At 39.6% G+C, this 72,089-nt stretch overlaps 2 protein-coding genes and 1 long non-coding RNA gene across 3 annotated transcripts in view; 1 reads left to right on the top strand and 2 right to left on the bottom strand.

Annotated features, from left to right (window-relative positions):
• The window catches only part of LOC131354111 (uncharacterized), a 7,345-nt gene extending 258 nt beyond the window's left edge, over window positions 1-7,087 (top strand). The window contains exons 1-7 of the mRNA XM_058391401.1: window positions 1-127; window positions 1,154-1,459; window positions 3,842-3,961; window positions 4,052-4,201; window positions 4,285-4,356; window positions 4,617-4,672; window positions 4,882-7,087. The exon at window positions 1-127 is cut by the window's left edge and continues 258 nt beyond it. Of these exons, the coding sequence (XP_058247384.1) occupies window positions 1-127; window positions 1,154-1,459; window positions 3,842-3,961; window positions 4,052-4,201; window positions 4,285-4,356; window positions 4,617-4,672; window positions 4,882-4,995 (945 nt within the window). The 3' untranslated portion in view covers window positions 4,996-7,087. The remainder of the gene's footprint in view (window positions 128-1,153; window positions 1,460-3,841; window positions 3,962-4,051; window positions 4,202-4,284; window positions 4,357-4,616; window positions 4,673-4,881) is intronic.
• A 19,508-nt stretch (window positions 7,088-26,595) lies between these two features.
• Window positions 26,596-35,562, bottom strand: LOC131354895 (cilia- and flagella-associated protein 57-like). Its single transcript, XM_058392982.1, has 23 exons — window positions 35,466-35,562; window positions 34,595-34,784; window positions 33,952-34,262; window positions 33,484-33,719; window positions 33,143-33,305; window positions 32,594-32,734; window positions 32,360-32,499; window positions 32,020-32,185; window positions 31,788-31,898; window positions 31,457-31,663; window positions 30,996-31,169; window positions 30,585-30,746; window positions 30,188-30,343; window positions 29,957-30,050; window positions 29,575-29,744; window positions 28,935-29,108; window positions 28,650-28,814; window positions 28,063-28,254; window positions 27,848-27,955; window positions 27,568-27,702; window positions 27,315-27,473; window positions 27,062-27,158; window positions 26,596-26,889 (listed from the first exon to the last, which is right to left on the bottom strand). The coding sequence occupies exons 1-23, from the start codon at window positions 35,517-35,519 to the stop codon at window positions 26,645-26,647; spliced, it is 3,750 nt and encodes a 1,249-aa protein (XP_058248965.1). The 5' UTR covers window positions 35,520-35,562; the 3' UTR covers window positions 26,596-26,644.
• Window positions 35,563-53,777: 18,215 nt separating this feature from the next.
• LOC131354112 (uncharacterized) lies at window positions 53,778-54,503 on the bottom strand. Its single transcript, XR_009204699.1, has 4 exons — window positions 54,338-54,503; window positions 54,178-54,243; window positions 53,971-54,045; window positions 53,778-53,882 (listed from the first exon to the last, which is right to left on the bottom strand). It is a non-coding gene; the product is annotated as an uncharacterized LOC131354112 (long non-coding RNA).
• Between the last annotated feature and the right edge of the window lie 17,586 nt (window positions 54,504-72,089).

Below are 72,089 nucleotides of genomic sequence, written 5' to 3'. Positions count from 1 at the left end.
CAGCTGTTTAATAACATTTCTCCTGGTAATCTGTCTCTGTTCATATCTGACCTGAGAGAAGAGGATCAGGGAGTCTACAGGTGCAGCACTGAGAAGGGACTCAGAGACATCACAATTTATGTTAAAGGTAAAGAATTTAAATACACAATAATAGTTAGTATTCAATGTGAAAGCAGATTTGATAAGTCTTCAAATGAATTATAGTCACATATGTAAAAAAAATGTCTCCATTTACTATAACTAAAGGGGAATTAATCTAGGAGTCATATAGTGACACATCAGTATCAAGTTGGATTAGTTTGTTATTTTTTAGTCTAATCTATGATTTATTCTCATAACACTGTAGTGTTTATAGAGCTATAGAGCTGACACCCTTCATATCAGCTGACATATGACTACATAAACAGTAATAAAGCCTTCATTAGATGTCACTCTGAGCTTGTTGAGTCAGTTTTTATATTAATATCTGATAAATCAGAATAAAATTTAATATGACATGAAACATTAAAACCAAACTCTAATTTACAGTCAAAGAAAATCTCCATAAGACACTAGACTAGGTGTTTATACCAGTTTAACATTAACATTGATAAACACAGTCTGTACATCAGCTGATACATTAGGAAGACTTTTTAAATCCATGTCTTTATAAATATTGATTTAGGTTCATGTCAGTTATTATGAAAGGTTTATTTAGGTGTCATGTAGCCCTATGAAGAAGTTCCTTAAGTAATGTTTTAACTTTATTTATCAGTGAAGGTTCAGTGACCTCCAGCTTCACTTCCTACACTGTGCCTTATTTACATTTTATTTTGGTTACATCCATTTATCAACACTGTGTTCACTTTTTTAAATCTTTTCACACAGTGAACACAACAGAGGTCTATGTGAACTGAACTGTGTATCACTTTTCACTGCTTTGATACAAAAAGGATTGAATAACCTCAGCTTTCAAATATCATGAATACTTTTCTCAGTTAAACTCAACTTCCAAAAAAACTCTGTGTCTACAGCTTATATTTCACATGGACTTTTCACCATGCAGTGGGTATCATCATCTCCTCACAGCTCCAGGGTCCATGCTTCAGTCCTGATCTTTGTACTTCATATAGTATTCAGTAGATTCTGAGTTCTTGTATGTTTGTTTCTGTAGGCTGTGATCTCTCTGGTGATAATTATCAGGTGTTTAATGGACACCCAGGAGGTTCAGTTCTGTTACCCTGCTCCTGCTCTGACCTGAACACCAAACCTCAGACATTCACCTGGATGACCTACAGAACAGGATCTCTGACTGACGTGTTAAATGATGAACACTACCGTGGCAGACTTCAGCTGTTTAATAACATTTCTCCTGGTAATCTGTCTCTGTTCATATCTGACCTGAGAGAAGAGGATCAGGGAGACTACAGGTGCAGCACTGGATTCTGGGAATACAGAGACATCAGGATTAATGTTGAAGGTAACACATTTAAATACACAATAAAAGTTGATATTTAGTGTGAAAGCCGACCTGATAAGACTTTAAATAAATTATAGTCACGTATGTAACAAAACTGTCTACTAAATTTACCATAACTGAGGGTTTTAATCTACACTGAACAAAATTATAAACGCAACACTTTTGTTTTTGCCCCCATTTTTCATGAGCTGAACTCAAAGATCTAAGACTTCTTCTATGTACACAAAAGGCCTATTTCTCTCATACATTGTTCACAAATCTGTCTAAATCTGTGTTAGTTAGCACTTCTCCTTTCCCGAGATAATCCATCCACCTCACAGGTATGGCATATCAAGATGCTGATTAGAGAGCATGATTATTGCACAGGTGTGTCTTAGACTGGCCACAATAAAAGGCCACTCTAAAATGTGCAGTTTTATCACACAGCACAATGCCACAGATGTCGCAAGTTTTGAGGGAGCGTGCAATTGGCATGATGACTGCAGGAATGTCCACCAGAGCTGTTGCCCGTGAATTGAATGTTAATTTCTCTACCATAAGCCGTCTCCAAAGGCGTTTCAGAGAATTTGGCAGTACATCCAACCAGCCTCACAACCCGCAGACCATGTGTAACCACACCAGCCCAGGACCTCCACATCCAGCATCTTCACCTCCAAGATCGTCTGAGATCCGCCACCCGGACAGCTGCTGCAACAATCGGTTTGCATAACCAAAGAATTTCTGCACAAACTGTCAGAAACCGTCTCAGGGAAGCTCATCTGCATGCTCGTTGTCCTCATCGGGGTCTCAGCCTGACTGCAGTTCATCGTCGTAACCGACTTGAGTGGGCAAATGCTCACATTTGATGGCGTCTGGCACTTTGGAGAGGTGTTCTCTTCACGGATGAATCCCGGTTTTCACTGTACAGGGCAGATGGCAGACAGCGTGTATGGCGCCGTGTGGGTGAGAGGTTTGCTGATGTCAACGTTGTGGATCGAGTGGCCCATGGTGGCGGTGGGGTTATGGTATGGGCAGGCGTATGTTATGGACAACGAACACAGGTTCATTTTATTGATGGCATTTTGAAGGCACAGAGATACCGTGACGAGATCCTGAGGCCCAATGTTGTGCCATTCATCCACGACCATCACCTCATGTTGCAGCATGATAATGCACGGCCCCATGTTGCAAGGATCTGTACACAATTCCTGGAAGCTGAAAACATCCCAGTTCTTGCATGGCCAGCATACTCACCGGACATGTCACCCATTGAGCATGTTTGGGATGCTCTGGATCGGCGTATATGACAGTGTGTTCCAGTTCCTGCCAAGATCCAGCAACTTCACACAGCCATTGAAGAGGAGTGGACCAACATTCCACAGGCCACAATCAACAACCTGATCAACTCTATGAGGAGATGCGTGAGGCACTGCGTGAGGCAAATGGTGGTCACACAAGATACTGACTAGTTTTCGGACCCCCCAACCCCCCCAGACCCCCCCCCCCCGACCCCCCCAATACAGTACAACTGCACATTTTAGAGTAGCCTTGTGGCCAGTCTAAGACACACCTGTGCAACAATCATGCTCTCTAATCAGCATCTTGATATGCCACCCCTGTGAGGTGGATGGATTATCTCAGGAAAGGAGAAGTGTTCACTAACACAGATTTAGACAGATTTGTGAAGAATATTTGAGAGAAATAGGCCTTTTGTGTACATAGAAGAAGTCTTAGATCTTTGAGTTCAGCTCATGAAAAATGGAGCAAAAACAAAAGTGTTGCGTTTATAATTTTGTTCAGTGTATAAGTCACAGTGTGACACATTATAATGACTCCTATTTGGTGAGCAGGTCAGAGCAGGAGCAGGGTAACAACACAGAACCACCTTTGTGTCATGTGATTTCTGTCTGATTATCATCACCAGAGAGCACAGCCTTCAGAACACACCTTCATTACAGCTGACATAAGCCTACATAAACATTAATAACAGCTTCAAAAGGTGTCAGTGTCATGTTGTTTAATCTATTTTTATATTTATATCTAATTCATAGAATTTATATGATGTTAAATTAAAATCAGTCTCATTCTAATGTACAGTCAGAGAAATAATATATAGAAATCTATATATCTATATTATTTCTTTTATCAACTTGACATTAACAAGAAATGCAGACTTTACCTCAGATTACACTTATAGCACTTTATAAATACTCATGTATGTTCAAGTTTTTGTTTATGTAGGTGTCATTTATCTTCATTAACATGCCTCTAATTGTTACCATTTTATTTTAAAGAAGGTATTACAGACATTGTTTCATTAATGACTGAGCATGAGTGTCATGTGTCATATTACTAACAGTGATTAAAAACAGACTTTAGATTTAATATGTTTTGTCTTTTCAGTAGGAAGAAGAGAAACTTCAACACACTCGGGGAAAACAGACAGAAGACCTCCATCAGAACAGCCTCCAAGTAAAACAACAAACTCTCCACCTTCATCATCCTCAACAACACTGGAACAAGGTAAACAGCATGTTTTACTCCAGTGTCATGTGCCATATCACATATAACAGTGATAAAAATTATTAGTAATACATTTTGTCTTTTTTATAGAAAGCAAAGCAACTTCAGCTCTCTCAATGAAAACACACAGAAGACCTCAATCAGAACAGCCTCAAATCACACCAAAAACCTCTTCACCTTCATCATCCTCAACAACACTGGAACAAGATGAACAAGAAACTCATAGCAGCCTCCCTCTGGGTGCCAAAACTTTTCATCAGAAATGAAAATAGAAACCAGTATTATTAGATTTATTAATATTTTTGGTGTGTTTTATTACACAGTGTTCGGCATTGCGGCAGCTTTTCTGTCGGTGATAGTCGGTGTAGTGGCATTTATTTGTTGGAGATGCAAAGGTACAACACAAATGCACAAATACACACACACACACACACACACACACACAACAGATTTTGAAAATAAATAAGTCAGTCAGTAATTCAGTAAGTAGTTTCACTGTAAAATAAAGTTTAAACTGTGGCTCTTTGCATCACTCAGTGTTCATGTATGTGAGCTGAAGCAGAACAGCAGCCTCCACACTTCACCTGATTACTTCAAATAGTGAAAGTCTGTAGTTCCCACTAGAGGTGTGATTTCTGAGGTCTTTTCTCATTAGGAGGAAGATGTGGAAAGAAGGTGATTACTGAAGGACGTCCAAAGCAGAAGGATCAGGTTAGTGTACACACAGGTCTGGATTCAGCTGGATTTTTATTATCATGTGACATCTTTAAGTCTTAAATGTTCAGAACAACACATGGTGTAAAGAAAGAAGTCAGATTTAGAGATTTGTCGTCTTTACAGGATTTTACTTGCTTCTTAAAGTCAACAGTAGAAGTGACAGAAGTGTTATATGAATAATTTTCCTCTTCTGTCTTTCACAGACTGTACCTGATGTTACTTACTCTACTGTAAGCCACATTCACACAGCCGGAGCAGCTCGGGTCCAGATCAACGCTGGAGAGAAAACCGAATACGCCAGCATTGTAACAAACTAATCTGCAGTAAATATATAGAATAATGCTGAAATCATACAGTAGATTAAAAACATACCATGATAAGCACAGGATTCATGATATCGGTTCGGTTTATTTTACTGTGATTTTTTTTCTAGCCATAAAAAACAGATTTAATCATATGTGTGCTGATGAATAATCTCAGAAATAATATTTTGAGTCTACATTTAAAAAAAATTTCTTCTTTTTTCTTCTTTTTCTTAGAAAAAAGAAAAAGAAGAAAAATGAAAGTTCATCACCCTGTTTTGTGTAAGACGACTGCTGTAGAAGTTGTTTGTTTGTGACTGTCGTGGGAAAGTCGTCTGGACTGAATGTGGATTTCAAAATGAGTTTTTGTAAAACACACTTATAGTTAGTTAAAGGGTTTGTGACAGTGGTCTTGTTGAGTGTGGAGTATTACACAGTGTTCTTTCTGCATGGTACAATGCTACAACGTCCTCTACATTAGTTGTCTCTGTACACAGTGACCTGGCTGATGCTTGATAATGTCTGTATAGCTGATATTATTGTGTGAAGTTATCTTCATGCTGATGAATTGTACAACCTGCTTCACTGTGAGAACAAGTGCTGAGAACAGACACAGTGCAGGACCGCTGATGTGAACCAGTCCTGTGGTTGTACCTCATGCATTACATCAGACTCTATTATTATTATCATTATTATTATTATTATTATTAGTAGTAGTAGTAGTAGTAGTAGTAGTAGTATTTAGTCCCCTGGTGGTAAAGCTGCAGGATCCCATGCTCTCATTCCTGCAGCCCGGGTTTAATTCCTGTGTAGGGCACTAACCCAGACACTGAGGGATTAACTCTCAGTGTCCAGATGAAATGGGAGGGTTGAATCAGGAAGGGCATCAAATATATGGACCAGATGATCTGCTGTGGTAACCTCCAATAGGGAGCAGCTGAAAGAAAAACAACAACATTATCACTATTTAAACACAATTATTATTATCTAAATGTTAGCTATTTGTGATCAAATCACAGGTTTAAATAAAAGTGTTTCAGACGTAGAAATCAGGCAGTGTCAAAACTGCTGCCTGTGTTATTCAGCTGAGAGCGGGTATATTTTGGCACAAGTGACTTTTTTAACTAATTAAGTTTTATAAAGTCACTCTTACTGCTGCTGAAATGGGTTCCATATACAATGTTTAAGGATTTTTAGGGATCCTGTTTTTCACACAATCAGCTTTTTTCCAGACATCTCACCAGGTCTGATTTAGTTCATGTTCAACTTGCTCCTCTGGGGTTCAGGGTTTGATTCTCTCCCCTGCCCTGTGTGTATGAGAAGTTAGAATCTTCTCCCTGTGCTTTTTTGGTCTCTTTAAGGTCCAAAGACATGCATTGTAGGCTGATGAACATCTTTAAAATGTATTTTGTGTGTAAATGGGTGTGCAGATTTCTCTATGTTGGTAGCCCATCCAGGGTGTCCCCCGAGTTCCCTTTGTGTAGGATATGGTTTACAGAAGATGGGTGGATGGATTTTTTTGTTTGTATAATACTTCTAAAATGATATTAGATCTATTAAACTTTTCTTTGGTTTTGCTTTGTGGTGGACACATGGAATACTTGTGTAAATCAAAACCATGCATGGTCACAACTTTATTAGGATATTAGCATGAAATGTATGTTTAAGCAATACATTTGTAGTTGTTTGTAGCTTGTTTGTTACTTATATGGCAAATAAAATGACAACAATGAAGAAGGATATTTGAAAATTGTAATGTAGCACAATCACAACCATAATATTTTCTATTTTTGTGCATAAAAACATTGAAGCACAGAATTTTATCAGCAGATCACAGTGAATGCATCTCAGAATTATAAAAGGTTAAAGCTACGAACAGCTTCAAATAAATGACTGCAATAATTACTTTTGACCACCAGAAGTCACGTCATGTCTACGTTTTCAATGTTCCGGCACATCAGGAAGAACAATCTTGTGATTTCCTGTTTACATACACAGCAAATGTAATTAAAATGTAATAAGCCTTTAGTTAAATCTTATTTGTTAAAAAAAGAATGCCCTTATAAAAGAAATGTTCAGCCATGCTGTAAATAAAGAATTACAATTGGTCTCATTACGGTCCTTTTTTTAAAGAAAGGGGGTGGTCTTAATATTACAGAAGTAAATGCAGTATTAAAGTAAATGTAATTGGTTATTGTATTTAAGAATCTTTTTCCAGTTGCTGTACTTTATTAAAGTATAACATTTTTTTTAAGACTTTTTACTTTCACTCCACTATATTTTGAAGTAACATATCATACTTTCTACTCCTCTACATTATCCCACATCTCTCAATACTTAAAACTGTACTTAGTACTACTTTAGTACTAAAAAATTGTCCAATTACAGCACAGCAAACCGAGCTACAGAGCTCATATTATTATTGAACCAACATAACATTTATTTATTTTTGGTTTCATTAAATGCAGCGAGTGCAAACAGTTCAGTAGAACATTAAAACTGCAGTGTCACAGCCTGAAATACTGTAGCTTATGATGGAAGAAAACCCTGACCTCCTCCTGCCACCCTGACCCGTGGTCTGACCTGCAGGATTTGTTTTAAGCTGTAGAACAGAAGAAAGTCTTTCATATTCAGATTCCTGCTCTGCCTCAATAACATAGGATTTCATCTTACAAGAATCCAAGAATCATATTTTGTGAAATCATGTAGAGGTGAGCGTCCTGTGATAATCATAATGGCCATTTTCTTTAATATGAATCTCATGTTAGCTCGTAGCTTTGAAGGATTTTCTTGTGTATGTGAATAAATCTGAATAAATCTGTCATTATCTTAATTATGTCCTGTCCTTACGCTTTAGTTAGCCAAGTAAGCTAACGTAATCAGTAACTATCATCAGTCTATATTAACATTACTGATGTTATACAGCATAACCCATATTGATCAACTGTTATTGTTGATATTTGACCAGTCACCAAGTAAAATTTATTTTTCATATTTTTTTATGTAAAGCAGAATAAGATTACTGCACAAATACTGTAATTGTCCATCACACACCAAAGCATTAGTTACTGAATACTGAAATATTGACTGAGCTGAATCTGAACTTTTTTCCTCTGAATCTGTAGAGCAGCAAGTTTCTGTTAAAGTCAATCTGCTTAGATCCTCGCTGGTCATTTGTTTAAAACTGATTCCCCAGACACAGGAGTGTCCAGCACACATTACTTATTCTGTATGAGTGACCAAGTCAGACTGTCCCGCTGTAGTACTTCATATTTTCTTCTGCTGTGATGTTTATATTTTTATTTTTAAGCACTTTATGTAGGAAACAATTTACAAGCTATAGAGCATGTCTTTATATTATAAGGGTCTTTTTTCTTGTGTAGAGTCCATGCACAAATACCTGTGCCCTGTGAACACTGACACACACACACACACACAAATGTGCCATACATCTACATGGTAAAGTGTTTTATCAGGTTTTAATTTGTTACTATCTTAAGTATAACATAAATCTTTACAGGAAATCCTAACTGATCTCAAGTCCTGCTATTTTCCAGCCTCCATGTTCCCCTTGTGTGTCATGACTGTTCAGAATAATGTTAACTGACATCTGTATCATGATCATTTCTCAGACCTTGTGTTAAAAGGCATATGTGAGTAAGGTGACAGATTCTTCTCACATAAAATGAATAGTTAATTACAAAAAATGACAACATTAGAGCTAGGATAAATGCAGTACTATTTTTGACTTAAGTATATTTGGATACAAGAACTTTTGTACTATAACTCAAGTAGAAATTCAAATTGAGGACTTTTGCTTTTACCGGAGTAAAATTAAGTAAAAATTTGAGTAAAAATCAAACAGCAGCCTCCACACCTTACTTGATCACTTCAGAAAGTAAAATGTTGTTGTTACCACTAGAGGTGTGATTTCTGAGGGGTTTTCTCTTCAGCAGGAACATGTGGAGAGAACGGGATTACTGAAGGACGTCAGGACTGTAAAGGAAAGCCGACAGATCAGGTTAGCACACGTACAATGAGTTATAACAGATCTGTTTCTACCTTTAGAGCTTTTGTTGTATTTGTGATACACTGCAGGTAACACACATCAACCACACATGCTTTCACTGAACACTGAGTGATAGGAAATGATCTTCTGCTGCTTCTATCAACAACAAATTCAAATTTTATTTGTCACATACATTTACATACACAGTACGACATGCAGGGAAATGTTTTTTCACGACTGTCCGGCATGTAAACATTTATAAAAAGTATGTTAGAAAGAGATCCATAAAAAATAAAGATAAAAATAAAACTAGAGTATCTTAAAAGTGTAAAAATAGAAAATATAAAATAAAGTAAAATAAGATATAGATAAATAAAGATAAAATAAAATATGAAAATATAGGTGTAAATAAAAATATAATATAAATAAAAAATAAAATATGAAAATAGGTGTAAAAATATGAAAATATAGGTGTAAGAATATGAAAATATAGGTGCAAGTAGATATATATATACATATGGTATATACAAAGTGGTATATATACATATATACACATAAATGCAGACATGAACATGAAGAGATGTATGTGTATATGGCATATATTGAGGTGATCCAGTGTTTATCATTAAAGTGTCCATGTGCTGGAATAATTGTATAAAGTGACTTGTGCCAGTCCAGTGTTAAAGTGTCAGTTTGTGCAAAGTGATGAAAAGTGATGAAAAAAAGCAGAGTCCCCGTATCCATATCAGGTTCTAGGTTCATATCAGGTGAATGGCCTGCGGGAAGAAGCTCCTCCTCATTCTCTCTGTGTTTGCCTTCATGGAGCGGAAGCGCTTCCCTGAACGCAACAGAGAAAAGAGTCCATTGTTGGGACGGCTGAGGTCCTTCACAATCTTCCTGGCTCTGATCCGGCACCGCTTGCTGTAGATGTCCTGCAGGTCAGGGAGCTCGGTGTGGATGGTACGTTCAGCTGAACGCACCACTCTCTGGAGGGCTCGCCTGTCCTGCATGGTGCTGTTCCCGAACCAGGAAGTGATGCTACCCGTCAGGACGCTCTCAATGGTGCAGGTGTAAAAAGTCTTTAGCACCTGAGAGGGAAGTTTAAAGTCCCTAAAGCGTCTCAGGTGGTATAGACGCTGCCGGGCCTTCTTCACCAGGGTGTTGGTATGACAGGACCAAGTCAAGTCCTGCGAAGCTGTCCACTCTCTCCACTGGGGTTCCGCTGATCGTGGTCGGTTGGTATGACCGCTCCTGCTTTGTACTGAAGTCCACTATTAACTCCTTAGTCTTGCTGATGTTCAGGAGTAGGTTGTTCACCTGGCACCAGCTCTCCAGGTTTTTAATCTACCGTAGGTAGGCCGTCTCGTCGTTGTTTGAGATCAGGCCCAACACAACAGTGTCATCAGCAAACTTAATGATGGTGGTGGAGTTGGAAGTGGCCATACAGTCATAAGTGTAGAGTGAGTAGAGCAGGGGGCTCAGAACACAACCTTGAGGAGCTCCAGTGCTGAGGGTGATGGAGGATGAGGTGTGTTTGCCCATCCGTACGGCTTGTGGTCTCTCCATCAGGAAGTTGGAAATCCACTGGCACAGGGGTGTGCTGAGACCTAGGACCTCCAACTTAGAGGTGAGCGTGGAAAAAATGATGGTGTTGAACGCTGAACTGTAGTCCACAAACAGCATTTTTACATAATTCCCTTTTCTGCAGTCCAGGTGGCTTGTTGTTGTGTGAAGGAGGTGTGAAATGGCGTCCTCAGTGGAGCGGTTTTGCCTGTACGCAAACTGTAGCGGATCCAGTGTGTCTGGTAGTGAAGCAGTGATGAAGTCTCTGACCAGTCTTTCAAAGCACTTCATCACTACTGAAGTCAGGGCTACAGGGCGGTAGTCGTTGAGGCAGGTGGGCTAGGGTTTCTTCGGGACAGGAACAATGGTGGACTGTTTGAAGCATGAGGGGACTGTAGACTATTTCAGGGAGAGGTTGAAGATCTCTGTGAACACCAGTGCTAGCTGGTCAGCGCACGCTTTCAGAACCCGACCTGTGATGCCATCTGGTCCTGCTGCCTTCCTCGTGTTCACTCTCCTGAATGTCCTCCTCACGTCATGCTCCGAGATGGTGAACACGTTAACCTCAGCCCAGGTGTGTCTACACATATGACCTGTTAGGTCAGTCGAGGGTCAGCTGGTAAAACATGCCTTGTCAGGGAGGAAAGTACCTGAGGAACCAGCCATGACCCCTCTATCAAACTATCATTTATATATCCTTTTTCTGACAACAGGGAGATATAGGGATGGGGATTATTTCATAAGTCAGTTTATATCTGAACATTTATCTAAGTAGGAAAAAGGAGAGTGTTTAAATCTCATATCTGTACATTAATTAGTCACTTCACTATTCATATAGTTCCTGTCAATAATTCAATTCAATTCAATTTATTTTCTATAACGCCTTTTACAATGAAGATTGTCTCAAAGCAGCTTGAGAAAAGAAAAACAGAGAAAGGGGAGGGGAAAAATCAAAATGAAAAATAACTAAATAACTAGAAATAAGAATAAATTAATAAATTTAATTATTAAACTATTTTATCCCTATTTTATCCCTAATGAGCAAGCATGTGGCGACGGTGACAAGGAGAAACTCCCTGGGATGGAATAAGGAAGAAACCTTGAGAGGAACCAGGCTCAGAAGGGAACCCATCCTCATTTGGGTGACACTAAACAGTAAATAACGTAACTGTAACTGATTAATGTCCTTTCTACAACAGCAATCAATGGCCCATGAGGAACTATTAGGTCAGTGTAGTTCCTAAGGTCATTACAGACACTAATTCTTTGCTGTCACAGACTGACAGATGAAATGACCTACTGTTGTTACAGATGAGTGATGGTGTAATGTTTATGAGACAAGTACAAAATGAATAGTAAATACTTGTTACTTTATCTCACAGAATAGTAATTAAGAGATAAGGACGTCCTGGGTGTTTGAGAGAGTCCCAGTGTGCTGTCCTAAAAGATTTACTTGATAACAGAAAACGTTTAGAAAAATTGCCCCAGATTTCTTAATGTCATCTCATCGATTCTCCAGCAGATGGAGCAAAGGGATTGTTGGATTTGTTTTACAATTTCTCTTACAGTTAGTGACATGCATTTATGAGTACTGTGTTCATCTTTACAAAGCTCTTCACACAGTTAGAGCAACAACAGTCTATAAGGAACCATCTAAGTAAGTATATATTGATATATAAGTGTAAGTAAATAAGTGTATTAAAGTGTATGTGTTAACAATAAGAACAATATAATAATAGTGATGATTTTATAATTATAATAATTAATAATGATAACCACCATATAATAATAATAATAATAATAATAATAATAATAATAATAATAATAATAATAATAATCTGCGTGACTCCAATCCGTATCTCAGACAATCCCACGTGGGGTCTCGAGCTGCAGGAATGTGTGCGGTTTAGAGGTGCGCATGCGCGTTCGCTTCTTAAAGTTGTTTGTGGTTAAACTGTCTCCATGGTGATAACGCGTCGAATAGTTTTAAACGATCACACTGCATTTGGATTACTGCTTGGATACGGATAAACATCGTCTCTACAAACTCATCTCTACATCTATACTCGACGAACAGCGACTCCCGACGAAGGACTTCTGACACAGCGATGGACTTCCGAGGATTTCTGCGGCACCTGAAGAGCTGGACCCTGGGTGAGATCGCCTGTGCTGCGGGTCTGGTCACTCTCTCTGCCGGTGCGGGTTACTGCATTTACCGCATCCTCCAGAGAGACAGAGCTCCTCCTGACCACACTGAGCTTCCTCAAGGTAGGAGGATCTTTATCCTACCTCGTGACTTTAATGTCTCACTGATTTTACAATAAATCCAGTAGAAGGTACAGTGTTACAGTCTAGTGTTATGTAGCTAACAAGCCACCTCATCTACTGCTAACAATTAGCCTCATGCTAGTTATCGTGCTAGCGAACTCGGCTACTGGTTTAAATGACACAATAATATCCTTAAGCCTGGTCAGGAATTTATTTTATTTCCACAATGAAATATTTACCCTGTTAGTAGGTCACTTTTAACAACCCTGACTACTGGTTTTACACTAAATCATGATTAGCCTTGTGATTCGCTAGCTAGCGCGCTAGCGGACTTTAGCCGAGTTTTACCGATTTAAATTACTCTGTAATAGTTGGACAAATTATATCTACATGTCTATTTGTTGTAATTAGTACACAATTTATCGGTAAATATAATATAAATATAATGTTTTGCCTAATGTTAGTTAAGCTGCTAGCGAACTTGGCTGTTGTTTTACATTACACACTAAAATCCTGAACGAGTCGATGAGCTTGACCAATGAGAATTTAATTTATTTCCACAATATTCTGTTCATCCCCATTAAAAAGTCACATTTAACAACACTGACTACTGGTTTTACACTAAATCATGCTTAGACTACTGATTAATCAGCTCTCGCACTAAAGGGCATGGTTACAGATGTACACCGATCAGCCATAACATTATGACCACTGAGAGGTGCCGTGAATAACACTGATGATCTCCTCATCATGGCACCTGTTAGTGGGTGGGATATATTAGGCAGCAGGTGAACATTTCATCCTCAAAGTTGATGTTAGAAGCAGGAAAAATGGACAAGCATAAGGATTTGAAGGAGTTTGACAAATGGTGATAGCTCACGACTGGATCAGAGCATCTCCAAAACTGCAGCTCTTGTGGGGTGTTCCTGGTCTGCAGTGGTCAGTATCTATCAAAAGTGGTCCAAGGAAGGAACAGTGGTGAACCGGTGACAGGGTCATGGATGCACGTGGGGAGCGAAGGCTGGCCCATGTGGTCCGATCCAAAAGATGAGCTACTGTTTCTCAAATTGCTGAAGAAGTTAATGCTGGTTCTGATAGAAAGGTGTCAGAATACACGGTAAATAACGGTTTGTTACGTATGGGTCTGCATAGCCGAAGACCAGTCAGGGCGCTCATGCTGACCCCTGTGCACCACCGAAAGCACCGACAATGGGCACATGAGCATCAGAACTGGACCACAGAGCAATGGAAGAAGGTGGCCTGGTCTGATGAATCATGTTTTATTTTACATCACGTGGATGGCCGGGTCCATGTTCATCACTTAGCAGGGGAACACATGGCACCAGGATGCACTATGGGAAGAAGGCAAGCCGACGGAGGCAGTGTCATGCTTTGTGCAATGTTCTGCTGGGAAACCTTGTGTCCTGCCCTCCATGAGGATGTTACTTTGATACGTACCACCTACCTAAGCATTGTTGTAGGCCATCTACATCCTTTCATGGAAACAGTATTCCCTGATGGCTGTGGCCTCTTTCAGCAGGATAATGCACCATGCCACAAAGCAAAAATGGATCAGGAATGGTTTGATGAGTACAACAAAGAGTTTGAGGTGTTGACTTGGTCTCCAAATTCCCCAGATCTCAGTCCAATCCAGCATCTGTGGTATGTGCTGGACAAACAAGTCCGATCCATGGAGGCCTCACCTCACAACTTACAGGACTTAAAGGATCTGCTGCTAACATCTTGGTGCCAGATACCACAGCACACCTTCAGGGATCTAGTGGAGTCCATGCCTCGACAGGTCAGGGCTGTTTTGGCAGCAAGAGGGGGACCAAAAAAATTTTCGGCAGGTGGTCATAAAGTTATGGCTGAGCGGTGTATGTTATCTACCTAGAGAACTTCACTAATCATTTCATTTACACAATATCATAGTGAGTATAAAGGTTTTAATGATTATACAGTAATAATATTTTTTATAGATTTGGGTGGTGGACAGGGGCAGGAGGTTTTAGAGAGTTTAATCAGGTCACATGTACAGTGAATTTACACAGTCTGACTGCTACAATTTTTCTGTTTCCTCACAAGTTAACTAATTATCAAACTCACTGGTTTATTAAGTTTTCTGTATTAATAAGAAAGTTTGATATTGTGTAATTGAAGAGTCATAATTCTGAGTCACAGAAAAGTAATCTATTGCAGAGCCTGTGGATGTGCTGGAGGAATCAGTAGATCCTCCCTCTGTCCTCCAGGTATGTGTCAGTTAAATAGTAATATTTTAACTTCATTTAAAACATACAGGCCAGTTTTGTCTAAGTGTGTGTGTGTGTGTGTTAAGGTCATTGGGCCAATCCAGCGGCTGCTGCCCACCGAACCACACGTCGAACCTTCAGCTGTCATTCTGGTAAGAAAATCCTTCATTTATTTCCTAAAGCCAATCAGTGGATTTTACAGGGTTGTTTTTACTGTAAAGAATGTTAGTATAAATCTGCTATGATAAGAAGCACTTATGATCTTCATGCTCTACTTTTCACAGCCGTTCGATGCTGATGAGCCGGACAGTGCCTGCCGTGATGTCCAGTGCGTGTCTGCAGTCTCCTCCCTCTCCCAGGTATTCTACACTGCTGTAACTGAGATACAAACACACAAACACCCTTCTTTACAAGATCTAATGTTAAGTTTTCTTTCTCTATTTCTAGCCAGTGGACATTAGCAGAGACATCACTGGAATGATGAGGGGTCCAGAGAGTCGGCTCTGCTGGTTTGAAACCGCAGAGACACACTGCTTGACTCGCGAGGTAATCACAGTCTTTATTACTCTGATGAAGAGAATGGACATTTTTGAACTGACCTGATTTTTAGAAGAGCACTTTTGTGAAATGTGGTTGTAGATCTTGAGTTTCATCTAATTGTCATTTGCAGGGATTCCCTTATTATACCAGTGATGAGGAGATTTTCACTGGCATTCAGGTAAGGGATTATTCATTGTGGCATCACAAAATGTTGTTAACTGCAGTGACTAATTGTGTTTGTGTGTTTAAAGTTTGTTGAGCCGAACATCCAGCTGCTGCCGACCGAAGAACACCAAGACCCTTCACCTGTTTTTCTGGTAACCAAAGCTTCCATTTATTTACTAAAGCTGATCACTGGATTTTACAAGGTTGTTTTTACTGTAAGTGACAGAATATTAGTATGAAACTGCTGTGATCAGAAGCACTCACGATCTTCCTGCTCTATTTTTCACAGCCGCTCGATGCTGGCGAGCTGATCGGCGCCTGCCGAAATATACAGTTCCTCTCTGCAGACCCCTCCATCTCCCAGTTTAAGGTATTCTACAGTGCAGCAGCTGAGATACAAACACACAAACACCCTTCTTTACAAGTTCTAATGTTTAGTTTTGTTTCTCTATTTCCAGTCAGTGGAAATCAGGACATACTACCTGGGGATGATAAGGGGCCCACAGAGCCGTCTTTGTTGGTTTAAAACCACCAAGACGAGCAGCTTGAATCACATGGTAATCACAGACTTAATTACTCTGAGGAAGAGAATTGACCGTGATGATTATTAGACTCACGTTTGTGAAATAGATCTTGAGTTTCAGCTTTTTGTCATTTGCAGGGATTCCCTTATGAAAGCTCCATAGAGGACTGTTTCACTGGCATACAGGTAAGGGATTATTCGTTGTGGCCTCACAAAACTTTTGTTAATTGCAGTGACTAATTGTGTTCACTTTAATTTGTTCTCTTAAGTCTGAATCTGGGAGGGTTACAGAGTTCATCTCCTGTAACCGAATGGAGACATCATTCGTCGTGCCACATTATTTTGTGGTAAATTTATTGCACTGTCATGAAGTGTATCTTGTAGTTAGAAGCTTTTAGAATTTTGTCTCTTGTGCTTTTATTTGTCTTCAGTGTCAATATTATTTTTATTCAACAGCAAACCATTACAACGGTAACCTGCACTATGCTGTATGTGGCTGAAGATGGGCAGATGTTCACCTCCACTTGGGATTATAATTACAACGACTGTGAGGTAATTCAGACTTTCAGACCTGATGTGTATCTACATATGCTGCTATTCCCCTGATTCAGATACTGTAAAATGTACTGTGTGAGTTTTAATGATTTAATGATTTGGCTTGCAGGAGAGTGAGGAGCGCCTTAACCCAGAGGAGTTGGAGGTGCCCTTTATTTGGTACGATCCTCTTCACTGTTTAATGATGTAACAGTGTATTGTATGTTTAACATACACTAAGCATTTACATCTCTTCTTTCTTAGCTGCCATCTTTCAGACAGAGGGGTGACTGAAATCGGCCTGAAGGTGCCCGCTCTCCGTGAGGCGTTTGCTGTGAGTAAAACCATTTATTCAGCTGCTGTTACTGTGCAGGTAAAGTCCACTCTGCTTTAACTTTTATATTGTGTGCTGTCTTATTTTCAGACTCTGCTTGCCAGCATCCAGAACCAGAACTTCTTGTTCACGGTGGGAAAAAAGATCGTCATGCGACTGGCAGCAGCTAACAACCAGGTGACTTCAGAATGATGAAAGACTGTATCATTTTTGGGATGGAAATAATTTCAGTTTCTCAGCCATAGCCAAAGTGAGTTACAGAGATTTTGTTGTTGCTTTAACAGGAAGTAGTTGGTGTGCAGTTGGCCTACGAGGCCCTGATTCGATTCCTGAGGACGCCTTCCAATCAGGAATCGATTAAAGCAGAGCTCAGCTCCTGTGTAAGCTAATAAACGCCTGTGTGAAATGACAGATGTTTAAAGATAACAGATGTTGCTAATATAGAAAACAGGACTCCAATATGTAAAGCTAATTTATTTCTGTAATTTTTCTCCTCTGTGCAGGACCACCACTACAACTTCCTGGATGTTTTTTTTGAGCTGATTTTCTTCAGCTACTGTATAAATGGCTCAAAACCTCAGCCAGTAAGTGTCTTATCAGGAGATTTCTAAGCAATGTTTGAGTTTCAGAACATGGTCTATTTCATCTCCTTTTCCTTTTCTCCATATTTTTTGAACCTGATAAGACATGGCATTAATGAAGCTTGTCTTTCTTTCCAAAAGTTTAAGGGAGGATTCTTGGAGCGCCTGCTTGCGTTCTTCAGCATGTGGGACGTGGACGTGTGGGAGCCTGCAGCAGAGCTGTACTTCACAGTGCTTATTGTAAGTGTTGAATATCTTCTGATGCCACCATACACAAATTCTCAGGATTGTATCTTAAACTCAGTGACACTGTGTTGGATGTGTGTGTAATTTGTCAATAGGATTACCTTACAGAGCTTGCTGAAGTACTGTTCACTCAGCCTCTGGAGCTCTACAGTGACCCAGCAGCCTTAGCCACCACAGTTCAGCGACTCCTCAAGCTGCACGTCCAGCTGATGATGGACATTTTGGAGGAGCTCTGAGCAATGTCTTTCCCCTTACCCACTTCATCTTTTCTTCCGCTTCATTTCATGTTCTTTTCTCTCACTTCTTTTTCCTACATTGCTCAGACTCCACATGTAAGTATGAATTCATTTTATTTCTATTTTTGATGAACTTAATATTTTAAAAATCTCTTCTCTTTTTTACAGGATTGTACAGTGAACCCCAGGACCTGAAGAAGGGCTTAACCCTTAAGATCATTCTTCCCTTATTAATCTATCCCTTTTTAATCAATCCCTCTGTTCATATCCCTCTCCCCCTATTCCCATAAGTTATTACTATAGATAATATATAGATAAATAGAATTATTTATGAATAAACTCATTTGTATAATGATTATATGCTTTACTTAAATAAATATTTATATTTGTTCCTATTACAGCCTCATTCTGATTATTTTTAGTCGTCAGTATATGTATAAAATTTTCCTTTAAACACAAACAGAATGTTTCACTCATATACAGATCATTTTTAAAGAATTTCACAACTTTTAAATGGTTTACTAAAACGTGGAAAAATAAATAACATTATATATTATATGACATATATTACGTATATAACAGAAAAACAGAAACACAATGGCAGAAAAGAAAGGATCTCCACATTGAAGTGATGAATCGAGATGAAGGTAATATCATAAAATGGTAATCATAGTAATGTAAATAATACGATAAAGCCTTCAACCCTCCCTCTGCTTAGTGCCAAGCTGTTCCCCACCCCTTCTACATGAGGTATCATGCTGACCAGAGAAAGGGTCAGTCTGCTGACCATGATTTTTGAGTCAGTGCTAAACACAAGTCTCTTTCTGTTCCCATCCTCTCCTGTCTTCTCTACAGCCATGTAAGTTAAATGCTCTATCTCTCTCTCTCACTCTCCCTCACTGCCAAAGCAGAAAAATATATACTACAAAGTATAATTCATCACCTGCTACATTAATCACATAAAATACATTGAAATGTAAATGAAATTAAAATAAATTAAATTATAGGTTTGTGTGATTTTGTGTTTAAAATGTTTGACATTGATTTTCACAGATCTATTGGTATCTCCAAGTAGCCATCTTATTCCTTAGAATTCACCTCAGGCATCTAAAGGCAAAATAAAAGTAATTCCTAAATGAATTGTGTATCTATAAAGAGGTATAAGTCTTTCCTTTCCCTTTCTATACATCTTCTACTAAATTAACTCAAAAGCTGTCAGAAACACTTTTTCATTTTTTTCATCTTTTTCACTTTTTCTGCAATTTTCATTACAGCAGGTCTGAGGTCTTGAGGAACCATCCCACCCTCGTACCACAGTGTTGCTGTAATTATAAAAAATCTAATAACGTTTTCTATCACATTTTCTTCACTTTCAAGGGCATTTGCTCACAGCAAATGTATCCCCAAATCATACTTAAATATAGTGCTTGGGTTCAACAGCTTTACTTTTGGCAGCAGAACGTCCAGCCGAACGATGATGGTCCATTTAACAAGCATACCTGAATGCAACATGTCTTCTAGTCTTTCAGCAGGAACTGAATTGTTAACTTTAGTAGTTGTGAATGTTGCAACCTGGAAATATACAAGCCTGACAGAGTTCATTAAAATAAAAGTAAAAAATGATCAGGCAGTTACAGAACCATATGTGTTTAAACCTCAGACAGATATTATGGACTCATTACATTGAGAAGGATACCAAAGAGCTGTACCACTCCCTCACTCATGCTGTTTAGGAGCCAAGGGAAGCACCAATTCTGTTTTTGGTGTTAGCCATGGACCTGAGGCAGCAAACCCTTTTTGCTTTAGAAAGAACCGAGTCCGGACTAAAATATGTTGCAGAACTCCAAATCATTTCCTCCCAACGGTAGTCCCTGGTCTCCATGGTGACGCTATACGAGCTGACACAAAGGTTAAGGATGAAGTCCTGTTAGAGAAAGTGACTGAACACAGTAAAACACACAAGCAGGATACACTGATGGACAGGGTGGACCAAGGTGTCAAAGATCGATCTATCTATCTATCTATCTATCTATCTATCTATCTATCTATCTATCTATCTATCTATCTATCTATCTCTCATAGCCCCCCCATGTATAAACAATACATGTCTTATTTATTTATTTATTTACTTGTGTGTTTAATATTTAGATGTGTATATATCTCCACTAGTTCATGATGCATTAAAAAAGTGAGATGTGTAGAGCAGCCCAGGTCCTCTTTCACTCCTCCATGATGACATCACAGAGCTGGTGGATGTTAGAGACCATGCGCTCCCCCACCTTAGGGTTTAGGTCTGGAGACATGCTTGGCCAGTCCATCACCTTTACCCTCAGCTTCTTTAGCAAGGCAGTGGTCGTCTTGGAGGTGTGTTTGAGGTCGTTATCATGTTGGAATACTGCCCTGTGGCCCAGTCTCCGAAGGGGGGGGTCATGCTCTGCTTCAGTATGTCACAGTACATGTTGGCATTCATGTTTCCATCAATGAACTGGAGCTCCCCAGTGCCGGCAGCAGACCATGACACTCCCAACACCATGCTTGACCGTAGGCAAGGCACATTTGTCCTTGTACTCCTCACCTGGTTGCCACCACACACGCTTGACACCATCTGAACCAAATAAGTTTATCTTGGTCTCATCAGACCACAGGACATGGCTCACAGGACTGACAGCTCAGTTTCAGGGTCTTGGCAATCTTCTTATAGCCTAGGCCATCTTTATGTAGAGCAACAATTCATTTTTTCAGATCCTCAGAGAGTTCTTTGCCATGAGGTGCCATGTTGAACTTCCAGTGACCAGTATGAGAGAGTGTGAGAGCGATAACACCAAATTTAACACACCTGCCCCCCATTCACACCTGAGACCTTGTAACACTAACGAGTCACATGACACCGGGGAGGGTAAATGGCTAATTGGGCCCAATTTGGACATTTCCACTGAGGGGTGTAGTCACTTTTGTTGCCAATGGTTTAGACATTAATGTCTGTGTGTTGAGTTGTTTTGAGGGGACAGTAAATTTACACTGTTATACAGGCTGTACACTCACTACTTTACAGTGGAGCAGAGGGTCATTTCTTCAGTGTTGTCACATGAAAAGATATAATAAAATATTTACAAAAATGTCAGGGGTGTACTCACTTTTGTGAGATACTGTATATATAGAGAAAAATGTATATACATTCCAGAGAAAGAAATATTTGTATAAATATTTTATTACAAAATGTATGGCTATACATTATAGATTGATATATATATCAGAATCAGAAAAAGTTTTATTGCCAGGTACAGCAAAGGGTCAGCAAGGAGCACTTTACAGTACTAGGAATTTGTCTTATGATGATATTATGATAATATTATTAATTTTATACTAACATAATATACATCATACTGTTTTTCTTTTCCTGAAGTATATATACATTTTTTGGTTGACTCTGTGTATATAAATTGTGAACATTAAGCCATGTTTTAAAAAAAATAAAAATAAAGGGTAAAGAGCCTCTAGTGGACATCGTCTAGTACTGCAGGAGTCAGGCCAAAACCATGTCCAGTCAATGGACTGATGAATGTAAAAATTTGTTGTGAGCCGTTAGAGCATCACAAAATCATGAAATTAAGCAAACTTACTCACAACCAGTTGTTCTGTCTGTGTAAAATGTTTTGAAACATTAGGACTTTCCACTGTTAAGATATAAGAACATTAATTTTCTTCTATTATGTCATTATTTAATCCTCACCATAGCAACAACATTCACAATATCACAAATTCCTTCACAGTTTCACATCAGCCATGTCTTGCTATTATTCTGAATGATTTTCAACCAAATCACATGAAAGAAAGAGACAAAACATTAGATTTCTAAAAGTGACACACTTCCTGCTGCCAGTTGGTGGCGCTATGACTGAGACTCACAGTAGTCATGTCCATGTGATCAGCTTTCTTCTCTTAACATACAGTTGAAGTTTGATGTAAATCACTCAATATACACCAAAGTTATTAGCCACTTCCTGTTTCCTTTTATTCACCATCAGTTTAAGGGCTCCTCATGGCTGAACCGTTTGAGATATCAGGAATCCCTTCTCAATTTTAGATCCTCAATGTCTTCAGATCATATTGGACCCTGTTTGGTCAAAATCATATAAATCTCCTAGGAGGAGTATATCAAAATCCATTGGGTGCATTTTTCAAACATCCCAAAATAACTGACTTCCTGTTAAGCAGATCCCAAGACAGGTGGATGAACGTCATTAAGCTCAGTGAGATCTAAATGTATACCGGGTCTCATGCATATACGTGAAAGTGAATATGAGCTGTGCAGCTATATTTCTGACACAGTTCCAGGGGGCGCTGTGACAGCCCTGTGCCACACCCAGGGACCAGCCACACTGGACTTTCTCAAACATTTGCACTTTATATGTGAAATATTTTGGAACATTAGGCCTCTGAAATACCTCTTCTGACCCAGGTGACTCCAGCATATCAAAGCCCTTTAGAGAAGTTGAGTACAAGTGCACTGAATTACCATTTTATTTAAATAGCTGTGAAAGTATTAATAAGCTGTGTTTAAAACTGCTTTACTACACATACTGGCACATTTTAACATAATACAGATTGTCCAAACTGATGTTTGTGAGATCTGAGAGGTCTTTGTGGGTAAACTCATTTCACATTAAACTGCCACAGAGGTCAAATGTAAATTAAACCAAAGAACAGAGCTGCACAGTTATAATTTTTCTCTGGTCTAAACCTAAGAATAACAGGGTAAAATGATAAAAAGAGTTTTGTATTATTTTTACATGCACCAGGACTGATTAAAGTTAATAAATAAAGAATCAGACATGCTTTTATTTACTTGTTTTTTATTTTTATTTATTTTTTAACTTCAGATAGCCAGGGGTGGTGTCAAACACTTGGATATTTTCTAATGCTGAAGCCCAACAAAGCCCTTCCATTCCACTAATTCACCTTGTGCCTCACTGTGTGTACATCCATTACATCCGTCTAATGTTTCACCAAGAAATTAATAAACTGTATGTGGAACCATCAACATCTCTCATTAACGTCTTGAGCAAGCTGTTAGCCCGTACCTGGACGTATGTCCCTGAATTTGCATCAAGAGTCCTGACCCAAGCTATTTTTTCTATTCAAGGCTTTGAGGAGCACAAAGATGCATACATCCTTTTTTGTGGATCTAGTTAAGCCACAGTGCTCGACTCAAGCGTCCAGGAAGGCTCGCTCTATCTATCGTGAGGGAAAAAATGATTTGATCCCCTGCTGATTTTGTACGTTTGCTCACTGACAAAGAAATGATCAGTTTGTAATTTTAATGGTAGGTGTATTTGAACAGTGAGAGACAGAATAACAAAAAAAATCCAGAAAAACACATTTCAGAAAAGTTCTACATTGATTTGCATTTTATTGAGTGAAATAAGTATTTGATCCCCTATCAGTCAGAAAGATTTCTGGCTCCCAGGTGTCTTTTATACAGGTAAGGAGCTGAGATTACAGTAGGAGCACTCTCGGGGAGTGCTCTTAATCTCAGCTGGTTACCTGTATGAAAGACACCTGTCCACAGAAGGAAGCAATCAATCAGATTCCAAACTCTCCATCATGGCCAAGACCAAAGAGCTGTCCATGGATGTCAGGGACAAGATTGTAGACCTACACAAGGCTGGAATGAGCTACAAGACCATCACCAAGCAGCTTGGTGAGAAGGTGACAACAGTTGGTGCGATTATTCCCAAATGGAAAAAACACAAAAGGTCTGTCAATCTTCCTCGGTCTGGGGCTCCATGCAAGATCTCACCTCATGGAGTTTCAATGATCATGAGAACGGCGAGGAATCAGCTCAGAATTACACTGGAGGATTATGTCAATGATCTCAAGGCAGCTGGGACCATAGTCACCAAGAAAACAATTGGTAACACATTGCACCGTGAAAGACTGAAATCCAGTAGCGCCCGCAAGGTCCCCCTGCTAAAGAAAGCACATGTACAGGCTCAGCTGAAGTTTGCCAGTGAACATCTGAATGATTCAGAGGAGAACTGGGTGAAAGTGTTGTGGTCAGATGAGACCAAAATCCAGCTCTTTGGCATCAACTCAACTCGCCGTGTTTGGAGGAGGAGGAATGCTGCCTATGACCCCAAGTACACCATCCCCAGGTGACAGGACAACTGCACTGCATCAAAGGGACGATGGACGGAGCCATGTACCGTTAAATCTTGGATGAGAACCTCCTTCCCTCAGCCAGGGCATTGAAAATGGGTTGTGGATGGATATTCCAGCCTGACAATGACCCAAAACACACGGCAAAGGCACATTAAGCACATTAAGGTCCTGTAGTGGTCTAGCCAGTCTCCAGACCTTAATCCCATGGAAAATCTGTGGAGGGAGCTGAAGGGTCAGCCACAAAACCTTAATGACTTGGAGAGGATCTGCAAAGTGGAGTGGGCCCAAATTCCTTGAGATGTGAGATGTGTGCAAACCTGGTGGCCAACTACAAGAAATGTCTGATGTCTGTGATTGCCAACAAGGGTTTGCCACCAAGTACTAAGTCATGTTTTACAAAGGGATCAAATACTTATTTCACTCAATAAAATGCAAATCAATGTAGAACTTTTTTGAAATGTGTTTTTCTGGATTTTTTTGTTATTCTGTCTCTCACTGTTCAGATAAACCTACCATTAAAATTACAGATTGATAATTTCTCTCTCAGTGGGCAAACGTACAAAATCAGCAGGGGATCAAATAATTTTTTCCCATCTGTCTGTCTGTCTGTCTGTCTGTGAGTAGTTTCCTGAAATTAGCTTGCAACTGGATCCTGGATTTCCTGACTGGGAGACTTCAGTCAGTCCGGATCAGGAGCAGTATCTCCAGCACCACCACAGTGAACACTGGAGCTCCTCAGGGCTGTGTGCTCAGTCCATTGCTGTTCACTCTGCTGACTCACGACTGTGCAGCAATGCACAGATCGAACTACATCGTCAAGTTCGCCGATGACACGACCGTGGTGGGTCTCATCAGCAAGAACGATGAGTCAGCATACAGAGAGGAGGTGCAACATCTAACAGCCTGGTGCAGAGCCAACAACCTCTCCCTGAACGTCGACAAGACCAAAGAGATGGTTGTTGACTTCAGGAGAGCACAGTGTGACCATTCTCCGCTGTCCATCGATGGCTCCTCTGTGGAGATCATCAAGAGCATCAAATTCCTTGGTGTCCATCTGGTGGAGAACTTCACCTGGTCACTCAACACCAGCTCCATCACCAAGAAAGCCCAGCAGCGCCTCTACTTCCTGAGGAGGCTGAGGAAAGCCCATCTCCCTTCCCCCATCCTGACTGTGTTCTACAGAGGGACCATCGAGAGTGTCCTGAGCAGCTGCATCACTGCCTGGTTTGGGAACTGCACCGTCTCGGATCGCAAGACCCTTCAGCGGATAGTGAGGACAGCTGAGAAGATCATCGGAGTCTCTCTCCCCTCTATCACAGACATTTACACCGCACGCTGCATCCGCAAAGCTAACAGCATTGTGGCTGACCCCACACACCCCTCACACACACTCTTCACCCTCCTGCCATCTGGAAAGAGGTACCGGAGCATTCGGGCCCTCACAACCAGACTGTGTAACAGTTTCTTTCCTCAAGTCATCAGGTTCCTCAACACCCGGGACTGAACTGTTCTACACTCTCTCTCACACACACACACTCTCTCTCTCACACACACACACACACACACACACACACACACACACACACACACACACACACACACACACACACACTCTCTCACTCAGGACTGAACTGTATATTAACTCTGTCTCTCTCACACACAGATACACACACTCTCTCTTGACCGTGTGAACACACGCACACACAATTTATACTGTTCATTACTTACTGCACTCCCTCTACCTGTCATCCGCTGCTATAGTTATATTTATGTTTATTCTATTTGCACTACCTCAACCGCTGCTGTGTATTTTTGCACAATACTTTTTTTTATTTTTACATCATTTCACTTTATCTATTTTATTTCACTTACATTCCATTACACATGTTCTTTTCTTTCTTTTCGGCGCTAAGTGTCCTGTGTTCTTTTGTGTTGTCTTTATTGTATTTTGCACTGGTCTTGTCTATGCTCTGTTTGCACCTAGCTGCACACTGTGCACTTTACGTGGCTAAGACAATCTTCTGTCCTAGCTCTGAGGTGTTGTTTTGTGCTGAACTTGTTGTTGTATGTTTATGTAGCACCAGGTCCTGGAGAAACGTTGTTTCATTTCACTATGTACTGCATCAGCTATATGTGGTTGAAATGACAAAGCTTCTTGAATTTATTATTTATTTATTTTTATTTATTTTCAGACTTCAGCTTGTACACGCCCCTGTACTAGATGACATCCAAGCATTAGACACCTCCTAGACGATCATCTGTTTCTTTTTCTTGGGTGAATGGGTGGTAATTTGACGCTGCTTGTCGGCTTCTGCGCTACAAACATCTGCTGTCCTTGTATCTTCTCCAGGGCAAAGGTTTGTCCTTTTATCTTCTGGGCAAAGGTTTGTCCTTGTCTCTTCTCTAGGGCAAAGGTTTGTCCTCGTCTCTTCTCTAGGAGAACCCTCGGGTGTGCTGGGGGCTGAGGCTGGATCACAGGCCTGTACTGTGGCTTGGGTGCTTCAAACCAGATGAATATATTTTAGACATGTCCAGAAAGCTTTACCTCACTTTAGATAATTTCAAAAATTAATTAATATATTTTTAATATAACTAACTCATGCTGAATGTCCACAGGAATTTCCTCCAAAGCTACTTTCTACAGTGATAAAAAGTGTAAAGTGTTACTTACTGAAATCACACTGAATATTCTTCTCTCTGCAGGCATTCATTAAACGCCTGTACTTCATCCTCTCATCATCAAGCCGCTCAGACAGAAAGTCATACTCCTACACACATGCAAAAACATGTCCAAGTGTACCTACATCTATACATTTTTACTAAGTCTAAGCTTTCTCTTGTTCTACTGACAAATCACTGACAAATCATTTTGAAGAACTTTACACTTAAATCAGCTAAAAATGTTGATAAGAAATCCTCCTTACTGTCTCTGTCCTGTTGATCCTATTTTTCTCAGCCTGCATCTTTCTAGTGTGCGTTTCCTTCTGAGTTTTCTGGGTCCTTTTGATGAAGTCCATCTGTCTGTGGTGATCTCTTAAGGCCTCGTCTGCTGGGCTGATCTTGCAGTTGATATTGTAGTGAACCTGTTGCAGTTATTACACTCAGTCAGGTATAAGCATACTAGGCTGTGTATTCTGTGTGTGTGTGTGGGTCAGTGCATATATATGAGCATCTTACATCTGCTTCATGGCAATAGCGCCTGTGAAGCTCAACGAACTTCTCCTTCAGCGTCTTTGGGTCTTCTTGGATGAATGGTAAGCAGTTGCGGACATCACCCCTCCACCTTTCCAGCAGGATATTGTTACTCTTGAGCTGTGGGAAGACAGACATTACAGTCTTATGGTACCACTGGTAAAACTAATGATTATTATCTCCAGCAATACAAGCAACAACTACACGTTAAATCCTTGCATCTTAAGGAATTATAAATCAAAAATGATTTTGTGGTGAAACAAACCCTCTGCCTCTGGATCTCTACGTGTTTGGCCTTAGCTTTGACCTTCCGCTTCAGGTCAGAAAGGATCTTCTTGTACTTCTTGTCGTCCGCTGCCATTTCAGCAGCAATCTAAAATGACAGCCTCCTCTGATTAGCTTGTAGTAATAGTTTGTTTCATTGTTCTCTTGTCATTTGTTGCATAGAATTTGACAGTGTCATACTTTTAAACTCCTCACCTTCGAGAACATGTCTTTATCCTCCTCTAATTTATTCTTAAGTTGGTTGATTTCAATCATTTGACTGCTGCCCTGCATCTCACCATCAGCTACTTCACCCTCCAGTTCCACCCTGATCAATTCTGCCTGGATCTCTTCTATGCGCAGCTCCAGGTCTCTAATTATTTTCTTGAGCTCTTCAGTGGAGCTCACCTGCAGGGACAGAACAGACTCTCTTCTTATTTATTGCACAAAGTCAGTCTATCTTCATTTATTAATGGCTGATTTATTCAACTTTTTTTTTTTTTATATCAAAGACCTTTAGCAATGAAATGCTAACAGTTATGGATGTGACCAAATAGCTGCATATTGTATGTACTATCAAGTTACCCAGAATAGAGAATATCAGCAAGTTCTAGCTTATACAGTGGAGTATTAAACCCCAGCACACTGAGTTGTATAGATATCTTGCTCTAAATTTATACCACACACAATCATGTACTATACAGTATGTTTTGTGGCATAATTCTCTGTTTATGTTGCAGTAAAGTGCAAAAAAAGAATGCCAAAAAAAAAACCACCACTGGGAGTGTTAGCATGAACTTCACCTTTTCAGAGAAGATCTGGCTTTGCCTCTCCTTCTCCTTTGTCAGACACCTGAAATTATGACCTGCTTCAAAGAGTTGGTCCTTCATGTTCATTATTTCCTCCTTCATATGAGAGATCTGGGTGCGCTGATCTTTTTCCAAGCTTTTAGTGGCCCAGTATGCTTCCTGTGTGGGTGTGTTGAATCACATCATGGTTAACTGTGGTGGTGTTAACAGATTTTAAAACATATCTTTTACATTTCTATGCAAGGCAAGAAAAATACCACTTTGTGGTTCATTGTTTACTTTTTCCCCCATGAGTTGTATTTCTTGCTCCATCATCTGCCTAAGCTCCCTCTCCTTCTGGATATCTTCTATATAGTCTTTACTGAGCTCCATGGCCTCATATAAAGCGTCTTCCAGAAACCTTTGCTGTTCCTCCTTAAAGGTCTTAATCTTCTGCTCCAACTCTGCCTCTAGCTGTATAGAGAAGACAAACACATTATAGTAAAAATTTGAAACATACTAATCATAAGGCTGGACTGAAATGGATCGCAATTCCACACATATTGGACTTTATAAACCGAGCTGGTCCACGCATGCAACTAGTATATCGGTATGGAACAGTAGGAGTTTATTATACTAATAGTTACTGTACCTCAGCTTAGTGTAAGCACCCTACCTAGTGCATTATGTGTCAAATTGGGCATTAAAAGGTTAATACCAGGAAAAGAAGTAAGAATACTAGGGAAAGGAACAAGAGGGGCTGGATCTCAAAAATTCAGCACTGACACATGCAGCACAAAATAAGTCAAGGGCTAAGCTAACTAGATACAGATAAGAAATAATGAGCCTGTAGTTTGGACCAGAGGCAGCTCAAGGACAAATGAGGAAGACAGGAGCACACGTCCCAACAGTGAGAGTTTGAGCAGTTTGGCTCTCTCACCTCCTGCACCTTGACTTCATAGGCCTGTGTGTCCTCCTCCAGGATACAGCGGTGGTTCTCCTCAGCTTTCTGCAGCTTGTACTCAAAACTCTCCTTCATCAGTTTCATTTTCTGCTTGAACTCTTTGGACCTCTCAAATTCCACACGGGGCCCCTCATCGAGAAAGAATTCTGGGAACAAAATTGGACATGCATTTTAAATGGGATACTAAAGGTGAAGTCTAGAAAATTCAACAAAAATCCAGGCTCATAAACACTGAGGCAAGCAGATTTTATAATATTTTTTATATTAAATTGTTCTAAAGCAGCCAAGCTCCCAAGTGACTCTCAAAACCCAAACGTTCTGTAAAGGCACAATGTTGACATATAGAGGGTGTATTTACTTTGGTCGTTCATCTCCTTGACAAAATTCTCCTTCAGCTTGGTCAGCTCCTTCATGTAAGAGATCTTTTCAGCGTCCTTCACAGCACCCAGTTTCTATCGTGAGATACATAACCGTGTTTACTGAATTATTCATTAACATGGATCATAACCTTGTGCTCATTGTTCATCTGATATACAATAATGAATACAATACAATAAAATCAGAGCCAAATCGATTTAATCAGTCTGACCTGGATTTTCTCTTTCAGAGATGTGATCTTCTCCTGGAAAGGCAGCAAAACTGTGTGCATTTTCTCACTGAAGTCTATTTCCATCATGGTCATTGCGATCTCCTGCTCCACCTCCAGCCGCTCAAGATGTAACGTGAGCTTATTTATCATCTCATCCTGGATGATGACAAAAGTTTAACACAGAAAAAGAATGAATGGACAAAGTCAAAGTTTTAGGAAGATAAATGTTTAATCCTGCTGTTAAACTGTATCACTATAAGGTACAAAGGCAACGTACAAGTATCTGTTAAGGCACCTGTTCTAATATATTGTGGTTTCTATAGTAAGGACTACTCTAAGTGAAACAGCATTCCTTCACTTGGAAGGATCATATAGCTTATGGCTTGGTCATATTTACCTGTTTATCCAGGAATTCCTTTTCACATAAGACCACGCCAGTGTAGTCTAATTCTTTGACCTTCTCAATGGTCTGTCCATTCTGGTCAATAATCGACCAGACGAAAAGGCAGCCGTCCTTAGAGGCAGTCAGCAGGTACTGATCACCAGGTGTGACGACCATCTACACAAACAATGAAGAAAAAATATTGAATTGGATGGAAAATTTCATTCAAGCACCAAGAACAGATATAACCATCATTAGCTGAATAAATCACTCAGTGTTCTTCCTTGGCCGTTATTTTCTGGTATCAGGATGCTTATTTGGTCAGTGTCTCCTACAATTTCTATCATCATTATCGACAGTATACACATCAAACTATTTCAGTTTTCATTATCATGGCATATCATCATTCCTAAGACACACACGTACTTTGGTGATGGGACCAGAATGGGCCTGATATTCTTTCCAGGTCTTCTCTTTATCAAAAGGGTAATCGATGACCCTGACAGTACCAGCTGAGGTGCCAATGAAGACTGTTCTGCCCGAACGAGTCATGGAGACAGCCGTGTATTCCCCACCATCTGAGGCCATTTCATATAGGACCTAAATGCAAACAAAAACACAAGCAAATCAAGTGAATTTTATTATTCTGTCCATACACATATAGAGGGAGAAACACGGCTTCAGGATCACAGTGTGAAAACCATGATAAGAGCATGGTGATAAAAAATCCTGCTATGGGATAGTGTCCACTGTTAAAGGTGCTATATAACTAAAATAAAATTTTATTTTAGATATAGAGTTTACACAGAGTTTCTATGTTTTGCAGTTGAACTGCTGTGATTGTAATTTTATCTAAACAATCATATGATATGTTTTTTTGGACTTGCCCCTTCATCACTGATCTCCTGAAGATGGCTGCGGCCTACGGCGAGGACGCTCCCGGTGTTAGGCGAGAATGCCACATCTGCGAAGCAAGACGCTGTCTCGTTCCTAATCACCGCATTGCCGGTCAGAACGTCCCACACAAATACAGTGCCGTCCATCCCACATGACACCAAGCGACGGTCATCGTCGCTCCACTTCAAAGACTGCACCTGAAGGGTCAGAACAGGGAATTGAGGTCACTGATATTTATTAACAGTCTTCATTATGGTTCAGTGATTAAAAAAAATATTAAATCTGTGATCAAAATGTTTATGAAACACTATTTATACTGACTTGCTGATGATGACCGCTCAGGTCCAGTTTTTTCTGTGTTCTGATGTCATAAACGTGGATCATTTTTCCAATGATGGCGGCGAACTTGTTACCATTGTGGTTGAACACACACTGTAGACACACACATGCTTTATTTGACTCACTACTTCTACACACAGTTTCTGGAAACACACACAGATTTCAAATATAAAAAAAACATTATAACACTAAGGTCAGGTCAGTTAGAACCCACCTCGGTGCAGTTGCTTATGGGGAACGTCTGGGCAGTGTGCAGGTCGTCATAATAAATTTTCATGAGGTGGACTTCTGTGGAGAAGCCCACCAGGACGAAAAGGCCGTTCGGGTGAATCGAGACGCTGAGCGGCTCTTCCTCAAACTGCTTGAACTGCACCAGAGACCTGCAGAAAAAGTCCATACAGTCAGAAATCTTTCACACAGTAAATAAGCCCTATGGATATTTTGATAGCCGCATCTGATGACGATCAGTATTCTGATTGATTGAGTATCAAGTACTGATTGAGTATTGAGGAGTACCAAACATTTTTACTAACAAACATGATTTTTTCTCCTACTTTTTATGGTAGTTCCAGATGTGTACGGTGCGGTCATTGGAGCAGGTGGCCATGAGGGGTTTCGTCGCACATACGGACAGACCTGTGATGCTCCCCGAGTGAAAAGACTGAGACAGGTGCATGAACTGGGTCTTCTTATTCTGAAAAAGGAAGCAATGGAGAAGCAGAAGTCAGTCAATTTTTTAGTGAAAGGCTTTCCTTATTACTGTACATTACTGTTTGTTGCTCTGTTACCTTAATAAGCTCCTCTGAATTGAGGCTGATGTGGTAGAGCTGGCCTTGGTCTGTGCTAATGGCCAGCGCCTCCTCTGATGGACTAATGCACATCGAGGTAATCGCCTGAAGTGGCTTGTTGCTGCATGGGTCCACAGGAATCTGCAGAACAGAGGAAAACAGCTCTTAGTGCTTATACCCACTGGTGCTCAGCCTCACAACGGGTACAGAGTGTCAGAATAACATCCTGTAGAACTGTACTTTAGAGCATACACCACATGCTTTAACACTACTAGTATATCAGATATTGTGATTATACAAGTTCATCTCTATACCCCTCTCTGCTCGTTTTAGAGCTGAGTTGAAATAACCATTTGAATCACACAAAATGAATTATGGCTAAGGTTTAGGCAAGTCCTAAAGATGGCTGCTGTTTCAAATCCCAGCATTGCCAGAGAGCCACTGGTGGGATCTTGAGCAAGACCCTTACCCATAAACTTTCACATTTACCTCACCTGTGAGTTGTGTAGCATAAAAGCTTCTGCAGAATGTTAAATATCAATTACTCACTCTTAATGTCACTGTCTTCCTGTAGTTGTCTTTATCCGGGATCTTCTCATACAGGCTAACTACTCCCAGCCCATCTGAACAGATGAAGCCGTCAGAGTAGGGCAAGATGGCAGTGATAGCTGTCTGTGGTATAGCTGTCGGAGATGAAGATGAATCCGTTTGTCTGTCAAGGGAGAGAATGTAGATCATCATGATTTGGTAAAAATACAATAAAAATGATACCGTATTTTATTATAAGCAGTAGGATGATACAAGCGTTACAAAGATAAAAACAGATCTTCAGAACAAGGAAAAGGTGTTGGAGAGGATCTTTGCATCTCTCTCTCCCTCTGTGCTGTTACCTCTCACATGCTTTCCCCATCCTTTGCAGGCGTTTGGATTTCAAAATTAGCAGTTGCCCTGCCTCAGTTCCTGCAATAATGGAGTCGCTAGACATCCACGTGTGGCACAGGATGTTCATCTTCTCCACCTTATACGAGTCCGCCATTTTCAGGGCGCCCCTCCTGAATTCATAGATCCTGAAAACTCCCTTTCCGGTGACGCAAACCTGTTTCATATCCTGGGGGTTAAAGCTGACCTGGGATTGAGAAAAGAGAACACTCAGTGTTGAGGTTTGACCAGATGATATAGCAGATTCATGACCATGATCTAAGCCTTTTCCTTTCCTGTATGCACCAGCAATTGGATCAATGAAACGTCTCATTTTTATTTTCTGCCAGTTGTATCCATGTTTTTAATGGAAAAGCATCTTTGGTATTACAAAGTTCACTTGTCTTCACTCACAACTGCAAGACCTTCAAAATTTCTACCTGAATGATATCGCCTGGTGTCTTGATCTGCACAGACGCGATGAGCTCCTTTTTCTTCCACTGCCAGCAGTAGAGGGTCCATGAGGGTCCCCCAGCCTGGCCTAGCAGGTACTCCGAGTCAGCCGAAAATGCCATGCAGACAAACTCCTGCACGCCGTAGTCGCTGCCCTTCAGAACTTTTTTCTTGGAGTGTTTCTTGTCCTTCAGGTCAAGGATGGTAATGGAGGCCCATTTACCACACTCCGACACGGCCAGGTAGCGCCGATCAGGGCTAAAAGCCAGGGCCCGCAAGCTCTTGCTTTTCGCTGCACCTGTGGAGTAACATTTGATTAGGAGGACTGAATGATTTTAATTAAAACAGATTCAAAGACTACTTCAACTACAAATAAGGATGATTTAAGATCTAACAGAGTCATTACAGTAAAATGGTAATTTGTTCCCTAACTGAAATGCATTTCCTTTTGATTTTGTACAAAGTCTATGCAACAGTTAGACCCCAAACGTACATAACTGTATGTTTGAGGGTAAATTTACACTGTACTTTAGGGAAGAGGTATGTCTCTTTGTGGTACCAGTTTTTCTGTCAGTGCTTAGGTTGTTTTTAAAAAGGTACAACAGGAAGTGAAGCTCTCAGCAGACTTACTGTAAAGAAACTCTTGGTGTTGCTGAGGGATGTTGTAACTGACACAATGGTTTCCACCTGGAAAAATCAGAGTTTCCTCATCCTGAAACAGCAGGTTGTTTCTTACGCCTTTGCTCACACCTAAAACGTGGCAAGGCTTAATGCCTTGTAAGCTTCTTTTAGAAGTCGTTTTATTTTTTGTGAAATTGCTCTGAAATGAGAAAAACATGGCATTCATTAGTTGAAAATGATACTGCACTGGTTCCACATGGCATTGTGAAGGTAAACAGTGAATAGCTTATGAAACACAGTGTATAGCTTATGAAACACAGTGTATAGCTTATGAAAAGGTTATAACTAAAAGTAGTTGACGATTCTTTATTCAGAAATGTTGGGAATCGAGGAATCAAACGATGAGCCGATTCCATACAATACGATTCATTTGTGCTCCTAAGGGGTTCATTTTCATACACTGATTTCACAAAGATGACACAAAGCCTTACAGATTTAAAATAAAACCCCAGAAAACAAACTTATTACTCCTTGTGTAATGAAAAAAAAACCCCGAAATGTCCTGTAAGGAAATCCGTCTAAACACAGCAGGGGACAGAGCGCGCGCTACGGCGACAGAAAAGCACATAACTTCACATAAACACGGTTTAAAAAAATACACAAAGCAATTCAGTTTTCTCAGACATAAGAGATTAATCAGATGAGACAATCCGCTAGGTTTGGATTACACTAAATATTTAGCCCCGTCGGAAAAAAAACGGCGAGTTTTATAGCGGTCTGTATTGCTAACTTAGCGCTCTGTGACTTAGCAAGCGGTCACGTTAATTATCAGTTAATTATTAACGTCGATGTAAAAGATGTTCGGTTTGGAAAAACTTACCTCAATATCGCAAGAAGCCATCTTGGTAGCTCGCTTGTTTGCGCTCTTGATCATCAATGAGACTCTTCGGTTCAGAGTTGCTATGGATATGCTCAGTTCTTTTACGCAATAAAGAGGTTACGTCATCAGCAGCCGCCATTTCTTTAAGCTTTTTATTTTAACTTGCGTATGAATTTTGTTCAAATAAAAATGCCTCACACTACGTGCTCATTTTTGCACAACTTTTGTCACAGCCTCTATCACTGAAACAGATGAAGTAACGTGATGCCGTCTGCCATTCAATTATAATTTTCACTTGTCAAATGTGACCAATTTGCATGGGAGCCGAAAGAGTCGGTTCGGAACCAAAACATTGTTTAGAGTAGACGGGGAGTGTCGAATTGATTTCATCCAAACAATTAAGTTAAAAAAAGTGATTTTGTCATTTATAAAGAAGATTAAATAACACTGTGTAACGCTCTGACCCAGATAAGTCGTTACTTCCAGGAAAAATGAAAGCTCGAAGGCGAAGAGTCTGTAATCCACACGTTTAATGGCAGGTGCACAGGCAAACTTCGCTCCTCTCATACATGAGGGTTCAACTCTTTCTTGCGTTACAAATAATAAAAATAAAGGACAAAATTATAACAAAAGCGCACAGCAAACTTATCATCCATCGTGGGCTCGCATTACACCATTACAAAAATTCTCCTACCTAATCGTCACTTAGTGTACTGTATGTTACGAGTGATCAGTCTCTTAAAGGGCACACCGCACAATACTGTGATGCATGTGAGTTCAAGTTGACTCTATTTTCTCCACTTTCCTTAAACAAACATGTTTATTGTCCACATTTCCAGTGATTTTGTGCAGAAACAATGTGACTAACAATGGCTTCTGTTGATTAGAATAATTCAGGCTGTATTGATATCAGTTGGACAACTGATACTTTACTAGCATTAGCCCAATTTTTGGGCCCTATGCAAAGCCCCTTTACCCCATCATCTCATGATCCATGCTATTTATCACTTTTTAAAGAAAAAAAAATATATATAAAAGTATACACACTTTACTCACTGATACAGTAATTGTTGTCAAATCAGTGATGTAAAATTGAAAAGAACATTATTAAAAATTCTAATACCATGTATAGCATTATTTTTTTTTTTGCATTGCATGCATGTTAATTCAGCACAGAAATAATTTGTGTATAAATTGAGCTATACCAAGATAGGTAATGTCGGTCCTGGAAGGCCACTGTCCTACAGAGTTTAGCTCCAACCTTAATCAAGCACATCTGAACAAGCTAATCAAGGTCTTCAGGAATACTAAGGCTATAGACAGGTATGTTTTGTTTTGTTTTTTCTTCTTCGTCTTAGGGTTGAAGCTAAAATCTACAGGACAGCGGCTCTCCAGGATTGACTTTACCTACCCCTGTGACTTTGTACTCTAAATCAGGGGTGTCCAATGTTATCCAGAAAGGGCCGGTGTGGGGGCAGGTTTCATTCCAACCAAGCAGAAGCTGTACCTGATTCCAACTAGTGATGTGTCGTTCACGAACGATTCGTTCATTTTGAACGAATCTTTCCCATGACTTCGAGAACATCGAGTCGTCTCGGGGAGTGACTCGTTCATTTTGTGTTGACTGCGCGTGCGCAACATCGCATAAGCTCAGTAAACAGAAAAGATTAGTTCATTTTTCGAGTCTTCGGGTTTGTACCGTGGCATGACCGCTTTATTGGATACAGAAATGAGTTCATTCTCAAACATCCTTACAGTTTTTTTTACTCTTACTGTTACGTGATGCATTATAGCTTTTTATTTCCTACAGACTATAAATGTGTGAATATCTGTCATTATGCTTCTTTTCCATAACACTAAATGTTTTAATAAAGAGTTGGTTAATGCTTTAAACTTCATTAGGGAAAATCTTTCTTTCTTTCTTTCTTTCTTTCTTTCTTTCTTTCTTTCTTTCTTTCTTATCTACTTACTTTTTATTTTATTTTATTTATTAACTTACTGTTTGTTTATTTATTCTTTGTATTATTTATCTGAATAAACATCAGCTAACCCTGCAGTGTAGAAAATAGAAATGTATAAATTCATGCATAAATCTGAGTGTTGTTTTTTTTAATCCATATGCAGTTATTTAATAATATAGAATCTGACCTAAACATAACCTTAATGTATGAAACTAATATTAATTATTCACATTAATAGTGTTATTTGCTTTTCTGTTATGCCCCTGTGTCATTTATGAGTTTATGAGTTATCAGTATTATACCAGCAAATGCACAATTGGTGGCAAAATAAACAACAATAGATACTTTGTGTTTGCAGGTTTAGTTTATTTTAATAAGTAGTATTTGTTTACAGATAAAGACAGAACAGGCAAATTAGCATTTCCAAGTAAAATGTGGATTTTTATTTTTTTTTTTTTTAAACCCTCACACACCACACATATCCACAAGAAATATTAAGCAATAATAAAGGAGACTGACAAATATTATTTTTCTGAAAATGTTTATTGCACAAATATTTTGATGATTTTATGACATCTTATAGTTTTATAATTTAATACCATATAAAGTCAATAATACTAATGTAATATTGTATTTGTCATAAGATACTGAGACGGGGAAGCAGTCACATTACAAGAACGAACAACGTGAATCCAAAGACTTGTTATGTAAACTAATCTTTTCTGTGTCCGGCTCAGACTGCATTGCCTTAGCATACGGGGCTGTCAGGTGATGAATGAATGACTTGAACCCGGAGACTCGAAAGGTGAACTCATCTTTTCTGTTTCCGGCTCAGACTGCATTGCCTTAGCATACGGGGCTGTCAGGTGATGAAACCCTCCAAGGATAGGATTTGTGAAGAAAGAATTTCACTGTGCAGTAATGTATATGTGACAAATAAAGACAACTTAACATTACTGTCCACCCTGTTATTATGGGGTAACTGCCCTTTCAAGAAACCGAATGATGAACCCTGTGACGTCCCAAACCCCACTTTATCTTTCTTCAGTGAAGCTTTACATATACAAATACAGTACATACCTTAGTAACTTTCTTGATTATATAATTAATTCCTAAAATAATTCTTTATATTGTTTAAGGCTTTCTGTTTGTTCTTGTTTTGATTTGATGTCCCTATTATTTTCTAGTCCACCTTTTAAAAACTTTGTAAACCCTGTCATGATGTTGGCCACCCTGTCATCCTCATCTATTATTAATTTTTGTTTTTTTAACAAGTTAGCAAAACCATCCTAAAGGCAATTTATGGTGATTTTGACCCAATTTTGATTTGTAAAAGTCAAAAATACACTCTGCTTGTTGAAACATCACAATATCTTGTTTTGCTTTGACTTTTAAAACATCACATATTAAATGACAATTACAGACCAGCATCACAAAGCATGAAAGATACATTCATGAAGAATACAGATCCTGAACAGTATGAAGCTATGTGTTATTGCATTTAATTACATTCAAATGTAGTAATAATATTAATAATAATGTGAACGTCCAGTGTTGTCAGATTTTCAGTTTTGTCCCCTACATCAAAATTGTCTTGTCCTTAATCCTCTCAGGTGGTATAGCTGCCCATTCTTCTTGTCAAAATGCTTCCAGTTCCTGTAAATTTTTTTGGTTGCCTTGCACAAACTACATGTTTAAGATCTCCCCAATGTGGCTCAATGATATTGAGGTCAGGAGAAAATGGCCACTCAAGAATCTTCACCTTTTTTTTTGCTGTAGCTATTTGAGGGTCAACTTGGCCTTGTGCTTTGGATCATTGTCATGTTGGAACATCCGAGAGTGTCCCATGTGCAGCTTTTCTGCTGTAGAATGCAAATTGTCTGCCAGTATTTTCTGATAACATGCTGCATTCATCATGCCATCAATTTTGTCTAACTTCCCTTTGCCCCTGGAGCTCACACAGACCCATAACTGAAGAGATCCACCAGCATGCTTTACAGTGGGGATGGTGTACTTTTCACCATAGGCCTTGTTGACTCCGCTCCAAACATAGTGTTTATAGTTGTGATTATAAAGTACAGTTTTGGTTTCATCACTCCAAATGACTGCTCCAGAGGCTTGTCTAGGTGCTGTCTGGCGTACTGAAAGCAGGCCTTTTTGTGGCATGGGTGCAGTAATGGCCTTCCCCTGGCAACCTCGACCATGCTGGTCATTTGTGTTCAGGTGTCTCCTTATTCTGCTCCTTGAAACAACACCACCACTTTTTTCCCCCAGAGAAGCCCATATTTGTCTCGAGGTTGTGTCTTTATAACATGGCCAAACATTCAAGGATATGTAAACTTTTGATCAGGGTTGTTTGAGTGATTTCAGTTATCATTAGGTTTTAAAAAGGGTTCAGACAACTATGTGATAATTAATGACCACTACTTTAAATAAGAAAAAAATCTTTGGCATTATCAGTCATATTTTCCAAATAAATGGCAATGTTTTACAGTTTCTATCAGGGTGTGCAAACTTTTGAGAACAACTATATATCAGGTTAAGAAATGAATGCTCTAGAAGGGGGGCAGTACGGTGTCTTAGTGGTTAGCAGTGTTGCCTCACAGCAAGAAGGTCCTGAGTTTGAGTCCCGGGTTCGAACAGACACGGGCCTTTCTGTGTGGAGTTTGCATAGTTCTCCAGTACATGTTTTTGCAAGTCCAGAAACATGTACATCAGGTTGATTTGTAATTCTAAATCGCCCATAGGAGTGAGTGTGTGTGTGTGTGGTTGTCTGTCTATGTGTGGCCCTGTGATGGACTGGCGACCTGTCCAGGAGTGTACCCCTGCCTTTTGCCCTATGTGTGCTGGGATAGGTTCCAGCAGACCCCCGTGACCCTAATTAGGGATAAGCGGGTGTAGACAATGGATGGATGGATGCTCTAGAAGGCTTTTGTGTAAATAGTCTGCTGTAGAAGTTCTTGTTTGTGACTTTCTAAGTTGAGTAACTTAGTAAACTTGAGTAAAAATAAACACAGAAGGAATTGTTGAATCTGCCTGGACTGAATGTGTTTTTTCTAAAGAGCATATAAACCTACAACAGCTACACTATATTGCCAAAAGTTTTGGGACACCCCTCCAAATCATTGAATTCAGGTGTTTGTTTTTCAGGGGTTGGGCTCGGCCCCTTAGTTCCAGTGAAAGGAACTCTTAATGCTTCAGCTTCACACCAAGACATTTTTGGACAATTTCATGCTCCCAACTTTGTGGGAACAATTTGGGATGACCCTTCCTGTTCCAACATGACTGTACACCAGTGTGGAGAAGATCTATCAGAATGTACAGAGTGGAGCAGAAGTGTTAGTGAGACATGAGAGTCCTAGTGGTGCAGTGTAGAGTTCAGTAGACTTATGGTTGTGAGGAAAAACTGGCCCTGAACCTGCTGGTTCTGGTGTGGATGGTCCTGTATCTCTTCCTGGATGGAAGGAGGTTGAACTGATTGTGACTCGGGTGGGAGGAGACCTTGATGATTTTGTGTGCTCTGCTCCAGACATCTACTGTGGTGAAGAGACTCAATGACAGGTAGTTGGGTGCTGATGATGCGTTGGTCGGTTTTCACCACCCTTTGCAGTGATTTCCTTTCACACACTGTAGAGCTGCCATACCACTCTGTGATGGAGCTTGTCACTATGCTCTCAATGATGCAGCGGTAAAAATTGGTCAGGATCTTGGGGGATAGGTGAACATTTCTGAGTCTTCTCAGGAAGTAAGAGTTTTGTTCTGACGCAAAGACAGATCCTTAGAGATGTAGTAGCCCAGGAACTTAAAGCTGGAGACATGATCTACTTCAGACCCGTTGATCTAGACAGGGAGTGTCTGCTGCTGTTATGTCTTTAGCATTGAGGGTAAGGTTGTTTGTTGAACTCCATGCTGACAGGCTTTGGATCTCCTCTCTGTAGGCTGATTTATCATTGTTGCTGATCTGACTAACCACTGTGGTATCATCTGCATACTTGATAAAGATGTTGGAGTCATGCAGCAGAACACAGTCATGTGAACAGGGAGTAGAGCAGTGTGCTCAGCATGCAGTGTGTACATTTACTTTTACATCAATTTCTACATTTTCTTTTACATACATTTCTACATTTTCTTTTACATAAATTTCTACATTTTCTTTTACATAAATTTCTACATTTTCTTTTACATAAATGTGTACATTTATATTTCACCGATTCTATGAACATTTACCTCTGTAAATGTCTGACTGTGTTTTGGTATCTGAAAACTGGTCAAATCAGGCTGGATTTTTCAGCAGGGTAGCTGTTATAATGTCAACTCTAACTGAAAATACCTTTAAAAGTACAATAAAAGTGACTATAAACTGATAGAAGTATGTGTGTGTAATTCTTTATTCTAATGAATATAAAATACTGCATAGAAACAGAAACTAATTATAACCAACTTTTTCTGTTCAGAGAATTATAGTTCCAGTTAAAGGTTAATTTCAAAGTTTGTTAAAAGAGAAGATAATACTATTTTTATTTAGGTTTTTTTTAATTATTTTTTTATTTGGCAATTTATTTCTTTCAGTTTAACTAGTATAACTTCACTTTTTCCCCAAAAGTGAGCTAAATGATAATTTATTGTCCTGGGCTAATATTACAGCTCCAATAAATGCATGTTGATGTTTTTCTCCTAGTATTGTGTATTTATCTTACACTGAATGCATCTTCTGCACAGAAGTTTCTGATATTTCAAACAAAATGTACAATGAAGCGGTAATTACGCACAAATTTCACAATGGAGTGAACACAGAGTGAGGACTGAGTGAGGAGGAAGTGAGGAGTGGGAAATGTTCAACCTGGAGAGGAGCTGAAGTGGAGTCTCCCGAAAAACCCAATATAGATGCTGCAGATGAATATTTCTCAAACTTGACTTGAACATCATTTTATTACCAGTTATAAACTTCCTCTGAGGAAAAAGTAAAGTAATGCAACATAAACATCACTTAGTAAATTGCCCTGTTTCCTTCAACAGAATGATATTTATAGAGGACTTTTAACATTTTACATCGTCACATATAGCTTTAAAACTTAATCCAAATTCCGAGCATGATATGTGAAGGAAAATATTATTATTATTATTATTATTAACCTGTTCATTAATTAGAGACAGTAAAGGCCTTTTTCTTCTTTCTGCAGAAATCTGGATGTACACTATATTGCCAAAAGTATTCGCTCACCCATCCAAATAATCAGAATCAGGTGTTCCAATCACTTCCATGGCCACAGGTGTATAAAATCAAGCACCTAGGCATGCAGACTGTTTTTACAAACATTTGTGAAAGAATGGGTCGCTCTCAGGAGCTCAGTGAATTCCAGCGTGGAACTGTGATAGGATGCCACCTGTGCAACAAATCCAGTCGTGAAATTTCCTCGCTCCTAAATATTCCACAGTCAACTGTCAGCTGTATTATAAGAACGTGGAAGTGTTTGGGAACGACAGCAACTCAGCCACGCAGTGGTAGGCCACGTAAACTGACGGAGCGGGGTCAGCGGATGCTGAGGCGCATAGTGCGAAGAGGTCGCCAACTTTCTGCAGAGTCAATCGCTACAGACCTCCAAACTTCATGTGGCCTTCAGATTAGCTCAAGAACAGTGCGCAGAGAGCTTCATGGAATGGGTTTCCATGGCCGAGCAGCTGCATCCAAGCCATACATCACCAAGTGCAATGCAAAGCGTCGGATGCAGTGGTGTAAAGCACGCCACTGGACTCTAGAGCAGTGGAGACGCTGTTCTCTGGAGTGGCGAATCGCGCTTCTCCATCTGGCAATCTGATGGGACGAGTCTGGGTTTGGCGGTTGCCAGGAGAACGGTACTTGTCTGACTGCATTGTGCCAAGTGTAAAGTTTGGTGGAGGGGGATTATGGTGTGGGGTTGTTTTTCAGGAGCTGGGCTTGGCCCTTAGTTCCAGTGAAAGGAACTCTGAACGCTTCAGCATACCAAGACATTTTGGACAATTCCGTGCTCCCAACTTTGTGGGAACAGTTTGGAGCTGGCCCTTCCTCTTCCAACATGACTGTGCACCAGTGCACAAAGCAAGATCCATAAAGACATGGATGACAGAGTCTGGTGTGGATGAACTTGACTGGCCTGCACAGAGTTCTGACCTCAACCCGATAGAACACCTTTGGGATGAATTAGAGCGGAGACTGAGAGCCAGGCCTTCTCGTCCAACATCAGTGTGTGACCTCACAAATGCGCTTCTGGAAGAATGGTCAAAAATTCCCATAAACACACTCCTAAACCTTGTGGACAGCCTTCCCAGAAGAGTTGAAGCTGTTATAGCTGCAAAGGGTGGACCGACGTTATATTGAACCCTATGGATTAGGAATGGGATGTCACTTAAGTTCATATGCGAGTCAAGGCAGGTGAGCGAATACTTTTGGCAATATAGTGTAGCTTTACATCAGTAATTATCTGTAGACCAGCTGTAGTAGCAATTTTATAACACAAGATGTCGCCAATTAATCACTAAACCATTACCCTGTAAGTAAATAATTAAATATAGTAACCTTTTAAAAACAGTTTAAACTCCATTAATTAATTAATTAATTAAAATTATTATGAATCTTACTTTTTATAATCACATGTGATCAGCCTCTAAGTGCTCCTCAGCTCACATGTGGTAAATGTGTCTTTATCACTTCCTGTAAGTCTCAGGAAACACACTTGCTGGTGAATATACTAATGGACATTACAGCTTTGTCCCAAACACCAGAATTCCTGTTTTGATAAGTGAAGTTAATGTTGCAGCTCATGCCCAGTTTTACTTTTTATTTTATCATGTTCATTATTATTATTAATGTTATTGAGTCAGTCCTTTAGGATATGGTGGTGTATAGGTGGTCACTGCAGGTGAGGGAAGTGAAGTTATTTTCTATTTTTTATTACAGAAAGGAGAGAGAATATTAGCCAGTTCATTTTTAGTTCATGTGGTTTCTGTCCAGACTGGGTTTACAGTAGGCCGGAGTTCAGCTCTGTTCCTGAACAAATAAACCAAACACTGTCAAATGTTTATTACAAAATAACTTTTAAAACTGTAAATTTCAGGACCAGCATGTTCTTCTAATGAATCTGTTCAAAGACAGAGTTAATCTTTATACACAAGGTAAACGCATTACACATCCTGCCTTGTGTTATAATGTCCTTATTTAGACCTGTTCAGCTTTGATCATGTGGATTTTTTCTTCCTGATTAACTTCAGTGTAAAATGTACTGATGAAGAGAGGTGGGCTAATGAATAAGGAGGATTCTACAGTCAGATTATTTTACATCCCTATAATACTTACAGTGTATGTTTTTACACATTTACTGAATTACATCTCTCACAATCTCTGTCTTATTGAATGTATCTATAATAACTCATATAAAGCATAGTAGAAAAGTTATTTCCTGTAACTTGTACATCACTTCTTCACTCTGGTCTTAGCTGTAAATAGATGTGTGTGAATTTCACGCCTTTTCTGCTGTCTCTCTGTCACTGCTGTCTCTCTGTCACTGCTGTCTCTCTCTCACTGCTGTCACTCTGTCACTGCTGTCTCACTGTCACTGCTGTCTCTCAGTCACTGCTGCCTCTCTCTCTCTGCTGTCTCTCTCTCACTGCTGTCTCTCTGACCACCAACTTCACTTCCTACATTACATCATATTTTTATCATTAGTTACATGCATTTATCAACACTGTGTTCACATTTTCAAAACTTGACACAATTCATTAATATTAATTCAGGCAAAATCTTTAAATTAAATGATAAAATATGAAAAAGAATTTAAGAAAAACACCTGTCTGATTTCTACTGTATCCTTACCCATGTGTTCTATTTTTCACTTCATTCCCATCTCTACAAAAGTGTAAATGTGTGGATCTATGAGCAGTGTGGTGATGCAGTGTGTAGCGTCGTCTCCTCACAGCTCCAGGGTCCCTGCTTCAGTCCTGAGATCAGGTTCCCATCTGTGTGGAGTTTCTGTGTTTGTTCTGTATGTGTCGGTGGTCCAGTGAAATCAGTTAAAATACACATTAACACACTTATAGTTAGTTAAAGGGTTTGTGACAGTGGTCTTGTTGAGTGTGGAGTATTACACAGTATTCTTTCTGCATGGTACAATGTTGGTTAACTGAAGCTGTGAGAAAGAGGAAGTTTGTCATTCTCCCCATCAGCCCCACGTTGCCCTGACCACAGTCCTGTGGTCACTCTGACATGCTGGGTGTCTCACATTGGCTCTGCAGAACTATGAGAATGCTAGTTGTTCATGTGTCTGTGGTTTTATAAACTGTGAATACTTGTCAGTGTCCTTGTTAAAAAGTCTCTGGTGCATGGGGAGGGGAATCACTGGTCCACCTGCGGTCTTTGTAGTTTACACATATTCCACAAAATGTAAAACCTGCATAGCCTGAAGTTTCTCTTCTTCCTACTGAAAAAGACAAAACATATTAAATCTAAAGGCTGTATTTAATCACTGTTAGTAATATGACACATGACACTGGAGTAAAGCATGTTCACAGTCATTAATGAAAAAATGTACCTTTAACATTTAGTCTGAAATCTTTTCTCTCTGCCTGTACAGAACATCTGTAGTTTCCCTGGTCCTCTTCAGTCAGGTCTGATAGGAGTAGAGAGAGGTTTCCTGGAGAGTTTTTACTGACCAGTTTGACTCTGTTTCTGTGATGTCCAGTCTGTTCAGGAATTAAATTTCCTGATAATGATTGCTATTAGATTCTGTTGGTATTGAAAACTCCCATTTTAGAGACTTTGGTTTGTTCTGTAGGTCAGTGCAGACACAGGGCAGAACTACAGACTCTCCTGTGAACACAGATCATGTCCTCTACCTCTGCCTTCTTCACCAGCTCACAGCCTGAAAACACAATATTTACAGTTAATAATAGAAATACTGCAATTATTAATATTCCCTGGCAAATCACAACATTTTCTGATAGAAACCAGAAGAGATTTTTAAAGGACCTGTTTAAATTCTCTAAATGAATCCAATATCAGGACTCTGATACCCAATACTGAAGCATTACTGACTTATTTTATTTTAATAACTGTAAAATCTTTAATAAACTTTAATATTTGTTTTATTCCAGCTGATGATGCTCCTACAAATGGAAACAATTCCTCCAGTTAAAATACTTCACCTTCCATAAAAACAATAAAATAGTTGTTAACATATGTCTTTATGTCATGTACCTTAGCTTAGAAATTGTTAGGATTTTATCTGCAATTTCCCAACCTGACCACCAGAAGGGACCCTTCACCCCAATTCTAGCGCTTCTGGGTCACAAACTCACTTCCTCTCTGTCAGCCATTTAATCATGAAAAATGTTTAGATTTAATATTTAATTTTATAAAGATATGTTCTACTTATTTCAGCATACTTTAACAAATGTCTGCATTTAAGAACCACACAAAATATTTATTTATTCATAAATGAATTAATTTCTTCCATCCTTCATTCATTCACTCCCTCAAACCTGAGTTTCCGCACATGCGCAGTGTAAATCATGTTTCCGGTACAGATGGCGGTGTGACACCCCCACTATTATGTGAAGTATTGTTAGTGTCACTACATCACCAAGCCGTTTATTGTCTTGTCTAGTGCCATAGTGTTTCCACCTAGCCTGTTTCCTGTTCTAAGTGTGTTTTGGATTAGAGATTTGGATTTGTTTGCTCCGTGGATTGTTTTCTCTGTTACTGAACTGTGTCTGTTTTCTGTTTCTGACCTGCCTTTTTGTTTTTGGATTGTTTACTCTGTCTTTTTTCTTTATTAAACCACTCTGCATATGGATTCTGCTCCTGCTGCTCATTCATTACAGAAATAAAGTTAACACATTACTTAAGATACATCTTCATTGGGCTACATGACACCTACATAAACCCTTCATAACAACTGACATCAACCTAAATACATATTATATGTAGGCTTATGTTAGTGTTATGAAGGGTTTATACAGGTGTCATGTAGCTCTATAAACACTACAGTGTTAATGAAAATAAATCATAGATTAGACTGAGAAATGTCTCAAATCCAATCCAACACCAGTTGAAAGTTTCAGGTCAGTCTGATCCCATAATCAGTATTTAATGTCATTTAGAACTCTGTACTGATGTGTCACTATATGACTCCTAGATTAATTCTCCTTTAGTTATAGGAAATGGAGTAGACAGTTTTGTTACATATGTGACTATAATACATTTAAAGACTTATCAAATCTGCTTTAACACTGAATACTAACTATTATTGTGTATTTAAATTCTTTACCTTTAACATAAATCCTGATGTCTCTGTGTTTCTTCTCAGTGCTGCACCTGTAGTCTCCCTGATCCTCTTCTCTCAGGTCAGATATGAACAGAGACAGATTACCAGGAGAAATGTTATTAAACAGCTGAAGTCTGCCACGGTAGTGTTCATCATTTAACCACGTCAGTCAGAGATCCTGTTCTGAAGGTCATCCAGGTGAATGTCTGAGAAATCTCTCTCCTGCTTTCTCTCTCTCTTTCTCTGCACATCAGGGGTCATCCAACTACTTTGACCAAGGTGGCCAAGAGCGCTACCTGTGATATATTTCCCATAGCTTATTGGAGTATTAAACTAATCCAGCTGGAATAAGCTATTGTTGTGTGCATTTTTTTATGTCGAACATGGTATATTTTGCAATAAAAACATTTTTAATTCCACATAAGCAGCATGTGTAACTGTAAAGTCACTGTGATATGAAACTTAGTGATTAATTTTGAAAACAGAGACCTGACATATGTATTGGACTTTATGTATGATTAAATAGTCAGATATATTTATGACATTCATATCCAATTTCAATGAGAATATTAAAAACAGAACTGTAGTCTGAAACACCCCAGCTGCACTAATAAGAAATGTCTTACCGCGCTCACTGCGTCACTGCATCTTCACCTGCAGCATTGGATAGATTCATTCAGTGGTTTTTACTTTACTAGCAGCTTTATCGTAGCTTTATTCCTAATGCTGATGAATGGATCTTGTCAATGTGTTTTACTCTTTATCGCTTTATCAAACTCACTTCAATTTTGTGTTTATATAGATTTAAGTTTGTACTCGCAGCTTCCATGTATGCAGTCTTGATTTGCTAGCTGTGTGTCAAGAATGTCGGAGTGATGAGCGATCTTTTATTAAAGTGTGTGATGATGCGCGTGGAGGAGCATGATTTGTCTGGGGAGTCAGTTCCAAATTCAGATTTTAGCATGAAAGAGAGTAAGCTGGGCGGTTTCCGGAGTTTGATTGGGATGAAATATGTATTTATTTATTTGTTTATTTATTTATTCATTTATTTACATGTTTATTCTATATTAACATGACCAAATGTACAGTGTGTGTTTGATTGGGATGAAATTTAAATAGAAGGTCTAATTTGATTTGATCAAAATTTTGGTACATATTCTATAAAACTTTGTGAGCTGCTCCAGAAGTGTGTGTTGGAGACCCCTGCTCTCACATTGCTTCTCCTGATATACCAGCCTGATTCAGACCCCTTCCAGCCCTCTGGAGCCTCCATTGGAACCTGAACTTGGATTTAACTTCTCATATAGTTATTTGAGTTATAAATAGTCTGTTTGAGTTATTTAGATTCTAAAAAGTCCACATGGACTTATGAGAAGAACAAACACAGAAACTCCACACAGATAGGGAACCTGATCCTCAGGGGACTGAAGCTTAGGGACCTGGAGCTGTGAGGACTGCAGCGCTACACACCTGCATCACCACACACACTGCTCATAGATCCACACATTTTACACTTTTTGTAGAGATAGAATGAAGTGAAAAATAGAACACATGGATATAAAGGATGAAGTAGAAATCAGCTGTTTTTTGCTATAATTTTATTCATATTTTATAATACATTTAATATAAAGATTTTTATTGAATTTATTTTACTGAGATTGTGTTTTGTTTTGAAAATGTGAACACAGTGTTGATAAAAAAGCAGAATTGGTGATCATTTTTTACTTTTATTTTAATGAACTCTGTCAGGCTTGTATATTTCACAACTACTAAAGTTAACAATTCAGTTCCTGCTGAAAGACTAGGAAAAAAAGACATGTTGCATTTCTGGAGTTAAATGGACCATCCATCGTTCGGCTGGAAGCGTTCTGCTGCCAAAAGTAAAGCTGTTGAACTGAAAGCACTATATTTACCCAAGTATGATGGCTGGGGATACATTTGCTGTGAGCTTAAATGCCCTTAGAAAGTGAAGAAAAATGTGATAGAAAACGTTATTCAGTTTTTTTTATAATTACAGCAACACTTTGTGAGTACGAGGGTGGGATGGTTCCTCAAGACCTCAGACCTGCTGTAATGAAAATTGCAGAAAAAGTGAAAAAAGAATGAAAAAATGAAAAAGTGTTTATCTGAAACAGCTTTTGAGTTAATTTAGTAGAAGATGTATAGAAAGGAAGGAAAGACTTATACACTCTTTACAGATACACAGAAATTCATTTAGGAATTACTTTTATTTTGCCTTTAGATGCCTGAGGTGAATTCTAAGGGAATAAGATATGGCTACTTGGAGATACCAATAGATCTGTGAAAATCAATGTGTCAAACATTTTAAACTTTACAAAATCACACAAACCTATAATTTAATTTCATTTAATTCACATTTCCAATGTATGTTTATGTGAGTTAATGTAGCTTAGGTGATGAATTATACTTTGTAGTATATATTTTTCTGCTTTGGCAGTGAGGGAAGAGAGAGAAGAGAGAGATGAGCATTTAAGCTTACATGGCTCAGTAGAAGACAGGGAGAGGATAGGAACAAAGAAAAGAGACTTTAGTGTTTAGCACTGACTCAAAAATCATGGTCAGCAGACTGACCCTTTCTCTACAGTCAGCACATGATACCTCATGTGTAGAAGGGGTGGGGAACAGCTTGGCACTAAGCAGAGGGGAGGGTTGAAGGCTTTATCGTATTATTTACATTACTATGATTTACCATTTTTATATGATATTACCTTCCATCTCCAGATTTGCCATCACTTCCAATGTGGAGATCACTTTCTTTTCTGCCATTGTGTTTCTGTTTTTCTATTATCATGTGTATCATATAATATATGTCCTATATAATATATAATGTTATTTGTTATTTTTTCCACATTTTTAGTAAACCATTTAAAAGTTGTGAGAATTGTTCTTTAAAAAATGATCTGTATATAGGTGAAACATTCTGTTTGTGTTTTAAAGGAAAATTTTATATACATATACTGGCGATTAAAAATAATCAAGAATGAGGGCTGTAATAGGAACAAATATAAATATTTATTTAAGTAAAAGCATATAATCATTATACAAATGAGGTTTTATTCATAAATAATAATTCTATTTATCTACAATATTATCTATAGTAATAACTTATGGGAATAAGGGAGAGGGATTATGAACAGAAGGATTGATTAAAAAGGGATAGATTAATAAGGGAAGGAATGATCTTACAGGGTTAGCCCTTCTTCAGGTCCTGGGGTTCACTATGTACAATCCTGTAAAAAGAGAAGAAGATTTTTAAAATTATTAAGTTCTATCAAAAATAGAAATAAAATGAATTCATACTTACATGTGGAGTCCTAAGGCAATGTAGGAAAAAGAAGTGAGGAGAAAAGGAACATGAAATGAAAGGCGGAAGAAAAGATGGAAAGTGGGTAAGGGGAAAGACATTGCTCCAGAGCTCCTCCAAAATGTCCATCATCAGCTGGACGTGCAGCTCTGGAGGAGTCAGCTGAACTGTGGTGGCTAAGGCTGCTGGGTCACTGTAAGAGCTCCAGAGGCTGAGTGAACAGTACTTCAGCAAGCTCTGTAAGGTAATCCTATTGACAAATTACACACACATCCAACACAGTGTCACTGAGTTTAAGATACAATCCTGAGAATTTGTGTATGGTGGCATCAGAAGATATTCAACACTTACAACAAGCACTCGTGAAGTGACAGCTCTGCTGCAGGCTCCCAAGCACGTCCACGTCCCACATGCTGAAAGGCGCAAGCAGGCGCCTCCAAGAATCCTCCCTTAAACTTTTTGGAAGAAAGACAAGCTTCATTAATGCCAAGTGTCTTATCAGGTTCAAAAATATGGAGAAAAGGAAAAAGGAGATGGGAGCCAAGAGACCATGTTCCTGCAAAACTCCAAACATTGCTTAGAAATCTCCTGATAAGACACTTACTGGCTGAGGTTTTGAGCCATTTACTTACAGTAGCTGAAGAAAATCAGCTCAAAAAAAAACATCCAGGGAAGTTGTAGTGGTGGTCCTGCACAGAGAGAGAAAAATTACAGAAATAAATTAGCTTTACATATTGGAGTCCTGTTTCTATATTACCAACATCTGTTATCTTTAAACATCTGTCATTTCACACAGGCGTTTATTAGCTTACACAGGAGCTGAGCTCTGCTTTAATCGATTCCTGATTGGAAGGCGTCCTCAGGAATCGAATCAGGGCCTCGTAGGCCAACTGCACACCAACTACTTCCTGTTAAAGCAACAACAAAATCTCTGTAACTCACTTTGGCTATGGCTGAGAAACTGAAATTATTTCCATCCCATGGAAATGATAGTCTTTCATCATTCTGAAGTCACCTGGTTGTTAGCTGCTGCCAGTCGCATGACGATCTTTTTTCCCACCGTGAACAAGAAGTTCTGGTTCTGGATGCTGGCAAGCAGAGTCTGAAAATAAGACAGCACACAATATAAAAGTTAAAGCAGAGTGGACTTTACCTGCACAGTAACAGCAGCTGAATAAATGGTTTTACTCACAGCAAGCGCCTCAGGGAGAGCGGGCACCTTCAGGCCGATTTCAGCCACCCCTCTGTCTGAAAGATGGCAGCTAAGAAAGAAGAGATGTAAATGCTTAGTGTATGTTAAACATACAATACACTGTTACATCATTAAACAGTGAAGAGGATCATTACCAAATAAAGGGCACCTCAACTCCTCTGGGTTAAGGCGCTCCTCACTCTCCTGCAAGCCAAATCATTAAATCATTAAAACTCACACAGTACATTTTACAGTATCTGAATCAGGGAATAGCAGCATATGTAGATACACATCAGGTCTGAAAGTCTGAATTACCCCACAGTCGTTGTAATTATAATCCCAAGTGGAGGTGAACATCTGCCCATCTTCAGCCACATACAGCATAGTGCAGGTTACCGTTGTAATGGTTTGCTGTTGAATAAAAATAATATTGACACTGAAGACAAATAAAAGCACAAATGACAAAAATTCATAAAGCTTCTAACTACAAGATACACTTCATGACAGTGCAATAAATTTACCACAAAATAATGTGGCCTGACGAATGATGTCTCCATTCGGTTACAGGAGATGAACTCTGTAACCCTCCCAGATTCAGACTTAAGAGAACAAATTAAAGTGAGACACAATTAGTCACTGCAATTAACAAAAGTTTTGTGATGCCACAATGAATAATCCCTTACCTGTATGCCAGTGAAACAGTCCTCTATGGAGCTTTCATAAGGGAATCCCTGCAAATGACAAAAAGCTGGAAACTCAAGATCTATTTCACAAACGTGAGTCTAATAATCATCACGGTCAATTCTCTTCCTCAGAGTAATTAAGTCTGTGATTACCATGTGATTCAAGCTGCTCGTCTTGGTGGTTTAAACCAACAAAGGCGGCTCTGTGGGCCCCTTATCATCCCAGGTAGTATGTCCTGATTTCCACTGACTGGAAATAGAGAAACAAAAACTAAACATTAGAACTTGTAAAGAATGGTGTTTGTGTGTTTGTATCTCAGCTGCTGCACTGTAGAATACCTTAAACTGGGAGATGGAGAGTGCAGAGAGAACTGTATATTTCGGCAGGCGCCGATCAGCTCGCCAGCATCGCAGCGGCTGTGAAAAATAGAAGCAGGAATATCGTGAGTGCTTCTGATCACAGCAGTTTCATACTAATATTCTGTCACTTACAGTAAAAACAACCTTGTAAATCCAGTGATCAGCTTTAGTAAATAAATGGAAGCTTTGGTTACCAGAAAAACAGGTGAAGGGTCTTGGTGTTCTTGATTAGGCAGCAGCTGGATGTTCGGCTCAACAAACTTTAAACACACAAACACAATTAGTCACTGCAGTTAACAACATTTTGTGATGCCACAATGAATAATCCCTTACCTGAATGCCAGTGAAAATCTCCTCATCACTGGTATAATAAGGGAATCCTGCAAATGACAATTAGATGAAACTCAAGATCTACAACCACATTTCACAAGTGCTCTTCTAAAAATCAGGTCAGGTCAAAAATGTACATTCTCTTCATCAGAGTAATAAAGACTGTGATTACCTCGCGAGTCAAGCAGTGTGTCTCTGCGGTTTCAAACCAGCAGAGCCGACTCTCTGGACCCCTCATCATTCCAGTGATGTCTCTGCTAATGTCCACTGGCTAGAAATAGAGAAAGAAAACTTAACATTAGATCTTGTAAAGAAGGGTGTTTGTGTGTTTGTATCTCAGTTACAGCAGTGTAGAATACCTGGGAGAGGGAGGAGACTGCAGACACGCACTGGACATCACGGCAGGCACTGTCCGGCTCATCAGCATCGAACGGCTGTGAAAAGTAGAGCATGAAGATCATAAGTGCTTCTTATCATAGCAGATTTATACTAACATTCTTTACAGTAAAAACAACCCTGTAAAATCCACTGATTGGCTTTAGGAAATAAATGAAGGATTTTCTTACCAGAATGACAGCTGAAGGTTCGACGTGTGGTTCGGTGGGCAGCAGCTGCTGGATTGGCTCAATGACCTTAACACACACACACACACACACACACACTTAGACAAAACTGGCCTGTATGTTTTAAATGAAGTTAAAATATTACTATTTAACTGACACATACCTGGAGGACAGAGGGAGGATCTACTGATTCCTCCAGCACATCCACAGGCTCTGCAATAGATTACTTTTCTGTGACTCAGAATTATGACTCTTCAATTACACAATATCAAACTTTCCTATTAATGCAGAAAACTTAATAAACCAGTGAGTTTGATAATTAGTTAACTTGTGAGGAAACAGAAAAATTGTAGCAGTCAGACTGTGTAAATTCACTGTACATGTGACCTGATTAAACTCTCTAAAACCTCCTGCCCCTGTCCACCACCCAAATCTATAAAAAATATTATTACTGTATAATTATTAAAACCTTTATACTCACTATGATATTGTGTAAATGAAATGATTAGTGAAGTTCTCTAGGTAGATAACATACACCGCTCAGCCATAACTTTATGACCACCTGCCGAAAATTTTGTTGGTCCCCCTCTTGCTGACAAAACAGCCCTGACCTGTTGAGGCACGGACTCCACTAGATCCCTGAAGGTGTGCTGTGGTATCTGGCACCAAGATGTTAGCAGTAGATCCTTTAAGTCCTGTAAGTTGCGAGGTGAGGCCTCCATGGATCGGACTTGTTTGTCCAGCACATACCACAGATGCTGGATTGGACTGAGATCTGGGGAATTTGGAGACCAAGTCAACACCTCAAACTCTTTGTTGTACTCATCAAACCATTCCTGATCCATTTTTGCTTTGTGGCATGGTGCATTATCCTGCTGAAAGAGGCCACAGCCATCAGGGAATATGACTGTCATCACAGTCACCTTTCTGTTTCCATGAAAGAAGTGTAGATGGCCTACAACAATGCTTAGGTAGGTGGTACATGTAAAAGTAACATCCTCATGGAGGGCAGGACACAAGGTTTCCCAGCAGAACATTGCACAAAGCATGACACTGCCTCCGTCGGCTTGCCTTCTTCCCATAGTGCATCCTGGTGCCATGTGTTCCCCTGGTAAGTGATGAACATGGACCTGGCCATCCACGTGATGTAAAAGAAAACATGATTCATCAGACCAGGCCACCTTCTTCCATTGCTCCGTGGTCCAGTTCTGATGCTCATGTGCCCATTGTTGGTGCTAGGAGTGGTGCACAGGGGTCAGCATGAGCGCCTCTGACTGGTCTTAGGCTATGCAGACCCATACGTAACAAACCGTTATTTACCGTGTATTCTGACACCTTTCTATCAGAACCAGCATTAACTTCTTCAGCAATTTGAGAAACAGTAGCTCATCTTTTGGATCGGACCACATGGGCCAGCCTTCACTCTCCACGTGCATCAGTGAGCCTTGGCCAGCCATGACCCTGTCACGGTTCACCACTGTTCCTTCCTTGGACCACTTTTTGATAGATACTGACCACTGCAGACCGGGAACACCCCACAAGAGCTGCAGTTTTGGAGATGCTCTGATCCAGTCATGCAGCTATCACCATTTGTTAAACTCCTTCAAATCCTTATGCTTGTCCATTTTTCCTGCTTCTAACATCAACTTTGAGGATGAAATGTTCACCTGCTGCCTAATATATCCCACCCACTAACAGGTGCCATGATGAGGAGATCATCAGTGTTATTCACTGGCACCTCTCAGTGGTCATAATGTTATGGCTGATCGATTGTACATCTGTAACCATGCCCTTTAGTGCGAGAGCTGATTAATCAGTAGTCTAAGCATGATTTGATGTAAAACCAGTAGTCAGTGTTGTTAAATGTGACTTTTAATGAGGATGAATAGAATATTGTGGAAATAAATTAAATTCTCATTGGTCAGAGCTCATCGACTCGTTCAGGATTTTAGTGTGTAATGTAAAACAACAGCCAAGTTCGCTAGCAGCTTAACTAACATTAGGCTAAAGCATTATATTTATATTATATTTACGATAAACTGTTGTACTAATTACAACAAATAGACATGTAGATATAATTTGTCCAACTATTACAGAGTAATTTAAATCCCGGTAAAAAAAACTCGGCTAAAGTCCGCTGAGCGCTAGCTAGCGAATCACAAGGCTAATCATGATTTAGTGTAAAACCAGTAGTCAGGGTTGTTAAAAGTGACCTACTAACAGGATAAATATTTCATTGTGGAAATAAAATAAACTCCTGACCAGGCTTAAGGATATTATTGTGTCATTTAAACCAGTAGCCGAGTTCGCTAGCACGATAACTAGCATGAGGCTAATTGTTAGCAGTAGATGAGGTCACTTGTTAGCTACATAACACTAGACTGTAACACTGTACCTTCTACTGGATTTATTGTAAAATCAGTGAGACATTAAAGTCACGAGGTAGGATAAAGATCCTCCTACCTTGAGGAAGCTCAGTGTGGTCAGGAGGAGCTCTGTCTCTCTGGAGGGGATGCGGTAAATGCAGTAACCCGCACCGGCAGAGAGAGTGACCAGACCCGCAGCACAGGCGATCTCACCCAGGGTCCAGCTCTTCAGGTGCCGCGAAATCCTCGGAAGTCCATCGCTGTGTCAGAAGTCCTTCGTCGGGAGTCGCTGTTCGTCAGTATAGATGTAGAGATGAGTTTGTAGAGACGATGTTTATCCGCATCCAAGCAGTAATCCAAATGCAGTGTGATCGTTTAAAACTATTCGACGCGTTATCACCATGGAGACAGTTTAACCACAAACAACTTTAAGAAGCGAACAGCATCGCGCCTCTAAACCGCACAGATTCCTGCAGCTCGAGACCCCGCGTGGGATTGTCTGAGATAATGGATTGAGTCACGCATAGATTATTATTATTATTATTATTATCATTATTATTATTATTATTATTATTATTATTATTATTATTATTATTATTATTATTATATGGTGGTTATCATTATTAATTATTATAATTATAAAATCATCACTATTATTATATTGTTCTTATTGTTAACACATACACTTTAATACACTTATTTACTTACACTTATATATCAATATATACTTACTTAGATGGTTCCTTATAGACTGTTGTTGCTCTAACTGTGTGAAGAGTTTTGTAAATATGAACACAGTACTCATAAATACATGTCACTAACTGTAAGAGAAATTGTAAAACAAATCCAACAATCCCTTTGCTCCATCTGCTGGAGAATCGATGAGATGACATTAAGAAATCTGGGGCAATTTTTCTAAACGTATTCTGTTATCAAGTAAATCTTTTAGGACAGCACACTGGGACTCTCTCAAACACCCAGGGCGTCCTTATCTCTTAATTACTATTCTGTGAGATAAAGTAACAAGTATTTACTATTCATTTTGTACTTGTCTCATAAACATTACACCATCACTCATCTGTAACAACAGTAGGTCATTTCATCTGTCAGTCTGTGACAGCAAAAGAATTAGTGTCTGTAATGACCTTAGGAACTACACTGACCTAATAGTTCCTCATGGGCCATTGATTGCTGTTGTAGAAAGGACATTAATCAGTTACAGTTACGTTATTTACTGTTTAGTGTCACCCAAATGAGGATGGGTTCCCTTCTGAGCTTGGTTCCTCTCAAGGTTTCTTCCTTATTCCATCCCAGGAGTTTCTCCTTGCCACCGTCGCCACAGGCACTTGTTCATTAGGGATAAAATAGTTTAATAATTAAATTTATTAATTTATTAATAAACTTATTTCTAGTTATTTAGTTATTTTTTTATTTTCATTTTCCCCCTCCCCTTTCTCTGTTTTTCTTTTCTCAAGCTGCTTTGAGACAATGTTCATTGTAAAAGGCGTTATACAAAATAAATTGAATTGAATTATTGACAGGAACTATATGAATAGTGAAGTGACTAATTAATGTACAGATATGAGATTTAAACACTCTCCTTTTTCCTACTTAGATAAATGTTCAGATATAAACTGACTTATGAAATAATCCCCATCCCTATATCTCCCTGTTGTCAGAAAAAGGATATATAAATGATAGTTTGATAGAGAGGGTCATGGCTGGTTCCTCAGGAACTTTCCTCCCTGACAAGGCATGTTTTCACCAGCTGACCCTCGACTGGCCTAACAGGTCATATATGTAGACACACCTGGGCTGTCTGTCTCTCTTTGGCCTCTCCCTCATGTTTCCAGTCTCTCTCTGCTCTTCTTCTGATTCAACACCACGAGCATTGGTCTCTTCCTCCATACAGTGCCTCCTCTCACCTCGCTCTTCACTTGCTGTGGTCCACACATGATATTAGAACCATCATGGACTATAAAACACCATCCTCCAGAATGGGAATGCGGACGCTTCTCTGGCAGGCAGGCTAAACACTTTTTATGCTCGCTTCAAGGCTGCCAGCTAATCACGCTACGGCACTAAGCGGCACAAACATCATGCGCGCTGAGAGAGCCGGTGGTTAACGTGTTCACCATCTCGGAGCATGGCGTGAGGAGGACATTCAGGAGAGTGAACACGAGGAAGGCAGCAGGACCAGATGGCATCACAGGTCGGGTTCTGAAAGCATCGCTGACCAGCTAGCACTGGTGTTCACAGAGATCTTCAACCTCTCCCTGAAATAGTCTACAGTCCCCTCATGCTTCAAACAGTCCACCATTGTTCCTGTCCCGAAGAAACCCCAGCCCACCTGCCTCAGCGACTACCGCCCTGTAGCCCTGACTTCAGTAGTGATGAAGTGCTTTGAAAGACTGGTCAGAGACTTCATCACTGCATCACTACCAGACACACTGGATCCGCTACAGTTTGCGTACAGGCAAAACCGCTCCACTGAGGGCGCCATTTCACACCTCCTTCACACAACAACAAGCCACCTGGACTGCAGAAAAGGGAATTATGTAAAAATGCTGTTTGTGGACTACAGTTCAGCGTTCAACACCATCATTTTTTCCACGCTCACCTCTAAGTTGGAGGTCCTAGGTCTCAGCACACCCCTGTGCCAGTGGATTTCAACTTCCTGATGGAGAGACCACAAGCCGTGCGGATGGGCAAACACACCTCATCCTCCATCACCCTCAGCACTGGAGTTCCTCAAGGTTGTGTTCTGAGCCCCCTGCTCTACTCACTCTACACTTATGACTGTATGGCCACTTCCAACTCCACCACCATCATTAAGTTTGCTGATGACACTGTTGTGTTGGGCCTGATCTCAAACAACGGCGAGGCGGCCTACCTACGAGAGATTAAAAACCTGGAGAGCTGGTGCCAGGTGAACAACCTACTCTGAACATCAGCAAGACTAAGGAGTTAATAGTGGACTTCAGTACAAAGCAGGAGCGGTCATACCAACCGACCACGATCAAGCCGGAACCCCAGTGGAGAGAGTGGACAACTTCGCAGGACTTGACTTGGTCCTGTCATACCAACACCCTGGTGAAGAAGGCCCGGCAGCGTCTATACCACCTGAGACGCTTTAGGGACTTTTAAACTTCCCTCTCAGGTGCTAAAGACTTTACACCTGCACCACTGAGGCGTCCTGACGGGTAGCATCACTTCCTGGTTCGGGAACAGCACCATGCAGGACAGGCTGAGCCCTCCAGAGAGTGGTGCGTTCAGCTGAAGCGTACCATCCACACCGAGCTCCCTGACCTGCAGGACATCTACAGCAAGCGGTGCGGATCAGAGCCAGGAAGATTGTGAAGGACCTCAGCCGTCCCAACAATGGACTCTTTTCTCTGTTGCGTTCAGGGAAGCGCTTCCGCTCCATGAAGGCAAACACAGAGAAGAATGAGGAGGAGCTTCTTCCATGAGCCATTCACCTGATATGAACCTAGAACCTGATATGGATCTGGGGACTCTGCTTTTTTTCACTTTTCATCACTTTGCACAAACTGACACTTTAACACTGGACTGGCACAAGTCACTTTATACAATTATTCCAGCACATAGACACTTTAATGATAAACACTGGATCACCTCAATATATGCCATATACACATACATCTCTTCATGTTCATGTCTGCATTTATGTGTATATATGTATATATACCACTTTGTATATACCATATGTATATATATATCTACTTGCACCTATATTTTCATATTCTTACACCTATATTTTCATATTTTTACACCTATTTTCATATTTTATTTTTATTTATATTATATTTTTATTTACACCTATATTTTCATATTTTATTTTATTTTTATTTATCTATATCTTATTTTACTTTATTTTCTATTTTCTATTTTTACACTTTTAAGATACTCTAGTTTTATTTTATCTTTATTTTTATGGATCTCTTTCTAACATACTTTTTATAAATGTTTACATGCCGGACAGTCATGAAAAAACATTTCCCTGCATGTCGTACTGTGTATGTAAATGTATGTGACAAATAAAATTTGAATTTGTTGTTGATAGAAGCAGCAGAAGATCATTTCCTATCACTCAGTGTTCAGTGAAAGCATGTGTGGTTCATGTGTGTTACCTGCAGTGTATCACAAATACAACAAAAGCTCTAAAGGTAGAAACAGATCTGTTATAACTCATTGTATGCGTGTGCTAACCTGATCTGTCGGCTTTCCTTTACAGTCCTGGCGTCCTTCAGTAATCCGTTCTCTCCACATGTTCCTGCTGAAGAGAAAACCCTCAGAAATCACACCTCTAGTGGTAACAACAACATTTTACTTTCTGAAGTGATCCAAGTAAGGTGTGGAGGCTGCTGTTTGATTTTACTCCAATGTTTACTTAATTTTACTCGGTAAAAGCAAAAGTCCTCAATTTGAATTTCTACTTGAGTTATAGTACAAAAGTTCTTGTATCCAAATGTACTTAAGTCAAAAATAGTACTGCATTTATCTAGCTCTAATGTTGTCATTTTTTGTAATTAACTATTCATTTTATGTGAGAAGAATCTGTCACCTTACTCACATATGCCTTTTAACACAAGGTCTGAGAAATGATCATGATACAGATGTCAGTTAACATTATTCTGAACAGTCATGACACACAAGGAACATGGAGGCTGGAAAATAGCAGGACTTGAGATCAGTTAGGATTTCCTGTAAGATTTATGTTATACTTAAGATAGTAACAAATTAAAACCTGATAAAATACTTTACCATGTAGATGTATGGCACATTTGTGTGTGTGTGTATGTGTGTGTTTATAGGGCACAGGTATTTGTGCATGGACACTACACAAGATAAAGGACCCTTATATAAAGACAGGGTCTGTGGCTTGTAAATTGTTTCCTACATAAAGTGCTTAAAATTGAAAATATATACAGAAGAAAATATTAAGTTCTTCAGCGGGACAGTCTGAGTTGGTCACTCATACAGAATAGCTAATGTGTGCTGGACATGCCTGCATCCTGGGAATCAGTTTTAAACAAATGACCAGTGAGGATCTAAGCAGATTGACTTTTACAGAAACTTGCTTCTATACAGATTCAGAGAAAAAAGTTCACATTCAGTCAATATTTCAGTATTTAGTAACTAATGCTTTGGTGTCTGATGGACAATTACAGCATTTGTGCAGTAATCTTATTCTACTTCACCTAAAAAAAACTATGAAAAAGAAATGTTATTTGGTGACTGATCAAATATCAACAATAACAGGTGATCAATATGGGTTATGCTGTATAACATCAGTAATGTTAATATAGACTGATGATAGTTACTGATTACGTTAGCTTACTTAGCTAACTAAAGCGTAAGGACAGGACATAATTAAGATAATGACAGATTTATTCAGATTTATTCACATACACAAGAAAATCCTTCAAAGCTACGAGCTAACATTAGATTCATATTAAAGAAAATGGCCATTATGATTATCACAGGACGCTCACCTCTACATGATTTCACAAAATATGATTCTTGGATTCTTGTAAGATGAAATCCTATGTTATTGAGGCAGAGCAGGAATCTGAATATGAAAGACTTTCTTCTGTTCTACAGCTTAAAACAAATCCTGCAGGTCAGACCACGGGTCATAGGTGTGCAGGTGGCAGGATGTGGTCAGGGTTTTCTTCCATCGTAGGCTACAGTATTTCAGGCTGTGACACTGCAGTTTTAATGTTCTACTGAACTGTTTATGCTCGCTGCATTTAATGAAACCAAAAATAAAAGTTATTTTGGTTCAAAAAATTTTTAAGTACAAGTAACGAGAGACATGGGATAATAGTAGAAAATGCAGATATGTTACTTCAAAATGTAGTTTAGTGAAAGTAAAAATCTTACACCATTTTTATAATTTAGTAAAGTACAGATACTGGAAAAGATACTTAAGTACAGTAACCAATTACATTTACTTTGTTACTGCCCACCACTAAAGCCAGTGTAGTTTGTCCACCGCTTTTTATATTCATGTCCAATAAATAAAAAAGTTTAAAAATGTTTCTATTACCTGATACAGAATGCATAACATCAACAAACATACTTCTTTAATGACCTGTATGAGACTTTTTCCACAGAATTTTTACATCTATTTGTAACAAGTGAAATGTTAAGACCACTCCCTTAATTAAAAAATCATCCAGCCTAGACTGTAATGAGAACAATTTTAATTCTTTATTTACAGAAAGCTGAACATTTCTTTCATAAGATCATTCTTTTCTAACAAAACTTAACTAATTGCTTATTACATTTAAATGACATTTACAGTGTAGGTAAACAGGAAATAACAAGATCCTTCTTCCTGATGAGCTGGAACATTGACAATGATGGCTTCTGGTGGTGGAAAGTAATTATTGCAGTCATGAAATCGAAGCTGTTGATTTACGTAGCTTTAACCTGTTATAATTCTGAGCACGAGATGCATTCACTGTAATCTGCTGATAAAATTCTGTGCTTCAATGTTTTTATGCACAAAAATAGGAAACTTACTGAGGATGTGATTGTGCTACATTTCATGCTATTATTCCTAATAAAGTTGTGACAATACATGGTTTTGATTTACACAAATAATCCATGTGTCCATCACAAAGCATAATAAAACAAAAGAAAAGTCTAATGGAGCTGATATCATTTTAGAAGTATTACACATATAAACAAACAAACAAACAAATAAAAAGCAAAATAAAAATTCATTCACCCATCCTCTGTATCATGTATCCTACACAAAGTCCATCGCAGGCAACTCAGGAGACACCCTGGATGGGGTGCCAACATGAGGGAAAAAACTGCACACTCATTTACACACAAAAGACAATATAAAGATGTTCATCAGCCTACAATACATGTCTCTGGACTGTCTTTGTACCTAAAATAAACCAACAAGGTGCAAGATTCAAACACACACACAGCAGGGGTGAGAATCAAACCCTGAACCCCAGTCCTGCAAGACAACATGAACTAAATCAGACCTGGTGAGATACCTGGAAAAATCTGAGAAAATAATGACTAAACACACACTAAAAAGAGTTTAGACATGATTGTGTTAAAAACAGGATCCTAAAAATCCTTAAACATTGTATATGGAACCCATTTCAGCAGCAGTGACTTTATAAAACTTAATTACTTAAAAAAGTCATTTGTGCCAAAATATAACCGCTCTAAGCTGAATAACAGGAGACTGAATAGTAATAATGATAATAATAATAGTAAGACCTTCTGTACTAATAAACTGAACACTAAGAGAGTCTGATGTAATGCATGAGGTACAACCACAGGACTGGTTCACATCAGCGGTCCTGCACTGTGTCTGTTCTCAGCACTTGTTCTCACAGTGAAGCAGGTTGTACAATTCATCAGCATGAAGATAACTTCACACAATAATATCAGCTATACAGACATTATCAAGCATCAGCCAGGTCACTGTGTACAGAGACAACTAATGTAGAGGACGTTGTAGCATTGTACCATGCAGAAAGAACACTGTGTAATACTCCACACTCAACAAGACCACTGTCACAAACCCTTTAACTAACTATAAGTGTGTTTTACAAAAACTCATTTTGAAATCCACATTCAGTCCAGACGACTTTCCCACGACAGTCACAAACAAACACAACTTCTACAGCAGTCGTCTTACACAAAACAGGTTGATGAACTTTCTTTTTTTCTGTCTTTTTGTTTAAAAAATACTTCGCAAAAGATATAAAAAAAGACACTCAAAATATTATTTCTGAGATTATTCATCAGCACACATATAATTAAATCTGCTATTTATGGTTATATAAAAAAATCACAGGAAAATAAATCAAGGCAATGTCATGAATCCTGTGCTTATCATGGTATGTATTTAATCTACTGTATGATTTCAGCATTATTCTATATATTTACTGCAGATTAGTTTGTTACAATGCTGGCGTATTCGGTTTTCTCTCCAGCGTTGATCTGGACCTGAGCTGCTCCGGCTGTGTGAATGTGGCTTACAGTAGAGTAAGTAACATCAGGTACAGTCTGTGAAAGACAGAAGAGGAAAATTATTCATATAACACTTCTGTCCCTCCTACTGTTGACTTTAAGAAGCAAATAAAATCCTGTAAAGACGACACAAATCTCTAAATCTGACTTCTTTCTTTACACCATGTGTTGTTCTGTACATTTAAGACTTAAAGATGTCACATGATAATAAAAATCCAGCTGAATCCAGACCTGTGTGTACACTAACCTGATCCTTCTGCTTTGGACGTCCTTCAGTAATCACCTTCTTTCCACATCTTCCTCCTAATGAGAAAAGACCTCAGAAATCACACCTCTAGTGGGAACTACAGACTTTCACTATTTGAAGTAATCAGGTGAAGTGTGGAGGCTGCTGTTCTGCTTCAGCTCACATACATGAACACTGAGTGATGCAAAAACCTTACCCAAAATATCACAAATCAGTTTTTAATTAATCAGATTTAAAATCTGTTATGTGTGTGTGTGTGTGTGTGTGTGTGTGTGTGTGTTTGTGTGTTGTACCTTTTCGTCTCCAACAAATAAATGCCACTACACCGACTATCACCAACAGAAAAGCCACAGCAATGCCGAACACTGTGTAATAAAACACACCAAAAATATTAATGAATGTAATAATACTGGTATCTATTTCTTTGCTGATGAAAAGTTTTGGCACCCAGAGGGAGTCTGCTGTGAGTTTGTTGTTTATCTTGTTCCAGTGTTGTTGAGGATGATGAAGGTGGAGAGTTTGTTGTTTTACATGGAGGCTGTTCTGATGGAGGTCTTCTGTCTGTTTTCCCTGAGTGTGTTGAAGTTTCTCTTCTTCCTACTGAAAAGACAAAACATATTAAATCTAAAGTCTGTTTTTAATCACTGTTAGTAATATGACACATGACACTCATGCTCAGTCATTAATGAAACAATGTCTGTAATACCTTCTTTAAAATAAAATGGTAACAATTACTGGCATGTTAATGAAGATAAATGACACCTACATGAATGGAAACTGACATGAACATACTTGAGTATTTATAAAGTGCAATAAATGTCATCTGTTTATGTCAAGCCGATAAAGAAATAATATAGATATATACATATCTATATATTATTTCTCTGACTGTACATTAGAGTGAGACTGATTTTAATTTAACATCATATAAATTCTATGAATTAGATATAAATATAAAAATAGGTTAAACAACATGACACTGACACCTTTTGAAGCTGTTATTAATGTTTATGTAGGCTTATGTCAGCTGTAATGAAGGTGTGTTCTGAAGGCTGTGCTCTCTGGTGATGATAATCAGACAGAAATCACATGACACAAAGGTGGTTCTGTGTTGTTACCCTGCTCCTGCTCTGACCTGCTCACCAAATAGGAGTCATTATAATGTGTCACACTGTGACTTATAGAATAAAACCCTCAGTTATGGTAAATTTAGTAGACAGTTTTGTTAAATATGTGACTATAATTCATTTAAAGACTTATCAAATCTGCTTTAACACTGAATACTAACTATTATTGTGTATTTAAATTCTTTACCTTTAACATTAATCCTGATGTCTCTGAATTCCCAGAATCCAGTGCTGCACCTGTAGTCTCCCTGATCCTCTTCTCTCAGGTCAGATATGAACAGAGACAGATTACCAGGAGAAATGTTATTAAACAGCTGAAGTCTGCCACGGTAGTGTTCATCATTTAACACGTCAGTCAGAGATCCTGTTCTGAAGGTCATCCAGGTGAATGTCTGAGGTTTTGGTGTTCAGGTCAGAGCAGGAGCAGGGTAACAGAACTGAACCTCCTTGGTCTCCATTAAACACCTGATAATTATCACCAGAGAGATCACAGCCTACAGAAACACACATACAAAAACCCAGAATCTACTGAATACTATATGAAGTACAAAGATCTGGACTGAAGCATGGACCCTGGAGCTGTGAGGAGATGATGATACCCACTGCATGGTGAAAAGCCCATGTGAAATATAAGCTGTAGACACAGAGTTTTTGGAAGTTGAGTTTAACTGAGAAAAGTATTCATGATATTTGAAAGCTGAGGTTATTCAATCCTTTTTGTATCAAAGCAGTGAAAAGTGATACACAGTTCAGTTCACATAGACCTCTGTTGTGTTCACTGTGTGAAAAAGATTTAAAAAAAGTGAACACAGTGTTGATAAATGGATGTAACCAAATAAATATACATATATAGGAAGTGAATCTGGTGGCACTGATGAATAACATTATTTAAGGATAATTCATAGGGCTACATGACACCTAAATAAACCTTTCATAATAACTGACATGAACCTAAATCAATATTTATAAAGACATGGATTTAAAAAGTCTTCCCTAATGTATCAGCTGATGTACAGACTGTGTTTATCAATGTTAATGTTAAACTGGTATAAACACCTAGTCTAGTGTCTTATGGAGATTTTCTTTGACTGTAAATTAGAGTTTGGTTTTAATGTTTCATGTCATATTAAATTTTATTCTGATCTATCAGATATTAATATAAAAACTGACTCAACAAGCTCAGAGTGACATCTAATGAAGGCTTTATTACTGTTTATGTAGTCATATGTCAGCTGACATGAAGGGATTATACAGGTGTCATGTAGCTCTATAAACACTACAGTGTTATCAGAATTAATCATAGATTAGACTGAGAAATATCACAAATCCAATCCAATTATTACTGTTTATAAGTTGAAAATAACGTCACTCTCGACTCCTAGATCAATTTCTCTTAAGTTATAGTAAATGGAGTAAACATTTTTGTTACATACAGTATGTAATTATAATTCTTTTTAAGCCTTAACAAGGATGATTTTACATTTAAGATCAAGTTTGTATTAAAATGCTTTACCTTTAACATTAATCTTCATGTCTCTGTATTCCTTCTCAGTGCTGCACCTGTAGTCTCCTGATCCTCTTCTCTCAGGTCCAGATATGAACAGAGACAGATTACCAGGAGAAATGTTATTAAACAGCTGAAGTCTGCCACGGTAGTGTTCATCATTGCTAACCGTCAGTCAGAGATCCTGTTCTGAAGGTCATCCAGGTGAATGTCTGAGGTTTGGTGTTCAGGTCAGAGCAGGAGCAGGGTAACAGAACTGAATCTCCTTGGTGTTGTGTGATTTCTACCAGGTCATTATCACCAGAGAGATCACAGCCTACAGAAACAAACATACAAAAACTCAGAATCTACTGAATACTATATGAAGTACAATATTTCACAATGAAATTAAGAAAACACACACCTATACACACACACACACCACGTGACTAAAACACACACCTATACACACACACACACCACGTGACTAAAACACACACCTATACACACACACACACCACGTGACTAAAACACACACCTATACACACTCACACACCACGTGAATAAAACACACACCTATACACACTCACACACCACGTGACTAAAACACACACCTATACACACACACACCACGTGACTAAAACATACACACCTATACATACACACACACCACGTGACTAAAACACACACCTATACACACACACACACCACGTGACTAAAACACACACCTATACACACACACACACCACGTGACTAAAACACACACCTATACACACACACACACCACGTGACTAAAACACACACCTATACACACACCACGTGACTAAAACACACACCTATACACACTCACACACCCACGTGGCCTAAACACACACGTATACACACACACACCCACGTGACTAAAACACACACCTATACACTCACACTGCAGTGACTAAAACACACACCTATACACACTCACACACCACGTGACTAAAACACACACCTATACACACACCTATACACACTCACACTGCGTGACTAAAACACACACCTATACACACACACACACCACGTGACTAAACACACACCTATACACACACACCACAGTGACTAAAACACACACCTATACACACTCACACACCACGTGACTAAAGCCTGCACCTATACACACACACACACCATTGACTAAAACACACACCTATACACACACACACCACGTGACTAAAACCACACCTATACACACTCCTGCACGTGACTAAAACACACACCTATACACACACACACACCACGTGACTCAAAGACACACCTATACACACACACACACCACGTGACTAAAACACACACCTATACACACTCCACACCACGTGACTAAAACACACACCTATACACACACACACACCAGTGATTCTAAAGCACACACCTATACACTCCACACACACCATTGACAAACACACACCTAAACACACTCCACACACCACGTGACTAAGAGCCACACACACCTATACACACACACACACACCACGTGAATAAAACACACACCTATACACACACACACACACCACGTGACTAAAACACACACCTATACACACTCCACACACCACGTGATCAGAGCCACACACCTATACACACACACACCACGTGACTAAAACCACACACACCTATACACACACACACACCACGTGACTAAAACACACACCTATACACACACACACCACGTGACTAAAACACACACCTATACACACACACACACCACGTGACTAAGAACCACACACCTATACACACACACACACCACGTGATAAAGCCACACACCTATACACACACACACTGCGTATAAAGCACACACCTATGCACACACTACACACATGCATTGTTTAAGGCCTGCACCTATACACACACACACTGCACGTGACTAAAACACACACCTATACACACACACACCACGTATTCAGAGCCTAAAACCACACACCTATACACACACACACACCACGGTGATTTCAAACCTACACACCTATGCACACACACACCTGCAGTGAGGCTAAACACACCTGCCTACCTAATACACACACACACCACGTGATTCAGAACACACACCTGTACACACTCCTGCATTGACCCTCAGAACCACCACACCTAATACACACACACACCACATTGACTAAGACCACACACCTATACACACACACACCAAGTGGCCTAAAACCACCGCACCTATACACACACACACACACACCAGCATTGAGCTAAAACACACACCTATACACACACACACACTGCACGTGAATCAAACCACACACTTCTCATACACACACACACCACGTGAGCCAAACACACACCCTATACACACACACACACCAGTGACTAAAACACACACCTAATACACACACACCACGTGACTCAAAACACCACACCTATGCCTCCTCCTCACGTGACTCTAAAACACACACCTATACACACACACCTGCCACGTGACTAAGAACACACACCTATACCTCCACACACACCCGTGCATTGACTAAAACACACACCTATACACACCACACCACGTGACTAAAACACACACCTAATACACACCTGCACCACGTGAGGCCTAAAACACACACCTATGCACACACACACACTGGTATTCAGTGACTAAAACACACACCTATACACACACACCAGCGTGACTAAACCCACACCCTATACACACACACACAGTGAGCCTAAAGCCACACACCTATACACACACACACACCGCATGGTAATTTCAAGGAGCACACACCTATACACACACACACCACCAGGCGTGACTAAGAATACACACCTATACACACACACACACACCCGCGTGGAGTCAGAGACACACACCTATACACACACACCACCACGTGATCCTAAAACCACCACACCTATGCACACACACACACCTGGCATTCTATTCACACACCTATACACACACACCCACTGTGACCTAAAACACACACCTATACACACACACACACACCACGTGACTAAACCACACACCTATACACACACACACACACACGTGACTCAGGCCTGCACCTATACACACACACACACCCACGTGACTAAAGGCCCACACACCTATACACACTCCACACACACACCTGCAGTGATTCAAAGCCACACACCTATACACACCACACACACCCACGTGAGCTAAAACCACACACCTGTGCACACACACACACACCACTGTATTGAGCTCAAAACTACACACCCACCTCCCACTCCACGTGACTCAAGGCACACACCTATACACACACACACACTGCATTGACTAAAACACACACCTATACACACTCACACACCACGTGACTAAATGACACACCCTATACACACTCACAGCCACCACGTGAGCTAAGAACCCACACACCCTATACACACTCTACACACTGCATTTAGACTAAGACCACACACCTATACACACACACACACTGCACGTGACTCAAGCCACACACCTATACACACACACACACACTGCAGTGAGCTCAAAGCCACACACACCTATACACACACACACCACGTGAGGCTAAAACACACACCTATACACACACACACACCAGTGACCTAAAACACAACACCTATACACACTCCACACACCACATGATAAGAGCACACACCCTATGCACACACACACACATACACTGCACATTGACTAAAACACACACCTATACACACACACACACCAGTGACCCCTAAGAGCACACACCTATACACACACACACACATACACACATTGACTAAAACACACACCTATACACACACACACCACGTGAGCTCAGGAAACACACCTATACACACACACCTGCACCAGCATTGATAGAGCAAGCCACACACCTGCTATACACACTACACACTGCATTGATTCAAGGCACACACCTATACACACACACACACCACGTGATCAGTACACACCTATACACACACCTGCAGTGGAGCTCCACACACCTCGCACGTGACTAAAACCTGCCGCCTATACACACACACACACCACAGTGATCTAAGGCCACACACTATACACACACACACACCACGTGAGCCTCAGAACACACACCCTATACACACCTCCACACACCTGCATTGAGCTAAAACCTGCACACCTATACACACACTCACACACCACGTGGATAAAGCCCACACCACCTATACACACACACACACACGTGCACTCAGAAGCCACACCTACCTATACACACACACACCACATGATTCAAGCCACACACACCTATACACACACACACACCACGTTGACTCAGAGCCACACACCTATACACACACACACACACACCATTGAGCTAAGGCCACACACCTATACACACACACACACCATTCAGTATACACACCCGTGATAAGACACACCTATACACACACACACACCACGTGCATTGGCTAAGACACACACCTATACACACACACACCACATGACTAAGAACACACACCTTTATACACACACACACATACACTGCAGGTGACTAAACACACACCTATACACACTCACACACCACATGATGCATAAAACACCACACCTATACACACACACACACCCACGTGCATTCAAAACACACACCTATACACACACACACACCTGCGTGACTAAGGCACACACCTATACACACACACACACACTGCGCATTGACTAAGAGCACACACCTATACACTCCACACACACACG

The sequence above is a fragment of the Hemibagrus wyckioides genome, linkage group LG06, assembly GCF_019097595.1.
Source record: "Hemibagrus wyckioides isolate EC202008001 linkage group LG06, SWU_Hwy_1.0, whole genome shotgun sequence".
Taxonomy (NCBI): Eukaryota; Metazoa; Chordata; class Actinopteri; order Siluriformes; family Bagridae; genus Hemibagrus; species Hemibagrus wyckioides.
Note: the sequence above shows the minus strand (reverse complement) of the source record. Positions and strands in the feature narration are given on the sequence as shown.

What these genes read in the sequence shown, in the direction of transcription:
- LOC131354895 (XM_058392982.1), bottom strand. Translation starts at nt 35,519, where the DNA reads ATGATCAAGAGCGCAAACAAGCGAGCTACCAAGATGGCTTCTTGCGAT. An exon ending in ACACCAAGAGTTTCTTTACA is followed by an intron (nt 34,263 to 34,594) that starts GTAAGTCTGCTG and finishes GTTACTCCACAG; the next exon opens with GTGCAGCGAAAAGCAAGAGC. An exon ending in TACAACTCATGGGGGAAAAA is followed by an intron (nt 28,815 to 28,934) that starts GTAAACAATGAA and finishes ACACCCACACAG; the next exon opens with GAAGCATACTGGGCCACTAA.